The sequence below is a fragment of the Haematobia irritans genome, chromosome 1, assembly GCF_050003625.1.
Source record: "Haematobia irritans isolate KBUSLIRL chromosome 1, ASM5000362v1, whole genome shotgun sequence".
NCBI classification, from domain to species: domain Eukaryota; kingdom Metazoa; phylum Arthropoda; class Insecta; order Diptera; family Muscidae; genus Haematobia; species Haematobia irritans.
This window is the reverse complement of record NC_134397.1, coordinates 115,516,288-115,588,376: the sequence shown is the minus strand read 5'-3', so window position 1 is coordinate 115,588,376 and position 72,089 is coordinate 115,516,288. Positions and strand designations below refer to the sequence as shown.

The following is a 72,089-nucleotide window of genomic DNA, read 5'->3' as shown; positions in this document are numbered from 1 at the left end:
GAAATCATAGAGTACTTAACGAATTCTTATTAAATTTCTCCAAAAACGATGAATGGGATACTTGGATTCCTTATTTTACTTTTGCCTACAATACGTCACCGCATATAGATACAGGTTATTCGCCTTATGAATTAATATTTGGAAAACTTCCTTCTTTACCCAACGATGAAATAAATAAACCTAGCCAATTTTACAACACTGATGATTATGTTGCTGAATTGAAGCACAGGTTGAAATTTTCTCTCAAAAGAGCTAAAGATTTGTTAGAAAAAACTAAAATAAAAAGGGTACTCCAAGATGAATCAGCAAATTCACTAAATTTGAAAGTAGGAGACCTCGTTCTTTTGAGAACAATGAATAGGAAAAAATCTCAACCACCATATCATGGCCCATATAAAATACTAATAAGAGATGGAGTAAATTCAATTTTAGATGTTAATGGAATTAGGAAAAAGTACCATAATAATATGATTAAAAGATGGAATGTACAGAATAAATTGAATTGATAAATAATTGAAATTTATGTATTATTGAATTGTAATGAATGAATTCATTGAATTGTATGTATGCTTTATATATATTATATTAGGTAGATTTTTAAAATAATTTTTTTTTGATATAAAAATTATTTTTTTTAAAGGGTGAGGGTGTAGTGTATTCGGTACATTAGTTTTAAGTCAGCTGTTCAATAGTTTAAGTTACATTGTAATCAAACAGCTGTTTAGTACTAAGTAATAGAACATATGATTAGATATAAGGATTGTTGTTTATTTTTAAGGATATGTTTGAAAAAAGAAATTAGAATTAGAAATGCCGTTATTTTAGTATAAAAGATCACCAAAATTCAAATAAAGGGACATACAAGTTTTGAAGCCTTTAACTGGCACTTCAATCAAAATAGAAAAATCTTTTTATTTAAATTGCTGTGGCACTCAATTGTGCCTGCAATAACAATAAACAACTATTTTTGCCAAGTGGCGTTTTTAAGCGCCGGCACCTCGTTAGGCAGGCCTACACATTAAATATTTGCAACACCATCACATCACATCAAACACAAAAACCAAATTAACCCAGATCATTACACTATATTAAATTTTTATAATGAAACTTCGAAATGTAGGTTATTAAAGATTTACAGTCAGAAACAGTGCTTGATATAAACGAAATGGACTGAGCGTTGGGATAAAATATTATTTTTTTATTGCAAAAATAACAATTTTGTAACAAAAACTTTTTTTGGTATAAAAGTTTGAAATTTTGGAATCAATTCAAGAACTCTAACAAAAGAAGAACGTGGAGTCGAGTACAAACATACATAAATAATTTTATAATATACACATAAATTTATTTAGGCGTGAACAGTTTTTTACTAGCATTTGACACCATTTTAAATGCATTTAAAACTTATCGTGTTTTGTACTTAATTTCATTTTTACCTTTAAGGCCGGTATTAAGTTGGCATTATCGCTCTAAAATTACCCTGTTCTGCCTTTTACTTTTCTTTAATAAATCATTTTAAAGAAAATAAACTTTTTCAAACTTAATGCCCGCTTTTATATTTGAAGGTGTCCGTCAACTCCTCTTGGACTACTTATTAATAAGTGGGGAACTAAACTTTGTTTTTATACATATTACTGTTTAATTTTTCACTATTTCCTCCTTTTTTCATTTTACTGTCCCAACTCTAAAAAGAGTATAGTGCCCTTTCGTTATTTTTATGAAGATCCCTTTGTAAATTTTGTATATTTTTCACCTTTTTTTTTTAATTTCCTTTGCATGAATTTTTTGACCTACTCCTCGCCCATAATGCCAAAATGATAAACAAAACACATGTCTACACATACATACATAAAATGCTGCTCTCAAGGCCAAAACACATACTTTTTTTCAAATGTCTATTCTCTTGGTTCCGAATGTCTATTCTCTTCACTTCGTATACTCATTCTAATATTCAAATTAAATAATATTTAGATTTAAGCATATAAAATGTTTGCCTTATCATAAAACAGTTTTCCGAAACAAAATACAAGCGCTTTCACAGAAATTGCTCTCTTTTGATTCTCTCGCTGTATTATGTTGATATCTTTCGTCAACCCTCCCGGTTTCCATCTCTATTTGTGTCTCTATACTCTCTCTCTCTCTCTCTCTCTGTCGCTCTCTGAATAAAATATCACAACATATATATGTTTACTCGAAATTTGTAAATTTATATATGTTTACATTCACACATATTATTTTTATGAAACATTCATAATATATTCTAAAAAATTAACACATGTGTCCCAAACATTTAATGTTAGTTTGGGAACATTACTTGTTTGCACTTAAATGTAATGTGTTTAAAAATTATGCCCAAAACACATTTTCTTTATAAAAGAGAGAGAGTAAGCTGCAAGAAAAATAATGGAAGTAACAAATTGGCCCCTTAAAAATATATACTCAAAGAAAACTTAATTAAAAATTATTTCGACCAGTGTATGCCTAAGGTGAAACATAATATGTTTGAACAATACAAACAATACTTTGTTTGGACAAATCCTGAAAATATATATGCTTGAAGCAAAATGTGTTTGGGGTATATGCTACAGAAGCGTTTTTTTTTTTTTTGTTTTTTGAGGGTGTGTATGTGTACATTGGAATAACTGACATTGTACAAAAGTTCATGATAATCGGATACGATACGAACGGACAGTCAGAAGGAAGTGTCGACCTATTATAACCCAAATCAATAACATATGGAAGATCCCACATTGTATGTTCGTTTGATCGATCAGAACAAGCAACCCCAAATTTTTGATAAGCGATTCAAAGGAACAAAATTTTAGACAAACGAATTTTTCTTTGACGCAATGTGAAATTCATTAAAACCAAAGAATAATCGTTGCACCGATTGCCATAACTGTAGGTTTATTTGCTCTTAACAAATATTTAATTACAAAGAGGATTTTCGTTTGTTACAATTTCGTTCCGGATGACAGCATTTTTTCTTTGTTGTAGTACAGCACACACACGTAAAAAAATTGTAAAAAGTGTACCAAAATCGTTTGCCTTTGTAAGAGTTGTTATAATTTCTTCGAAACTGCTATCACCAAAAAATTGTTACAAAGTTTTTATATTTTCAAATAAAGAAATAATCAAAAAACACAGTCTATTTTGTTTATATCATGCACTGTTCTTTTCGGACTTTAAGTTTTAAATAAGAGTCATTTTGGAGTTTTTTTAGTAAATATTTAATATAATGTCGAACATCCTTCTACCCAGAAGATTCCGAACATTTTTGGAACATATGAAAAAATATATGTGAAAAAACATTTTGGTGTTCGGTCGAAGCAGGGTTTGATCACAGAACCTTTTGTATGCAAGGCGGCCATGATAACCATTGCTCCACGGTGGCCAACTAAAGGTATGTTTCTCTCAAATAAAGTTTCTTTACATCGGCTCGTCGGTGCTATGCTTTATAAATTTAACTGCTTGACCGTTTGCATTGCTTATGTGTTGATGGCTATAGTGACAATTGTCTGTTGATAACAACAACAGCTACGTAGCCCATTGGATAGTGTGTTGGCTTACAAACTGTATGGTCTGCGATTCGATTCTGTCCACGCGAAAGAAAAAATTTTAGAAGGGTTAGTATTGCTAGAAAAGCGTTGGACTAAGTGTATTGAAGTTTCATGAGATTATATTGAAAAATAAAAATATTGTTTGTTATTGTTAAGGTTAGGTTAAAGTAGCAGTCCGATTAAATTTCAGGCTCACTTATAGACTATTCAGTCCATTGTGATAACTACATTCAATCGATGATTTGAGTTTGACAAAGGAAAAGAGATATGCTTGCAAATTTTTTAGGCAGTAGCCGACTATCAAACCTTTTTTCGGAAGGTTAAAGTGTAGTTCACTTTGGGTTGAGTGAATTACCCGAATTTATTCTGATAATTGGTTGATAGTTTTGCTGCAAGTAGAGGATGCTGATAAGGAATGTGGTAATTCCGAAACAGCTGTACATCCAACCATCTTGCAGTCTTTAGGGCTTTGCCCAAATAAATTTGACAAGCATACTTTTCCTCTGTTGGTTAAGCTACACTTGTAGTTTAGTCAATGCATGGTTTTTAACTGAGATCAAAAACAACAATAAATAAAAATATTTTTGAAAACCTAACTATTCTCTTTAATTGATAGGCTAACAATTTTCCGAGCCGTCCTCGTAGTGCCACTCATAGAAAGGAGCCCTGTTTGCTCCTTTGAATTCTTTTTTGCCCGCTGAAATATTTTTTAGGTTGCTTGCAACATTTTTAGGTTGCTTGCAACATTTAAAAATGTGCATTCTGTACAGACAAAATAAAGGCAAATCACTTTTTTCAGAAAAGAAAACACCATTAGTATACCCCCATCACCACCATTCTATGATGGTGGGTATAAAAGTTAATTGTTTCAATTAATTTTTTATTTAAAAAAAATTGTTGAATCATGTAAATTATAATTGATATAGATATAGTTTTCTGTATCTGTGAAATGAATTTCACAGATACAGAAATATATATACCGACCGGAAGTTCGTTCAGAATAGCATATACAGTGAAATCTTATAAACTTCGTCACCCCAAAAAATTATTGTAAAAAATAAATTTGTACCAGGCAAAAGGTACAATGGCAAAATAATTCATGAAATCTGATATTTGACTCTACATTCTTCATAGTACTGATGAGAAAGTGGCGGGAGATAAAAAAAAAGTCGTGTGGCAGTGAGAGAGAAATTTCAAAACCAGGCTCGTTGTTCTAAAATTTCGCTTGGAAAGTATTTATTTTGCGTGCATAATCAATTTATTATCTCATCGTTTCTTCAAGAGATGATTAACGGGAACGTTGTAAGAGTAACAAGCCAGTTTCTAAAAGTAATATTAATTAATAACAACACCCTCAAAAACAAATCGCTTCTCTAACATATGTTCCAAACATATTTTGCAGGAAGCACATATATTATTTGATACCGCCGAAACATTAATATGTTTGTTTTATGTGAGCATATTATATGTTTGGAAGCATTTTGAGTCCAAAAATAGTATATGCTTGGAAGAATTCCCCAAAGAAGATTGTGTTCATTCCCTCACATAATTTTCACTTCCACGAAATTTTTTAGTTCTTCGCATCTTTTTCTGTAATACAAATATGTCGGTTTTTTTTCAAATGTCTATTCTCTTGGTTCCGAATGTCTATTCTCTTTATTCCGAATACTCCTTCTAATATTCAAATTAAATAATATTTAGACTTAAGCATATTAAATTTTTGGCCTTATCATGAAACAGTTTTCCGAAACAACATACAAGCGGTTTCACAGAAATTGCTCTCATTTCATTCTCTCGCTGTGTTATGTTGATATCTTTTTATTCAACCCTCCCGGTTTCCATCTCTATTTCTTTCTCTATACTAAGCAGTCCATCTCTCTCTGTCGCTCTCTCTGAACAAAGTATCACAACATATATATGTTTACTCGAAATTTGTAAATGTATATATGTTTACATTCACACAGATTATTTTTATGAAACATCCATGCCCCAAACATAATATATTCTAACATATTAACATATGTGTCCCAAACATTTTGTGCTAGTTTAGGAACATTACATGATTGTACTTAAATATATTGTGTTTAAAAATTGTGCCCGAAACACATTTTGTTTATATCGGAACATATGAAAAACATATTTTTCTAACAGTGAAGTGTGTAAAGTAGAAAGTCGGGCAGGGCCGACTATATCATACCCTAAACCACGCCTACTGAAGTAGTAAACATTGTTTGTGGGGTATGAGTTAGAGGTGTCGCGTTACACGAAATTGTCGTGACACGCGTGATTCACGCGTGAATGACGTGAGTCATGAATAAAATCTGAAGCAACTCCCGTGAATGTGCGTAAATGGGACTAACACAAATATGTCGTGCGTGAGTAATAAAATCGGTTCGTGAATGTGCGTGAATAAAAGATTTAATTCTTACTCGTATGTTAACTACGACTGATTTAGCTGTCGAACTATATTTTATTTATGAATTTTGTTACCCTTGCTTATTCCCGGTTGAAAATGTCGTGAACAGAGAATGAAGCCGCCAAGTCGCGCCGACCATTTATTGCCAGTCGACGCCGCCGCCGTCGACTCATCTCGACTCAAATTTAACGGCCAATTAATCAAAAATATCGATTTAAATCAGAAGAATGTATGTATAATTGTCGAATTTTTTTCCAAAATTTTTAATCTTCCACCCACAAACAATCAATTTCAAAATGCTATAATAATTTTACAAAAATTTAGCTCAGAAAATTTTAATGAAATGTAAATTTGATTGTACGATTGGTTGTACAACTAATCTCATTACTATTCGAGCAACTTCAATTTGATTTTATAATGGATATTTGTCCGCCGCCGAATGGCAAAAATTTCGTGTCAGCCGCCGCCGACAAAAATGGCTCGGATTCATTCTCTGGTCGTGAGTCTAGTGAATTTGTCGTGAGTCACGTGAATTGTCGTGAATCGTGCGTGAACGTGAGTTTGAAAAAGTAGGTCGTGCGTGAGCGTGCGTGATTACTGCTTTTCATTTCGTGAATGTGCGCGAGTGTGAGTGGCTACGACATTTATCGTGCGTGAGCGTGCGTGAGTTGATTTCGTGAATGTGCTTGAGCGTGAGTGAAATTTCACTCACGCGCACACTTCTAGTATGAATGGTATTGGATTGGTAGATAACCCGCGTTTCCATATGTAAGAACATTAAGGGGTACATAGTTATGGGAGTTTTATCACAATCTGAACAGAAATGTCTGATACTTGGTGCTATAGTTGATTCTGAACCTACAGAGTTTGTATGCCACTAATATTGCTTCCATTATTAAAAAAAAGAGGAAATCGCTCAATTAGTTTAGGTAATAAATTCAAATTTGTGCAAATCGGCCATTATATTTATGATAAGCTACATGTATTTATGTATAAACTACATGTAAATAGATCGTCTAATACATAAAAATTTCATATTAATGACGTTGGTTAATAAATAAGAGTATTATGGCAAACTTTGGGAAAATCGAGCGATGCATATATCGTCCCCTCAATGAAACAATAGTGTATAATTTTTTGGTCGTTTCGAGAAAATCGAGTTTGAAGGTTTTGTAAAAATATACTTTTGGGAAAACCGTCATATTTCAGAAAATTATAGGTGTTTTCAACTTCTTGTAACTTAACTATGTGGTGGAATAATCAGACCATTGGTAGATGATATTCTACTAATCTATAAGTGCATTAATTGCAATTAAATAACATTCAAAATACCATGATATCACATAGGCTACTTTATTTATTTTAGAATCTATATGAAAATCAGTATACACTATTTTATTTTGTATGGTATACACTATTTTATGTAATTTTTTTGCGCCATTTATCATGAAGTATTTTAATTTGCCGGACGAATGTTCATGCAATAAAACAAAGTATTTGTACTAATAATCCATTTTATTTATAATTCAGTCATTTTTGGAAATTCAATAACACGTTGACTACAGAGCAATTCAATTAAAATTAAAAAAAAAATACACGAATGAAAGGCAATATTAATTAATATTCACCTTCGGGAATATATTACTCTGCATCAGGCTCATCCAAGCAATTTCGATTTCCTCCAGGCTGAAGACTAAGATAAAAGGAATGAAATTCTTTGGGAATTATATTTTTGGTGCACAGCCCCTTGAGATCGTTGTAAAGACGATATGGTAAGCTGTTGCTTAAATTTAGAGCACAATTTTCGAGTATAACAGTTATTATTAGTTGATTTTTTTCTTTTTCCTTCCATTAAGTCAATTGTTTGCCAATCGGAGTCCCATTTTTCTTTGTAGAGCAGCAAATGAGGATTGACTTTCTCCACTTTAATTTGCTTAATTTTCAACCAATTCACTGAGTCATTTCTGTTATTCTTTTTGAAAGTGTGCCCTAATCTGCTGAACCATTCCTTGATATTGTTACGTTTTTATATTTAGGCGTTTTTAATTACCCGACAACTAAAACACAGTTCTTTTAAATAACGACAATCTACAATTTATTTACTATGACTTCACACTTTACAATTCGTTCACACTGAAGTTATTCGTTTGACGCTTTAATTAAGACTGACTCGTTAGCAGCATGCGAGCGCTTTTATATATGACGGTGTGGCAATACGAGAACATTCTGGTAGCACTACAATATTCTGGCAACGCCAGAACATTCTTAGACAATGCTAGAAGGATCTACGACCATTAAGTTATTCGTCTGGTGGCTGCCAAACACATACACACTCACATAGATATATGCTCGCATTACTACAACAACAATGACAATAGACAATGAGATGAAATGAGAATGCAGAATAACAAAGCAAAGGGGTTGCTATTCTATGAGAGAGTAAGAACTAACATTTCGGTAAGCAAACAAAAGAACATAAAAGAAATTCAGGAAAATACTAGAAAATGAATAGATGATTCCAACAAGTGATAGCAAAATTTTATCGTTACAATTTGAAATTTTAAATTAACGGAAACTAATTTAAATAAACTTATATCTATAATTGTCAAATTCGTAACACTGCCTCCCGCTTAAGCCTGTTCGTCCCGAACAGGCACAGAACCTGTTCCGTAAGGAGCCAATCGTTCCAGATGTACAACTTTCATCTTTGATCTAGGGCTGTCGTCCTTCTGAATCCGGTATACAACATCATTGATCTTCTTGATGACTTTGTATGGGCCTTCCCACTGTGTTTGCAGTTTAGGACACAATCCTTTCTTTCGTTGCGGGTTAAACAGCAGAACCAATTCTTCTTCTTGGAAGCCCTCAGTATTTACAGCACGATCGTATCTCGCCTTCATTCTGTTGCTGACCATTTTTATTTTGTTGCGCACTGATTCGTGAACTTCACCGAAAGTGTTTGGGATGTCGTTTCTGTTTTTTTTCCATGGCGAGCTCATTAGGTTTAGCGCCGAATATCAGATCTCCAGGCAACTTCAACTCAGTTCCGAATAGAACATTGGCCGGTGTTCGAGAGGTGGAATCATGAATGGCAGATCTATACGACAGCAAAAACTTTGGTATATGCTCGTCCCAGTCCCTCTGGCCGTTGTCCACTACTTTTCGAAGATGTTCCTCCAGAGTGCGATTAAACCTTTCTACCATGCCATCGGATTGTGGATGTAATGGTGTAGTCCTCGTTTTCTTGATACCAAGGGATTCACACATCTCTTTGAATATGGCCGATTCAAAATTTCTTCCCTGGTCTGAGTGAATCTCGGACGGCACACCGTAGCGACATATCCAGTTTTTGTTGACAACATCCACAATCGTTTTTGCCTCTTGGTTTGGAATTGCATACACCTCCGGCCATTTGCTGAAGTAATCCATGACCACAAGGACATAACGGTTTCCAGAATCACTTACTGGGAAAGGGCCTGCCACGTCCATTGCTATTCTTTCAAACGGGGCTCCTGGTCTATATTCTTGCATAGGACCTCGACTTTTCCTTGTTGGACCTTTCGCCTTCATGCACTTCTCGCAATTGGCTACCCATTCAGCAATTGATTTCTGGCATCCAACCCAGTAGAATCGTTGCTTCACTTTCTCGGCGGTTTTGGTTATTCCCAGATGACCTCCACTGGGACCATTATGGAACTCCGCCAAAACGTCTCTTATTTTGGAATCTGGAACGATGATCAAATTTCGGCTGCTCTTGCCATCTTCGCTTTCCCATTTACGTTGCAGGGATCCATTGACTAGAACTAAACTATCCCATTGATCCCAGTATGCTTTCATAAGTGGACTTTCGGCTGCGATGTCTTGCTTGCTGGGTTTCTTATTTTCTTGTTTTGCCGAAATAATTTTTCTCAGAATGGGATCTTTACGTTGCTCTGTTGACCAGTCTGTGCCAGATTCGATGTGTAACTGCCTGACATTTACAACTGTCTCCTTTGGTTCAGCCTTCGAGTAGCGTCTGTTTTCTACATTGCAATGCCGTCGTGTCAAGGCTTGATCAATAACTTGTTTGCCACCTTTTCTATTATCCGCAAAATTTGAATTTGAGTCGCTTGGCTTTGTGGTCGCCTTCTTCTGATTATTGTTTAATGGAGATGGCGAGATTGACCCCGACGTTTTACGCCACGCTTTACATTCCCGGGAAAGATGTCCAGCCTTATCACAGTTATAGCATTTCATTCTAGATTTATTTGCTTGCTGCTTCATTTCTTGCATTATCTGCTTTAGAGCCTCTTTTACCAATTCAATGACCGATTTCGATTCTTCACACTCGGTCTCTACTCTGCGTACTTTGTGAATTTGAGGCCGTGCCAGCAATCTCGCAGTCTCTTGTACAAGTGCAAATGTTACTGTTTCTGTGAATGTAGCTTTTTGTGCGGCATATGTTGCACATTTTATCTCAGGGTCTCGAATGCCATTCACAAAAGTCTCAATCTTGATACGATCTATAAGAGGATGATTCTCTCCAGGGTATGCCAAAAGCACTAGCCGCTCAACTTCTGTTGCGAAGTCTTGTAGGGTTTCATTCGATTTCTGGATTCTTCCTCTCAATTCCATTCTGAAGATGTCCTGCTTGTGCTCTCCACCATACTTGCGTTGAAGTGCCGCTATTACTTCATTATAGTTATTTCTAGAAGCAGCGGGAATGCTTTGTATCACATCATCAGCATTGCCCTTTAATGCCAATAGAAGTTCAATTGCTTTATCATCGTCATTCCACAAATTTCTACAAGCAACCATTTCGAATTGGAATTTGAAGACATCAAATGACGTTGAGCCATCGAAAACAGGAGTTTTGATTTTTGAGCCCTCGATGAGGCGCACTGGACCACCTTTAATTTCCAGTTCTGAAATTTTTTTCTCGATGTGCAGAAACTTCTCATCATGAACCATAATTTTCTCATCCACGGAAAGAACTTTCTTATCCAATTCCACAATTTGATTTTCTATATGGCCCACACGTTTCTCCATGCCTTCAGAAATTTGTTGTAATTTTTCGTTGAGAATTCTAGAATTTTCGTCGAATTTTTCTTCCAATTTTCTAGAACTTGCTTCCATTTTTCTAGAATTTTCTTCCATTTTTCTAGAATTCTCATCCATGATTTTTCTAGAGTTTTCTTCCATCATTTTGCTCAAAACATTGAGCATTGATGTGTAATCCACAACACTCGAAGCCACAGATGGAGTTTCTACACTGCTTGTATTGACGAGTATTGATTCATCAATGTCTTCCTTATAATCAAACTCATGCGTCGCAATGTCCATATTACGCCGTTCAAACTCTTCCAGTAGACGCTTTTGAAGCTGGGCCTTATTGCCTGTTGTCGGCAGCTCCAGTTTGCTCAATTCCTTTTTTAAGTCTTCCACACGAAGCTCATTAAACTTCATTGTAGATTTTTTTTCGTTATTTCACTTCCGACACCAATTGTTACGTTTTTATATTTAGGCGTTTTTAATTACCCGACAACTAAAACACAGTTCTTTTAAATAACGACAATCTACAATTTATTTACTATGACTTCACACTTTACAATTCGTTCACACTGAAGTTATTCGTTTGACGCTTTAATTAAGACTGACTCGTTAGCAGCATGCGAGCGCTTTTATATATGACGGTGTGGCAATACGAGAACATTCTGGTAGCACTACAATATTCTGGCAACGCCAGAACATTCTTAGACAATGCTAGAAGGATCTACGACCATTAAGTTATTCGTCTGGTGGCTGCCAAACACATACACACTCACATAGATATATGCTCGCATTACTACAACAACAATGACAATAGACAATGAGATGAAATGAGAATGCAGAATAACAAAGCAAAGGGGTTGCTATTCTATGAGAGAGTAAGAACTAACATTTCGGTAAGCAAACAAAAGAACATAAAAGAAATTCAGGAAAATACTAGAAAATGAATAGATGATTCCAACAAGTGATAGCAAAATTTTATCGTTACAATTTGAAATTTTAAATTAACGGAAACTAATTTAAATAAACTTATATCTATAATTGTCAAATTCGTAACACTGCCTCCCGCTTAAGCCTGTTCGTCCCGAACAGGCACAGAACCTGTTCCGTAAGGAGCCAATCGTTCCAGATGTACAACTTTCATCTTTGATCTAGGGCTGTCGTCCTTCTGAATCCGGTATACAACATCATTGATCTTCTTGATGACTTTGTATGGGCCTTCCCACTGTGTTTGCAGTTTAGGACACAATCCTTTCTTTCGTTGCGGGTTAAACAGCAGAACCAATTCTTCTTCTTGGAAGCCCTCAGTATTTACAGCACGATCGTATCTCGCCTTCATTCTGTTGCTGACCATTTTTATTTTGTTGCGCACTGATTCGTGAACTTCACCGAAAGTGTTTGGGATGTCGTTTCTGTTTTTTTTCCATGGCGAGCTCATTAGGTTTAGCGCCGAATATCAGATCTCCAGGCAACTTCAACTCAGTTCCGAATAGAACATTGGCCGGTGTTCGAGAGGTGGAATCATGAATGGCAGATCTATACGACAGCAAAAACTTTGGTATATGCTCGTCCCAGTCCCTCTGGCCGTTGTCCACTACTTTTCGAAGATGTTCCTCCAGAGTGCGATTAAACCTTTCTACCATGCCATCGGATTGTGGATGTAATGGTGTAGTCCTCGTTTTCTTGATACCAAGGGATTCACACATCTCTTTGAATATGGCCGATTCAAAATTTCTTCCCTGGTCTGAGTGAATCTCGGACGGCACACCGTAGCGACATATCCAGTTTTTGTTGACAACATCCACAATCGTTTTTGCCTCTTGGTTTGGAATTGCATACACCTCCGGCCATTTGCTGAAGTAATCCATGACCACAAGGACATAACGGTTTCCAGAATCACTTACTGGGAAAGGGCCTGCCACGTCCATTGCTATTCTTTCAAACGGGGCTCCTGGTCTATATTCTTGCATAGGACCTCGACTTTTCCTTGTTGGACCTTTCGCCTTCATGCACTTCTCGCAATTGGCTACCCATTCAGCAATTGATTTCTGGCATCCAACCCAGTAGAATCGTTGCTTCACTTTCTCGGCGGTTTTGGTTATTCCCAGATGACCTCCACTGGGACCATTATGGAACTCCGCCAAAACGTCTCTTATTTTGGAATCTGGAACGATGATCAAATTTCGGCTGCTCTTGCCATCTTCGCTTTCCCATTTACGTTGCAGGGATCCATTGACTAGAACTAAACTATCCCATTGATCCCAGTATGCTTTCATAAGTGGACTTTCGGCTGCGATGTCTTGCTTGCTGGGTTTCTTATTTTCTTGTTTTGCCGAAATAATTTTTCTCAGAATGGGATCTTTACGTTGCTCTGTTGACCAGTCTGTGCCAGATTCGATGTGTAACTGCCTGACATTTACAACTGTCTCCTTTGGTTCAGCCTTCGAGTAGCGTCTGTTTTCTACATTGCAATGCCGTCGTGTCAAGGCTTGATCAATAACTTGTTTGCCACCTTTTCTATTATCCGCAAAATTTGAATTTGAGTCGCTTGGCTTTGTGGTCGCCTTCTTCTGATTATTGTTTAATGGAGATGGCGAGATTGACCCCGACGTTTTACGCCACGCTTTACATTCCCGGGAAAGATGTCCAGCCTTATCACAGTTATAGCATTTCATTCTAGATTTATTTGCTTGCTGCTTCATTTCTTGCATTATCTGCTTTAGAGCCTCTTTTACCAATTCAATGACCGATTTCGATTCTTCACACTCGGTCTCTACTCTGCGTACTTTGTGAATTTGAGGCCGTGCCAGCAATCTCGCAGTCTCTTGTACAAGTGCAAATGTTACTGTTTCTGTGAATGTAGCTTTTTGTGCGGCATATGTTGCACATTTTATCTCAGGGTCTCGAATGCCATTCACAAAAGTCTCAATCTTGATACGATCTATAAGAGGATGATTCTCTCCAGGGTATGCCAAAAGCACTAGCCGCTCAACTTCTGTTGCGAAGTCTTGTAGGGTTTCATTCGATTTCTGGATTCTTCCTCTCAATTCCATTCTGAAGATGTCCTGCTTGTGCTCTCCACCATACTTGCGTTGAAGTGCCGCTATTACTTCATTATAGTTATTTCTAGAAGCAGCGGGAATGCTTTGTATCACATCATCAGCATTGCCCTTTAATGCCAATAGAAGTTCAATTGCTTTATCATCGTCATTCCACAAATTTCTACAAGCAACCATTTCGAATTGGAATTTGAAGACATCAAATGACGTTGAGCCATCGAAAACAGGAGTTTTGATTTTTGAGCCCTCGATGAGGCGCACTGGACCACCTTTAATTTCCAGTTCTGAAATTTTTTTCTCGATGTGCAGAAACTTCTCATCATGAACCATAATTTTCTCATCCACGGAAAGAACTTTCTTATCCAATTCCACAATTTGATTTTCTATATGGCCCACACGTTTCTCCATGCCTTCAGAAATTTGTTGTAATTTTTCGTTGAGAATTCTAGAATTTTCGTCGAATTTTTCTTCCAATTTTCTAGAACTTGCTTCCATTTTTCTAGAATTTTCTTCCATTTTTCTAGAATTCTCATCCATGATTTTTCTAGAGTTTTCTTCCATCATTTTGCTCAAAACATTGAGCATTGATGTGTAATCCACAACACTCGAAGCCACAGATGGAGTTTCTACACTGCTTGTATTGACGAGTATTGATTCATCAATGTCTTCCTTATAATCAAACTCATGCGTCGCAATGTCCATATTACGCCGTTCAAACTCTTCCAGTAGACGCTTTTGAAGCTGGGCCTTATTGCCTGTTGTCGGCAGCTCCAGTTTGCTCAATTCCTTTTTTAAGTCTTCCACACGAAGCTCATTAAACTTCATTGTAGATTTTTTTTCGTTATTTCACTTCCGACACCAATTGTTACGTTTTTATATTTAGGCGTTTTTAATTACCCGACAACTAAAACACAGTTCTTTTAAATAACGACAATCTACAATTTATTTACTATGACTTCACACTTTACAATTCGTTCACACTGAAGTTATTCGTTTGACGCTTTAATTAAGACTGACTCGTTAGCAGCATGCGAGCGCTTTTATATATGACGGTGTGGCAATACGAGAACATTCTGGTAGCACTACAATATTCTGGCAACGCCAGAACATTCTTAGACAATGCTAGAAGGATCTACGACCATTAAGTTATTCGTCTGGTGGCTGCCAAACACATACACACTCACATAGATATATGCTCGCATTACTACAACAACAATGACAATAGACAATGAGATGAAATGAGAATGCAGAATAACAAAGCAAAGGGGTTGCTATTCTATGAGAGAGTAAGAACTAACATTTCGGTAAGCAAACAAAAGAACATAAAAGAAATTCAGGAAAATACTAGAAAATGAATAGATGATTCCAACAAGTGATAGCAAAATTTTATCGTTACAATTTGAAATTTTAAATTAACGGAAACTAATTTAAATAAACTTATATCTATAATTATCAAATTCGTAACAATATTATAAATGTCGCTCCAGAACATTCTTTCCACAATGTATGGTTGTTTTCTTCGCAAAATTGTTGATCATTCCTACGGGAGAGTAGATAGATATATTTCGCTTGGCACATTCAATTGTTGAGTGCATACAATCGGCCTCCATTTGTGTGTGGCCGCTTTCTAAATACTTAATCGTGACAGTATTTAAATTAAAGTTACGAATTGCGTATAATAGAAGCGCTGCAATATAGCGACTCCTATTCTGCCCACCACAACAATCACAATACAAAATTACATCCGCTACATTTTCGTCAATAAGCTCAACATTTTTATAATTGTGGTCCCAATCTCGTCCGAACCTCTATGTCCCTGCGTTTCATCGCACAAGAAACAGTAGCCTTCCTTCGAGGCAAGATCGAAAAATGTATTGTTAAAACTGGCAAACTTCCTTGAATAATACAATGAGATTACATTGCTGCATGAGTTTGTTAAAATAGATTGTAAGTCAAAAGTATATACCCTCAATTTACTATTACTTTTTGCCTCTTCTTTATCGGCCTCCTTTTGCTCTCTAGCTCTCTTCTTATTCTGAATATGTTCATCAAATGCTTCCTGCATAATCTCCTTGTTGTCAGAGTTACGATATCGTTCGCACGTGGAACATGTATCCTTCTTCGGCTTATGAAAGCTATAGTTATATTCATTGCAGAAAATACGCCTGTATACATTTTCCTTAATGGAATTGGTCTCATGCTTTGCATTAAAGAGTTGAAACATTTTTGAAATGTTTAAATTAGAAGCAAGGGTTTTGATTTCGATCGAGTATAGTGGCTCTCCGCAGCCGGAAACGATTCAATATGGTCCTTAATTATTCTCCTTGGTTCTTCATCCATTTTTTTATGATGCCCATGGTGCCCTCGTTTATCTATAACTTCACGACATTGAGTTTTGTTAATATATTAAGTGTTTTCAGAAAGAATTGCTTGCATACTTGTTTAGACCTCAGATTGTATCTTAGAGTCTTGGCTCCACCAACAAGAGCCATAGTTAAGTTTTCCGGACCGCTTTTTCTTCGTCCTATTATTTTGCATCCATGCATGCGTATACATCTGCAACATTTAATTTACCGTAAATGTATAAGACTAACCATGAATAACACAAATCGTTCCATACGGATTTACCTTCCTCTTGCGAGTAGGTGTCTTGAGCTCAGCCTCCTCGTTATTAATTACGTCTGCAATTGGACTCCCCATGTCTTGGTCTACTTCAGGGTACTATTCCCTTGCCGCAGTAACTTTATCTGATTCATATGCTTTCGACTCAGCGCCTGATTCTGCCTCTTCGTCTGTATCTGCAACATATTCGTCCGAAGATCCTGCGGAGAAATCTTCTTCGTCCGTCTTGTTTTGAATAATAAAAATTGTGTATACTTTTTATACACTATTTTTCTTAGAAATTATGTTCAGAGGAACAACTATATAAAACACAATACCTGCATTTAGGCAATTATTAATGAACATATTCTAACGAGAAATTTTACACTATTTTTTCAATTGACATTTTGACCAACTTTGTGGAAGTAGAATTTTATCAAATTTTGACCAGATCTAGAATCGATTATGTAGATTCTTATTCTGCAATAAAAAAATAATGGTGTATATTCGTATACGCTATTGTTTTATTGAGGGGACGATATATGGGAGCTATATCTAAATCTGAAACACTTTGGATAATATTTGTCAAGTTTGATTGATCTAAAATCAATATTTCTGGTAGGCACATTTTTCCCCCCAAAAGTACCAATTTTATCTACGCTGGTATCCTCTTCTTCATTCTCTGTTAACGCTTTCGTTAATCCCTTTCAATTATTTGATAAAGAAATCTTTAAACTTCAAAAAATATGAGAATCATGGTTATCGTCAACCACAAGGCGCATAAATAGATTATGCGTGACATGGAAACTCTTTGGTCAACATAGAATTCACAGGATTTCATTGTTTTTCCTCCATAGCATCAAAACCACAAAGAACAGTCATTGTCATTTTCATCGCCTCCAATGTTCAGTGATGATCGCTATCACAACGGTGGCTTTCGAATCTAAAAAAAAAAACTCAGTCGAATTCAAATGTTAAAATGCCAAATGCAATCTAGTGAAAACATGAAATGCGTTCAAATGACATTTGCTATTACCTACAGGCACGATGGGCGACATGCATCACAGAATCACCAAAGGGTAATGGTAAGGGAGTGAAATAAATCTCAAATATAATAAGAGGCTTGAACTACGTTGTATCAGTTGTGAAATAATTTTTTTAAGACAATTTGTTTGAATCTTGGTTGCGAACCAAATATAAAGTTTAGGTAAAAGTATTTCCTTCCAAATATATTTTTCGTAAAATTTCTTGGACCATTGCCATTTTTCGTATATGAAGAACTTTTCATAAAATCGGCAGGCGATTTGGTTTTTATTATTTATTTATTTCATGTTTATACGTATAAGTAAATTGCAAGGGTGATAAAGATATCACATTGAAGGTCTTAAGTTTTAGCGATTGTGTGATTTGGTTTTTAAAAAACCTGTCAATCCTGGTTTCTGGAACGAAATTCCGAATTTCTCTAATGAAGATACTTTTTTAACTTTTTTTATCCGACTGTATGATGAGTGATTTAACTCTTTCGATATCAACTTTTCATCTGTATCGCTTAAAATTTTGTTGTACTTTTAATCATGTTGAAGTCATTTAAGGAGTATCTAGCCAATATTTCGAGTCGCCACGTCCATTTATTTGAGCGGTAGAGAAAGTTTCCTGTGGGCAACGTCGTACTCACGCACGACATCTGGACAAGAATTCACGCTCACGCAAATTCAAGAAGTGAAAAGTGACTCTCGTGCACGCTCACGCACGAACGTTTAAAGCATCGTTTAAAGCCGCTTACGCACGATTCACCACAAATCCCGTGATTCACGAAAATATTCGGGGCCCACTAAATTCTCGCAATTCACGAACAATATTCTTGATTCATGAAAATGTTCGTGACACAACAATTAGTATGATTCACGAAACTTCTCGTAGTTCACGACAAACCTCAAGACACTGATGAGTAAGCAACATTCTTAACCCACGACGGAACCAACTTGCTCCTCTAAAGTCGTGTTTTTGAATTAAGACACATTTTCCTTAGAGTAAATAAAAACATTTTGATTTAAAGAATTAGTCGTTTAACCGCCACGTTAGCTAACAAACTTTTAAACCGTATTATGGACATATCTGTCATTGTACCTATATATTCCATATGTTATTTAGGAACTTAACTGTTGAAAATTTTTGAGTTATAGTTAACCGGAGAGAAGATATTTCGTAATTTATTGTCTGTTAACTGGCAGTTAAAGCCTAACGGAACTACATGAAAATGGCCGTAAGTATTTTTGACCCCAACAATTTTTTTTTACTTTGAAACGTCTGCAATAAAGTAGGGTATTTCAATTGTATTTTACTAAACTTGTTAATATACGGGGGCAGTTCGGAAACTTTTTAGTCTAGCACAGAAAAAAATTAAGTGTTTCGGAAACTTCCATCTCTGTTATGAACACGTGTAAAATTTTGTTTCGATCTGGCAACTCCTTCATATAGAAACAGGTATTCAAAAAAGACGCATCATATGCAACAGTAAAAAATTGTGTTGTTGAATTTAAACGTGCTCGTACAAGCATTGAAGATGAACCACTTAGTGGAATCAATACTTTTGATTCCAAAGCTAAGACGGGACATTTTTCACATCTATGCAATTTAATGTAAATATAACGTAACTGTGATTCGGACAGATTAGTTGAGTGCAGTGACAAAAATATGGTCTTGAGGATAAAGAATTAAAATACGATTGCTGATTTTGCTTAGCATAGAAGACACATGTTTCTGATACAATGGTTTCTTACTAACCCAAAAATCTAGTGATTCGTCTTCGCATCTTTAACTAAAAAAAGATCCTGTTGATCATATGTCATTTTGTCCTCAAATATAACAGTGAATTGTGCCTTAAATAAATCCTTGGTACTATTCTCCACTTCTTCGGTTTGGAATCAATATCATAATTACTATGCCCAAATACAAATTAATCTTTTTTCTGGTACACTGAAAAAATATTTACGTGGTATTAAAGATTACGCAACCTAAATTTTAGGATGCGCAATTTACAAAATATTAAGGACAGTTTTCTTTAAAATAATGCAATTTTAATTAAAATAAAGTTTATAATCTTTGCTTCCCAAATTGTTTGTATTAACGCGAATTTTGCAGTAATTATTTTTTTCGAATTTTGAAATGTCCATGGTATGTTTATCAGCAATCAATACGAGAAGATTTAGTGGCGGTCTAATGTGTGTGACTATATGGTCACGCTAGTACAGACCGGGTTACATTTAAGACACAATTTTGGAAATTAGCGTAGCTCCCTTAAAGATGTATGTCTTTGAACATAGTTAAATTTTCTTTAGATTTACGATAAGAACTGTTCAAACGAAACCTATTTTGTGGATTTAGCTTTCACCCAGGAAAAAGTGCCTTTGAAACTAAAGGAAAAAATTTTCATAAATTTAGTTTAGCTATTTTATTTCCATGAAGTTAAATTTTTGTGTGAAATAATAAAATTTACTTGTTTCAGTAAAAAATCTTAAACGGCAGTTAGGGTAGTTCATTAACTAGTATAAGGTGTGGAATATTACTAATACTGATTTCTTCCCGGGGTATAAGAATATACTACTGAACAAGAAAAATTTATTCATTAATAACAAAGCATTCGTAAAAATAAACAAAAACCGAACTAAAACCAAGTTTCTTCAAATTTAATTAAATTCCTTATAAAATGATAATTCTGACATCATTTATTATAGAAAGCTTATCATAGATACGAATAACACTTGGCATAGAAAAATATTTTAGTTCATTCGTACTAAGAAGTATTCAATCTTTTCAAAACTTACGGAAACACGCTTGTTAGAATTTTCCATTTTATTAAGAAAGAGCACAATAATTAATTAAATAAATAAGTTAATATAAAGACTATTTCTTTAAACCAAATATGTTTTACTTTACGTAAAGGAAAACTAGACTTCGACTAAATTTAATGACTCAGACTACAATATCGTTCTTATAAGGTCAAATTTTGTGCGTGTATTATTAAGACGAACAGGGTGTTGAGTTTCGGTGATTTATTTTCATCAGCAATGTTGTCGTTCGGATATGGCAATAAGAGAAATATCCTTTATCATTGAAATAAAGAACGAACTCGGGTTACACTAATTGATGTTGAAATAGTTTCAATTTTTCCTAGTGGGATGTTGCTGAAAAATATATTCCATTGTCTCTTTGATAGTTCTGGGTCACATTTTTCATGTAATACTTTGATAAGTTTATTTAGAGTGTATCTACTGGAGATTTAATCTCTTAAGAATTCAGGAGTATCATTTTTTATCCGATCTTATTGACATGAATATTGAATAGCCTCACACCCAGTTAATCTCTGACTCTCCGATTTATATATATGACGATACATAAAATTTGACCCTTCCAAATTCTCGACCATATTTACTTGCTCTTGTTTATTTTCAAACCAATGAAATGTCACTGCCCAGGAGATAAAATGCGAATTTCACAATTGAAGTCAGAAAAACAATGGGAGAACATCACATATAGCTATCCTGCAATGCAAGCAGGGCAATAGAAAAACCACACATGGTCAATACCACCAACTACCAATGGTCGGTCACACATGTAATTAATTGAAAAATCCAGGGAAAAGGATAACTATTGCTGTTGGCCTCTACCAAAGTTCTTAGGTGGAGGAGGAAACGTGTCATTTAAATGAAAAGTAAATTTTCGATGAAACCTTACCAAATGAAATATTTCAATGTGCAATCTTATCGCTAGTTTACGCATTGTTCCCTCTTGTTGGGTATCGGTGTAAAGTCAGTGGCATCTTCCTCACTCACCCTTTATCTCTCCCTCCCATTAGCATATAACCTTTTGAACATCGTCGTTCAAACAAAAGGGCCAGTGCATAGGAAATTCCATAAAATTATTTCATTCGAATACGTGTGCAGCTTGCTCGCATTTATTATAAATTCAATTAATTCGCATTCATTGAATTTTATTATTCAGAAAATTTAAATTATCATCAATTCTTTGTGCTCATAAATGCTGACTTCCCTGCGCCATTTTGGGCTACAGGACCACCACTGCCACGAGAGAGTATTGTGTGGTGTTGGATAAGGATACCATATCCGTTCATATGGCATTGGAATAAAAATTTCCACAATTTTTATTTTTTGCTGATCCTGAATAAAAATGGTTGGTGGCAGGCGGCAACCGCCATCGTTGAATGGCTGAATGCGTTCGCGTAATTTTTTGGTGTTGAACCACAAAAACCACAGCGTTCACATTATTTGTTAACACAAATAATAAAATCGTAATCAGTTAATCATCCATTCACTTATTCGAGTATTCATTTATGTATCTATTCATATGTAAATTCTATTTATCATAGACCTCCCAAAACAAAAAAAAAAAATAAAATATGTCTCCTCTATGAACTTTTCATCACACACATTGGACTTCGTTCAAAGTGAAATAAATGCTGACTCAATATAATTGAGAGAGAAGTGAATATTTGAAATATTGATATAACATGTGGTTGTAAAATATGAATGCTTATTGAAAGATGAATAGGGGACAGAAATATTATCACCAACATTTTTCCTAATAAAATCTTAATTGAATTTAAAAAAAAATGAATATGCCTAAAATAATATTACTCACCAATTAAAATTTTATTTGGATTAATTAATTTTTTTTATAGAAATCGTTGACTTTTATCTTTTCCGTTATTGAAACAAATTTTTAATTTTTTTTATCACTTACTTTCGTGATTAAAGCCAAAAAAAATCATACTTTCTGTATGGGTTGTCGGAGTACGAGGATTGCCCTTTATATTTTGTGGATAGGGCAATTCTAGTGTTGCAAACTGCCAAATAAAGGATCTGAACAACTTCCAAATTTTTTTGCAGAGATAATTTAAAGAGGTGGTGCAGAAAAAACTTTTCCTTCGAGAAACATTTTATTATGTCATATGACATCACAAATATTTTGGAATATAGCTTATTAATTTAGAAATTAATATAAAATTTATACATTGAAAAGAAATATTGACGTGAGGCCAAAAATTTCACGTCCTTAGAAAAAGAATGCGTTTTTGCTTAGCATAGAAGGCACATTTCTCCCATATAAAGTTTTTCCCCTGTCCAAAAGTTGATAAATATTTCAATGAAGTATTTTTTCTTCATTAAGGTTTAGTGATTGGACCTAAAACAGGATAAAAATTTCGTTTTACTTTACTAATTCTGAAAAATTATTTAAAATTAAAGAAATTTATTTAAATAAATAGTCTTTAAGTTTGTTGACTTTTTTTTATATGTTTGGATGTAAAAATTATATGTTTGGAAATCAAATTTTTTAACACAATATTTTTAAGTGCAAGAATATAATGTTCATAAACTATGGCAACATGTTTAGGACATATATGTTAATATGTTAGAACATATTAGGTTTTGGACATAACATTTTTGTAACTATAATATGCTTGGATGCAAATATATATGAATTTAGAAATAACCGATAAAGAGAGACCTTGAGAGTATGAAAGAGAGACCTTGAGAGTATGCTGCAAGTAAAAGAATGAAATTAACCACTTGGCGCCTTAAAAATATATATACACAAAGAAAATTTCATTCATTTTTTTTTTCAACCAGTGAAATTGATTATGTTTGTACACCCTCAAAAAAAATCGCTTCTGTAACATATACTCCCAAACACATTTTGCTTCAAGCATATACATTTTTGGGTATTGCCCAAACATTTATATATTTTATTTCTTCCAATATATAATATGTTTGAAAGCATATTGGTCTAAACAATATAATATGATTGGGTTGTCTAAGTTCCAAACATTATGTATTTTTCCATCCAAATTCAATAACGTTGTCTTCAAAAAAAAAAAAATATGTTATTATGTGAACATATAATATGTTTGGAAACATTTTGAACCCAAAAATAGTATATGCTTAGAAGAATTTTCTCCCAAAGAAGATTGGGCTCAAATTTTTTTTCTGCCTAATTGTATATTCCCTCACATTTTTCTCAATTCCATTAGTTTTTTAGTTCTTAGCACCTTTTTCTGTAATACAAACATTTTTTGTTTAATTTTACCTTTTGCCGGACGGGGATTCGAACAGCGGACCACACAGTTTGTAAGCCAGCATACTAACCACTGGGCTACGTAGCTGTTATGGTCATCAAGAGATAATTATCGTTATAAGTCATATTTATATAGCATAGCTTGCGGCGCCCACGAGCCGATGCAAACATAACATTGTTTAACAACATAACATTGTTAAACATACATTTGTTGGCGACGTGTAGCAGTGGTTGGTACGTCCGCCTTGCATGCCAAGGGTCCTGGGTTCGATCCCTGCTTCGACCGACACCGTTTTTTATTTTTTTTTACATATATTTTTTTACGTATACTCCAAATACGTTCGGAATATCCCGAAAAGGTGTTCAACATTACATACTACTATATTAACTTTTTACTTCGAAACTGTAAAGTGTGTCTTATAAAAGACTTAAATTCAGAAAAGAACAGTGCTTGATATAAACGAAATGGACTGATTTCAAATGATATATTATTTTTTATTGCAAAAATAAAAAAATTGTTATAAAAAAGGATTTTGTACACAAGTTTGAAATTTTCGAAGAAATTCAAAAAACTCTTACAAAGGAAGTATGTGAAGTCGAGTAATATATAAATATTTTTCCATCGAATCCTAAAGTTAACGATAACCATTCAAAAGCACATTATATTTAAATTCGAAACAATAATTTTACAACACATAAATTTATTTAGGTGTGAACAATTGTTTGCTTTCTTTAATAATTTATTCTAAAGAAAATAAACTTATTCAATTGTTGCCTTGGATCATTCCCCACCAAGTTATAATACAATTTGCCTAAAACAGTTATAATGTTATTCTGGTTTTACCGATGCGAGTTTATGAGAAATAATTTTAGTGGCAAAACTCAAACTCAATGTCCGCTTTTATTTTCGAAAGTATCCGTCAACTCCTCTTGGACTACTTATTAATAAAGAGGAACTAAACTTTGTTTTTATAGATCTTATTGTTTAATTCCCAATGTTTTCATTTTACTGTAACAACTCTAAAAAGAGTACACTGAAAAAAATATTGTCGTGTGGCCAAAGATTTCATGTTCTTAAAAAAAGAATACAAATTTTGCTTAGCTTAGACGACGCATTTCTCTAATATAAAGTTTTTTCCATGTTCAAAAGTCGATAAACTTTTCAATGAAGTCGTGTTGTCCTTATAATTAAGTGATTTGACTTGAAAATGGGTATCATAACATGAAAGAAAAAATTTTGAACTAAGGTCAACTTGACTTTAATAATTCAGAAAAAATCTTTAAAACTAATGAAATTGTGTTTAAATTTGTTGCATTCTTGCATCTTGACTACAATGCAAAAATCGTTAAAAAATAGGACATGTTTTTCAACATTTTATTTTAAAGACGTTTTTACTTTAAACATAGCACAATTTCTACTATCTTGTTTTTAACGGACTTTTTATAGCATATGAAAAAAGCTGAAAAAGCGAAAAAATAAAATTTGCTTCATAGAGACAAATACACGAAACCCACATTTAAAAGATAATTGTGTCTTAAAAGTATCCTTACTTGAATTCTCGGCTTCATTGGCTCGGAATCAATACCAAAATTTTTAAAATAGAGACACAATCTTTGGAACCGGGGATGCTATTTTTCAGTGTATACTGCCATTTCGTTAGTTTTTATGAAGATCCCTTTAATTACCTTTGTTTTAATATTTTGACTTACTCGTCCTACACTCGAAAAAAGTATTTCATTAAAGCCAATTTAACTTTATTTTAGTTCATATAAATATTATGTTTGGAGAAAGTTTTCTTTACTCTAATATTTTTTTGTGTACGTTAGTTAAATTAACTAAACTCGAGGAGAAAAATATACTCAAATGAAGCATAAAGATTAATTAAATTCCTGTCTTCCACAAAATAGTTCAGAATTTCTTTAAATTTGTAAATTTTACCAAAAATGCGTCCATCGTGAACTTCGTATGTCACTTAAGACATTCTTGCAATTTTGAACTTTAAGTTTTTTCTTCAAACTACAAAATTTTCTTTAACAAGTGAAAAAACTTAGTTATGTCTAATAAATTTTCTTGTCTTTGTCGAAAAATATTTATTTGACAAAATATTTATTTTTATGACATCGACGTGATGCCAACGTTCAAATTTGTTTTGATGAAACAAAAAAAAAGTGCCCGTAATGCGAAAATGATAAACAAAACTCATGCTTTTTTTTTTAATGTCTTTTTCTCTTGGTTCCGAATGAATTTTCTCTCCGAATACTCATTTTAATCTTTTTACTTAAGCATATACAATTTTTGGCGGTCTTATATCACAACATATATATGTTTACTCCAAATTTGTAAATGTATACTTGTTTATATTCACACATAGTATTTTTCCAATCTTTAATGGAATTTTCTTTGTGTATATATATTTTTAAGGCGCCAAATGGTTACTTTCATTATTTTACTTCCAGCATACACTTTATGTCTCTCTTTCTAAACACATATATGTTTATAGTATATTTCTAAATTAATATATGTTTGCATCCAAGCATATTATATTTACAAACATTTTATGTCCCAAACATAATATGTTCTAACATATTAACATATATGTCCCAAACATATTATGCTAGTTTATGAACATTATATGCTTGCACTTAAAAATATTGTGTTTAAAAAGTTGAGTTCCAAACATATAATTTTTACACCCAAACATATGAAAAACAGTCTTTTTCGCCCGTGTAGGGACCTATGTAGTTTTAAATCTAGAATCCTTAAAATAAGGATATAGATGGAATTTTCATTCACATTACAGTTATGGAATATTCATTCTCTTAATACGATATATTATAAAGCTATTCACTTGCATACAAATGTCAGTTTAAGAACCCACATTAAAACGGATACTTCATAGTAAAAAATTTTTCCTTAATTCCAAACAAAAAAACTTTTAACCATAGATACAAAATTTTCAAAATAAAGGGTGATACGGTCAAAATTTGGTCAAGGGAAAACGCGTGTAAATCGGTGAAATCGTTTATTAAAAAAATCAAATTAAATTTCTTTTTCAAGTTCAATTAGTATAAAATTCAGGAAAAATATTCAGTTAGGCTTTCGCTTTTCCAAATCCGAATTGCCGGGCCTCACGCTTGACACCTGCCATCAGATTTTGTACAGCCACCTTGTCCACCTTCTTCGCCGCAGAAAGCCAGTTTGCCTTGAACTGCTGCTCGTCCTTAGCAGTTTTTTGGTCTTCTTTAGGTTCCGCTTGACAATAGCCCAGTATTTCTCAATTGGGCGGAGCTCTGGCGTGTTGGGAGGGTTCTTGTCCTTGGGAACCACATGTACGTTGTTGGCGGCGTACCACTCCATGGCCTTTTTACCGTAATGGCAAGATGCCAAATCCGGCCAAAACAGTACAGAACAACCGTGTTTCTTCAGAAAAGGCAGCAGACGTTTATTCAAACACTCTTTCACGTAAATTTCTTTGTTGACAGTCCCGGAAGCTATGAAAATGCTGCTTTTCAAGCCACAGGTACAGATGGCTTGCCAAACCAGATATTTATTTGCGAACCTTGACAGTTTTATGTGCTTGAAAATATCTGCTACCTTTCCCCTTCCTTTTGTCGTATAAAACTCCTGTCCCGGAAGCTGCTTGTAGTCGGCTTTGACGTAGGTTTCGTCGTCCATTACCACGCAGTCAAACTTCGTCAGCATTGTCGTGTACAGCCTCCGGGATCGCGCTTTGGCCGTCGTATTTTGTTCATCATCGCGATTTGGAGTCACTACGTTCTTGTAAGTCGATAGTCCGGCTCGTTTTTTGGCTCGATGCAGGGTTGTAGACGATACACCCAGCTTATTTGCGGCATCTCGGAGAGAGAGGTTAGGGTTTCGATTGAAACTACCGGCAACTCTCTTTGTCGTCTCAGCGACTTCCGGTTTTCGATTTCACCCCGATCCAGACTTCCTGGCTGTCGACAAACGATCCCCAAACACTTTAATTACATTTGTAACGGTTGATTTGGCAACTTTTAGCGACTTTGCCAGCTTTGCGTGCGAGTAGCTCGGATTTTCGCGATGCGCGAGCAAAATTTTGATACGCTGCTCTTCTTGCTTGGACGGCATTTTGACAATTGAAGAGTGAATTCCAAAATCAAAATAGGAGCAACATTCTACACACACACACCTTCAAAATGAGGGGTGTTCAGGTTTTTTAAATGCAAAATTGAAAAAAATTCGTCAAGTTTATATTGACCAAATTTTGACCGTATCACCCTTTAAGTGGTATCCTATATTTGAAACGTTTGAATCTTAAATTCAAAGATTCAATACTTCAGTTAATTTGAATGCGATTTCTTTAAATCAAAAATATTTTTTTGGCTGTAAGGAAAATCTTTCCTAGTTTAAAGACATACGACTTTAACGGAAGGTTGCAGTTTTCCAAAACTTGGTTCCTAATAAAATAAAGAAAATTTTTGAAGCAAAAATTATAAATTATAAAAATTTTGATCAAAATTTCATTATTTTAAATAAATTTGTCCTTAATAGTGCGTATTGTGCGCATCCTAAAATGTTGGATGCGTAATTTTTAATGACTCGTAAATATTTTTTCAAGACATGAAGAAAAAAGCTGAAGAAACTAATAAATTAAAATTTGTTTCCTAGCTTCAAGTAGGAAAAACTAAAATTTAAAATTCTCCGCTTCTTTAGCTCGGAATCAACAAGAAAATTATTAGAGTAAAAAAAAGTCTTTTGAACCCGTCAAGTTTTTTGTTAGTGTATAGATATTAGCCGAAAATCATCAATTGTAATAGAAAATTATTATTCGTTAAATTATTATTCCTTAAATTTTAGTAGAAAAATTAATATACCCTCAAACAAATCGCTTCTGTAACATATACTCCCAAACACATTTTGCTTTAAGCAAGCCAACTTTTTGGTATTGTCAATCATTTATATTTTTTATTTCATTAACAAAATATGTTTGAAAACGTATTGGTCTAAAGTTGGCATTACACACCATGCGTCGATCCGTGCGTTGATGGAAGGGTTGATTTTTTTCTGTTTGCGCCAGACTTTTTGAGCTTTTGATTTCAAAGAGAAATTTTAACTCATCAATCATCGGACGCATTGAACGCATGGTATGTAATTCTACCTTAAATAACCAGATCGCATTTTGTTACAATGACGTTTCTTCGATCCACAATAACAAATTATTGTGAATAATTTGTCAAACAACATGAAATTAAACATGGTAAAGTGTCATAACTAATCACAGCATTTATTACTATTTTTTTATACATGAAAAATTAATGATTTCACTTGTTTTCTGTGATTGTTTTAAACAGCTGTTGCCAGTGTTGCACATTTTTGGACATGTCCTCGATGAATGAGTACTCTGGTTTGTTCTAGTCCGTCACGGGTTAGGGTATCTAGTACTGAAAGAAAGCAAGCCTAACGTTGTTTTCTCAAAACCTATATATTTGTCCATTATAGTGAAATATATTTATGATCTTTAAATCTGGAACATATTTGTTTCGTCGTCAAAATATAATAATGATATGCTCAAGCATATCATTTTTACGTTTTATCATATAAATTCTTAAATAATCTATATCATCCTAGATTTGCTGTATTAATATACAGTTACTCACAATGAAAATGATCCACCAGTTGTGAAACTATTTTCACATTAAAATTTTAAGAAATCAACACGAATATAAACAAGTCAAGTTAAAATAGTTAGGGCATGATATTTACATAAAAATTACACCAAATGTTTATAAATGCTTTACTACTAAATACAAGCTAGCCGAAAGGAATAATTCTTAGAAATAAGAATTCTACCGTAAACCTCAACTGCTGTCTGCGACTGGGAGACTCCACAATTGAAATTGCTAATAAAGCCAAAAACTTAAGCGTAACTTTGAACTAAAACTTAACCTGTTCGGATCATATCACCGCTGCATGTGGCAAAACCTACTCAATGTAAAAAATCTTTGAGCGTCTCAAACCTATACCCCTCTGAACATCAGAATACTTTTAGTAAGGTTCTACATTTTACCTACGCTGCTTTATGGTTCTGAGATCTTTGCAGGCTGTGACGCAAACTCTGAAAGGAAACTCCAAACCACCTTCAACAATGCCATGCGATATATTATTGGACTTATTAAATTCACCACTTTCACTGTGACATGAATTGTTCGTTAGACCCTGAAGTACAAAAATATAACAGCAGACATCGACCTCTGCTGTTTTTGGCAGACTTTTTTCTATGAGTGTTGAGAAAACATATTTTTCAAATCGATTAAAAACTTCGAACATCAATGCGCAATGTGTATTGAGTTAAGAGGTGAAATGAGTTGCCCTATTTTTTATTGTATCACCAGATAAAATTAACTACGTAGACAATTTTTATGCTCATATGAATTCCTGGTGTTTATGGAAAGAGTAACTAGACAATGCAATTTAAGATACTAATTCCAAAATTCTATTAGAATTCAAGTTGTCTGATTTTTCCCCTTAGGTTTTGCACGTATAACTCTTTTAGAAATGTTCTCTTCTTTTCGCTTATTAGCCCCGAAAACACTGAAATTTTGCAATTTGTAATTCTAGATGCAACGACCATGAACCATGAGGAATTCTAATCTTCTTACCTAACACCTGATGAAAAGGCGTGATATCCAAAGAATTGAAGAGCACCAGAACCCTCATGAGTCAAATGAAAGAAACATACAGAGCCAAGGAAAGCGCAAGACGATAGCAATAAAGGGCTAAAGGAACAAACAGTCAGGCAAGTAATAATAAAAAACCAACTTTTAAATTCAACATTTATCATTCAACCGCTATAATAATTCAAGATGAGGCAGTAAAATGTGAAATACGAAACGAATAATTCATTCCGTTTGTTTCCTTCTAAAACATAAGACAGATGCTGTTTACTGCACATAGAACGCTTGGTAAGAACTGTTGGAGTCACGGGGAAAGGGCATAAGGTCGATGGATTTGTACAATCTTCTTTATGTATTGGTATGATATTTGGGGTTGATGGGAGAGCTTTAAAACGTGTGCAAAACACTTAGAGGAATTTTGGAATATGTCCCACATAATAATCGTCAGATTTTTCGTCGGAATATACCGGTTTCTACACTGAAAACAAAGCATGCCCGGTTCCAAAGATTTTGCCTTTACACTAATGATTTTGGCATTGACTTCGAGCCAATGAAGCGGAGAATTGAAGTAAGGACACCATTAACCCTTGTGTATGTGATAACACCGGATGCGATACCAGCGTGATAAGGTCCCGTGGGACCTATAATAAAAAACGAATGGTAGAGAGGTTATCCCTACGATATTTTTCGATTATTTACTATGGGCGGAGTCTTCTACGACTCACAAATTGCATATATAGATATTTGTTAAATTTTTGATTAGTATTCTAGAGGCCCTGATGTTTGTCACAGGCTTGGTACCTATAAGTATCCTTACACGTACCAAGCAACAATATATTGTTTTAGAAGTTGAATGTTCTGAACAAACTGGATGTTTGAAGGAAAAACAAACCGATTTTTTGTAGTGACGTTCGTTTTGTTCGCAGTATTATGTGCAATAGTTGCTTCAAACTTGGTCAAAATTGAGGAACATTTTGCCAAATTCCAGGAGCCTATGGGTTTGGATATGTATACACTGTTAGAATAATATGTTTTTCATATGTTCCGATATAAACAAAATGTGTTTCGGGCGCAATTTTAAAACACAATATATTTAAGTGCAAACATGTAATGTTCTTAAACTAACACTAAATGTTTGGGACATCTATATTAATATGTTAGAATATATTATGTTTGGGGCATGAATGTTTCATAGAAATCATATGTGTGAATGCAAACATATATAAATTTACAAATTTCGACTAAACATACATATGTTGTGATATTTTATTCAAAGCGACAGAGAGAGTATAGAGAAAGAAATATAGATGGAAACCGGGAAAGTTGACGAAAGATATCAACATAACACAGCAAAAGAATCAAAGAGAACAATTTCTGTGAAACCGCTTGTATCTTGTTTCGGAGAACTGTTTTATGATAAGGCCAAAAATTTGATATGCTTAAGTCTAAATATTATTTAATTTGAATAAAGAGAATAGACAATCGGAACCAAGAGAATAGACATTCAGAACCAAGAGAATTTCGCATTGAGAGCAGCATTTTATGTAGTTGTGGACATGTGTTTTGTTTATCATTTTGGCATTATGGGCACAATTTTTTTCTTGGATCGTTAAAAGAAATCAGGGGTCTTCATAAAAATAACGAAAGGTCACTATACTCTTTTTAGAGTTGGGACAGTAAAATGAAATAAGGAGGAAATGGTGAAAAATTACACAGTAAAATGAATAAAAACAAAGTTTAGTTCATTTTTATTAATAAGTAGTCCACGAGGAGTTGACGGACACCTTCAAATATAAAAGCGGGCATTAAGTTCGAGTTTTGCAGCTAAAACAATTTAAAAAGTTTATTTTCTTTAAAATGAATTATTAAAGACAAATAAAAGGCATTTTAGAGCGATGGTGTTAAATGCTTGTAAAAAACTGTTCACGCCTAAATAAATTTATGTTTATATTATAAAACTATGTATGTATGTTTATACTCGACTCCACGTTCTTCTTTTGTTAGAGTTTTTGAATGCCTTAAAAATTTTAAAGTTTTAAAGTTAAATTAAAAAAACAAAAAAAAGTGTTCGGTCGGAGCAGGGATTGAACCCACGACCCCATGCTAAACACTGCTCCACGTGGCAAACAAATGTATGTTTCTGTTAAATAACGTTATGTTTGCATGGGCTCGTGGGCGCTGCAAACTATGCTATATAAATGTATCTTATAACGATAATTATCTACTGGTGACTATAACAGCTACGTAGCCCAGTGGATAGTGTGTTGGCTTACAAACTGTATGGTCCTCGGTTCGATTCTCCATGCAGCGAAAGGTAAAATTTAAAAAATTTATAAAAGTGAATAATTTCTTCAACATTATTTGTATTACAGAAAAAGGTGCCAAGAACTAAAAAATTTCGTGGAAGTGAAAATTGCGAGTATGTTAGGAAATGAGCACAATCATCTTTTGGAAAAATTCTTCCAAGCATATAATATTTTTGGGCTCAAAATGCTTCCAAACATATAATATGTTCACATAAAACAAACATATTAATGTTTCGGCAGTATCCAATAATATATGTGCTTCCTGCAAAATATGTTTGGAACATATGTTAGAGAAGCGATTTTTTTTGAGGGTGTAGAAATATAAAAACTTAGATCGACCATGATTTCTATGAAGTTCAAATAACTTTTCTTCCACTTATAGTTTCGCTATATATACCCACTATCCTCGGAACACATAATACTATGTACTATGAAGCAATTAAACCAATGGAAACTTCAAAAATGACAAGTTCTTCTAAATAACGGTATTTTCTGAAAGGATGTTGTTGTTATTAATTGTTCCAAATACAAAAATCGCATTATCTTTATGCAACTTTTTATACTGCGCTAAAACCACTAATGCAATTAGTGGTAGGTCCCAATGGACCTCATCACGCAGAATCGCACTAAACTTTTTAAAATACCTATAAAAACCGATTTAATGATTCAATCACATAAAAATTTACAGTTGTCAACTTAAAACACTTTAATACAAGAAGTCATAAACCATCACGCTGCAAATCATGCAAAAGATAAAGTTATGTAGGAATAAAAATCAAAAAAGTCCAGCGGGACCACATCACGCACAGAAGGGTTAAACCAAAATTTAATTCATTCGCCTTTTCAGCTTTTTTCTTCATGTGCTATCACAGTCCATCAAAAATCTGTTACAATTTAACAACTTAAATTTCCAAATTCGACTCTACTACAGGTAAAAATTAGCTATATTTTATATATAAGCAAACTACAATATTTTTTCAGTGTAGATGCTCAAGAAGTAAAATCGGGCGATCGGTGTATATGGGGACTATACCAAAAACCATCAACCTATAGACCATCTATTCTCAATTCAAGAAGACAGATCCTATAAAACGCTACAAGAACTTTTATTTCCATTAATTACACCAACAATAAAAGGTTTTGCAATACGTTGAACAGATGTATACTAAAAAAATATTGTCGTAAGTATAATGATATATTGTCGTTAAAACAGGAATACTATATTTGTGCAGTAAATAAGATTCAAATGTGGAATTTTGAATTATGTGGGATCGATCAACAGATATGCTGGTTGCAACCAGACTATGATCTGATATTAGGCATACTTTTGTAATGATAATTATTTAATCGGAACAAATACAGTTTAATATGGACCATTTTATATTGATAACGTGATACAGAAATGATACAATACAACACTGACAGTATGGGTTTCCAGTCAAAATAAAAACAATCACACTGCCACGCTTGAATTTCATCACGAAAAAACTTTTTTCTGAATACAATAGATCAAAATACTTTTAAGACATTTCTTCTAGGAAGAAAATTTTAATTTTTCGCTTTCTCAGCTTTTTTTCTTCATATGCTATCAAAGTCCTTTAAAAACGAGTTAACGGCAACTTTATTTTCCAAATTAGGACTCGACTTCCAGTAGAAATTATGCTATGTTTCAAGTAAAAAACTTCTTTAAAATAAAGTTTTGAAAAACATGTCCTATATTTGAACGATTTTTTGCTTTGAAGTCAAGATGCAAAAAGACAACAAATTTAAAGACAATTTCTTTAAATTTAAAGAATTTTTCTGAATTATTAAAGTCAAGTTGACCTTAGCCTATAAATTTTTTCTTTCAGGTTAAGATACCCATTTTTAAGTCAAATCACTTAATTATAAGGACAATACGACTTCATTGAAAAGTTTATCGACTTTTGGACAAGGAAAATAACTTTATTTTAGAGAAATGCGTCTTCTATGCTAAGCAAAATTTGTATTCGTATTTTAAAGACATGAAATCTTTGACCTCACGACAATATTTTTTTCAGTGTAGGCAGCTTGGGGTCACCCAGATGTCCATATGTCCATGTAATACTCCTACAGGAAATTGGTTCATATTGTCACTGGAGGACCTGGTGCTGGTACCAATATTCCAATTTATCGCAATATATATGTCCCCATTTTGGAGATTTTTGATAAGAATTTTGGGAATTATGAATTCAGCAATATTTCCTTAAACAATTTTTCCTGCAAAAAGCAATATAAATCAAAATGATACTGTATTTTTTTTTTTTTGCAAAAATTATATTTCATATTTTTAATTACTAAAATATTATATTTTTTCAAACTAAATTGCCCCACAAGTTTTCAATTTTCGATTACATAAGAAAAAAGTCCTCTGAAATAGCTTTCCAACGATATATTATATTTAGATCGTTGCCTAGTAAAATGCGCCTAAAATTTGCACAAAACCTCTAACTAAGTAAATCCAAGTAAAACTCTGGCTTCTGGGCCCATATCGTTGCATATCGGTCGAAAGATATATATAGGAGCTATATTTAAATCTGAACCGATTTCAACCAAATTCTATGAGAGAATGTAATTTTGTAAGTTGTAGTTAAAAAGTACACCACGCATTGTGAAAATTTTCGCAATTTTCGCACGAGGTAGTTAATTCTTGCTATAAAACAGTTTGTTTTTTTTTCTGTGTAGGACACAAAACCGGAAACTTAGAGGAAACGACCTAAGCTTTCACACAAAAAATGTTGATATTCAAAAGTTTCACAATTATTTCCAAAACAAAGCGATTTGGAACCACTGTGCGACATCCATCTATTCTTCAGACTGACTGTTCTAATCACGCTGCAGCCTTCAGTAATGAAGCAACTGTTCTTAAATTTGGCACAGATTCGTTTTTTCGAAGATGGACAATATCGATCCACGTTTCGTCCCATATAAACCAATTTTATCTTGGACGTATAAATGACACAACAGGCTCTTATCTCCCGAGTTGACACAGCAATTTTCATTTTGAAGCTTAAAATATAGACTTATTTAAGATTTAAGATCTTTCCATATAAATCCGATATAGGCCAATTACCGAAAACAACAATTTTTACTGTAAGCTATGGTTCACAAAGTTGACACTTTTGTAATTTTTTTATACCCACCACCTTAGAATGGTGATGATCGAAATATCGATTTCCGACTATATAAAATATATATATTCTTGATCAGGGAGAAATTCTAAGACTATATAAGCATGTCTGTCTGTCTGTCTGTTTTAATCAAGCTACAGCCTTCAATAATGGCGCTATCTTCCAGAAATTTGGCACAGATTCGTTTTTTGTTTGCAGGCAGGCCAAGTTCGAAGATGGGCTATATCGGTCCAAGTTTTGATATAGTCCCCATATAAACCGACTTCCCGATTTGGAGTCTTGGGTTTATAAAAACCGCGGTTTTTATCCAATTTGCCTGAAATTGAAAATCTAGAGGTACTTGAGAACCAAAAAAAGTGTGCCGAAAATGGAGCCCATCGGTCCATGTTTTGGTATAGCCCCCATATAGACCGATCTTCCGATTTTGCTTCTTGGGCTTCTAGAAACTGTATTTACTATCCGATTTGCCTGAAATTGAAAATCTGAAGGTATTTTGGAAACATAAAGAGGTGTGTCGAAAATGGTTCGTATCGGTCCATTTTTTGGTATAGTCTCCATATAGACCGATCTCCCGATTTTGCTTCTTGGGCGTCTAGAAACTGTACTTTCTATCCGATTTGCCTGAAATTGAAAATCTAGTGGTACTTTAGGACCTTAAAGAGGTCTGTCGAAAATGGTCCGTATCGGTTCATGTTTTAGTATAGCCGCCATATAGACCGATTTTTATTCTTGGGCTTCTATAAACTGTATTTTCTATCCGATTTGCCTGAAATTGAAAATCTGGAAGTATTTTTGGACCTTAAAGAGGTGTGTCGAAAATGGTCCGTGTCGGTCCATGTTTTGGTATAGCCGCCATATAGACCGATCTTCCGATTTTTATTCTTGGGCTTCTATAAATTATATTTATTACTCGATTTGCCTGAAATTGGAAATATAAAGGTATTTGGGAGCATAAAGAGGTGTGTCGAAAATGGCCTGTATCGGTTCATCCATATAGACCTATCTCCCGACTTTATTCCTGGGGCTTCTAGAATCCGTAGTTTTTATCCAATTTGCCGGAAATTAGAAATCTAGAGGTATTTTAGAACCATAAAGAGGTGTGTCGAAAATGGTCCGTATCGGTCCATGTTTTGGTATAGCCCCTATAAAGACCGATCTCCCGACTTTACTTCATAGTTCTAGAATTCATAGTTTTAGACCGATTTAACTTCTTGAGGTACACCCAAAAAAAATATTTTCCTCCGGAATGAAATTTTAGACAAACGAAATTTCCCTTTCGTATAAAGTACGAGTATTTTCGTTTAGAGCAAACTAATCCGAATTTTTGATAAGCGATGCAACGATTGTCTCTAAAATTTGTGTCCAAAGAAAACTATGCTTGTCTAAAATTTCGTTCGTCAGAAAAGAAAACACATCTTTCAGGGTAGGTTAGGTGGCAGCCCGATGTATCAGGCTCACTTAGACTATTCAGTCCATTGTGATACCACATTGGTGAACTTCTCTCTTATCACTGAGTTCTGTCCGATTCCATGTTAAGCTCAAGCAGCGTTGCCGTTTTGGTCCGATCGGACCAAAATTGGTCCAAAAGATTTCTAATTTTTAAATTTGATCCGATGGTCGGACCAAACGAAATTTGGCCCATTTTGGTCCATTTTCATAACTTTTTGGTGTTCGATCGTAGCAGGAATCGTACCCACGACCTTGTGTATGCAAAGCGGGCATGCTAACCATTGCACCACGGTGGCTCCGAAGGTATAACAGGCGCACTGATCATGAAAATTGCTTGAAACCGAAAGTAAAATTTCCAGATTTTACTCATCGTATTCATTTAAATAATGGCGGAAAAAAATCTACAGATTTAAGATTTCAAATCAAGGCGTAATTTCATCATATACACGATATGTTTATGATTTCTCTAAAACTCAAACAAAATTGGTTCGCATAAATACAGAATCTTCAGAATTCTTCATAGGTAGAATCTGGTTGAACTGATTTGCATAGGAGAAAATTTGTCATCAAAACCCCTAAAATTCTATATATTATAAAGAAACCCGCTACGGCGAAGAGTTTTCAAAGTAAACTATTATGTTTGATTCATGGTGGTGGGTATTTAACATTCGACCCGGCCGAACTTACTGCTGTATATATTTGTTTTAAACTATTTGAGTATAGAAAGTACCGTAGTACCCCCGCGACATTTTTCAACCTTTTCTAAATTCATAAATTAAAATTTGACCGCAAGTCCAAACCAGTTTATCTTTATAGGCTATTTGAACATTTTTACTTTTGATCGCCAAAAGCCTGTGGAGTATGAATGTCTATACAGATAATATATAATATAACTGTGACAAATTTGATTATTTTTATATATGTGGAACAGGGTGTTATATGGTAGTTTAGTGTATATGTTTGCAATACCCGGAATGAGACGAGATGGATACTGGTGTCTTTGGTAATAATGCTCAGGACCGGCCCTTGAGCCGATCTGTGCAAAGTTTAGGTTGCATTTTTAGTCCAAGCGACTTCAAGTAACTGTTTTGGGTCAAAATAGAACCATGTTGATTTTGGGAAGAAATCGGTTCTGATTTAGATATAGCTCTCATATATAGATCTTTCGCACAATATGCACTTATATGACCCCAGAAGTCAGAGTTTTACCCGGATTTGTTTTAATTGTGTACAATTGAAAGGTCTTAAAGTGTGTCAAATTTGGTTTTATTCCTTTTTTCTTTCTACACGCTCACAAAAAATCGCTTCTGTAACATATACTCCCAAACATATTTTGCTTCAAGCATATATATTTTTGGGTATTGCCCAAACATTTATATGTTTGATCTCTTCCAATATATAATATGTTTGAAAGCATATTGGTCTAAACAATATATGTTTGGGTAGTCTAAGTTCCAAATATTTTGTATGTAATAATGTTGTCTTCCAAAAAACAATATGTTATTATGTGAACATATAATATGTTTGGAAGCATTTTGCACCCAAAAATATTATATGCTTAAAAAAAATTCTCCCAAACAATATTGTGCTCAAAATTTTATTTATTTATTTATATATTTACAATCATAATGAATTATGAAAATAAACAGGTAATATAGGTGCTAACAACATAGGTTTTCGACCTGAATGCTCAAAATTTTGTTTCTGCCCAATTGTATATTCCCCCACATCTTTCTCACTTCCACGAGATTTTTTAGTTCTTAGCACCTTTTTCTGTAATACAAACATTGTAGAAGAAATTATTCAATTGTATGATTTTTTTATTTTAATTTTACCTTTTGCCGGACGGGGATTCGAACAGCGGGCCACACAGTTTGTAAGGATCAAAGAAGTAGCTGATCAATTGCCCAAGGAAAAATAAAATGTTAATTTTTTAATAACAAGCAACAACCACCAACTTAATTCAATATCGCTCCCTGTTAAATAGCGCTCCAAGCTACTAAACACATATATGTTTATAGGCTATTTCTAAATTAATATATGTTTGCATCCAAGCATATTATATTTACAAACATTTTATGTCCCAAACATAATATGTTCTAACATATTAACATATATGTGCCAAACATGTTATGCCAGTTTATGAACATTATATGCTTGCACTCAAAAATATTGTGTTTAAAAATTTGTGTTCCAAACATATAATGTTTATAGCCAAACATATGAAAAACAGTCTTTTTCATCCGTGTAGACATGCCAACCTTTAGTTGAAATCGGTGCCCATTTACATATCGCTCACAGATATATCTTTCTCCCGATTTACACTCATATGACCACAGAAGCTATAGTTTTACTACGATTTAGGTAAAAATATATATATATGCCTGAGGTGAAACAACATTTTTAAAAATATATATGCTTGAGGGTGCATGAGCTGAGAAATAATATGGTTCCAATTTTTCCCAGTGTCCTAATAGTGGAACATTCAAAGCAGAGGCAAAGACTTCTTTTAGAATAACAAGATTTTCCCCTCATTGTTGTTGTTGTTTTTTTATTTATTTACTATCCTTATATTGTTTGTACCTTTAATATCCTTTCTTTCGCACTTTTAAATGAGATTCCTCTGCGTTCCTGTGAGCTGCTGGTGGCTATTTGTCGATTCTATTGCTTTATCACAGGGCAAAGATAATGGCAACAACAACTTCTAGGAAAAATCCAGCAACAACTTGAGTTGAGGCATTAGCAAGCAAAAAAAAAAAAAAACAACAACAACAGTGTGAAAGGCAAAGACAACAACAGCGCCAACAACAAGAAGTTGTGATAATAAAACATTCTTTTATATAATCCTGGAAAATATATCACACTTAGTGCGTGCATAGTCTTTCCTTTTCCTCGAAGCTTTTTCCATCTGTGCTGGGAGTTTCTTTTTCTTTCCAATTTTCTTCTCAGTATCACCAGTATCTGTGGCAAAGAAATTATTCAGCAGGCTTCTTTTGATTCTACGAACAGTTTTTTTTTTTGCTTCATTGTTTTTAAGTTCATTACAATATCGGTGGCGGTATTATTGATAGCAAAATGGGTTTGTTCAAAAAGACTGACATATGAAAATTAGGAAAATTAGGCTCTGGAAAAATTCAATCAAATTCGAATACAGATTTCATGTATAGAAGTTTCGTCAATTCTATGTTGTGAATCAGTTGTCTACTGACAGAAAAAATGATCACCAACATTTTTCCAATTAAAATTAAAATTTAAATTGTAAAAACGTATTACAATTTAAATTCAACTGATTCAAATGCTTTCTTAACAAACATAATTTACAAAAAAATTCAATTAACTTTCATTTAATATTTTAATTGGCGTTATGATTAAAAAATTTCGATTAATAAATTTTGTTATTGTGGAAAAATATTTTGTTCTCTCTTATATTAAAGCCAAATTAGAAAGAAAAGTATTTTATTTTACGTTATATAAAAACAAATTGAAGAAAACAAATAGGAAAGTCTCAAATCGGGCAGAGCAGACATTGCAAACCAAATACTATGTTATATCCTTCAAATCTGTTGGGAGTTACATAAAGGTTTATATTCCCATGTACATTGTATATTGTAATCCTTAATTGATGTGGAACATTATCACGCTTCTAAATAATTTCTAAACTTCAAGTCAGTATGGTCCTGTGACGAAACACAATGTAAGTAAAGAATATGAGAAATATAAACTCATTTCTATACAATTCCCTAAATTAGAATTATGGCTTATCGGGCGATGCATTTATATTAGAGGTATAGGTAAATCCTAAGCATTTATAAAATTTTGGGTACTTATCAGTGGCGATTTTACAAGGATATAGGTTAGGTGGTTCATTTTGGGATTTTTTTTTTGCCAAAACTACCTACATTTACACAAGGCGGAGCCTTATCTAAATCTTAAGTGTTCTGTAGAAAGTCTGCCATTAAAGTGAATGTGCCTACAATATGGGGAAATCATCACAGAATTTTGTGCGAAATATGGGTGTTTTGGACATATCTGCCTAAACCGGAAGAACAAATATATGGAGGCATTATCTAAATCTGAAATTGGATCAAATCTCTGTGTAAACTATCAAGTCCAATGGAGTAAAATCCCATTGAAAATGGATGCAAATTAAGAAATATTCTATATTTATATACACGCAAAGAAAAAAAACGTTTGGAAAACGTGTACCGAAAACGTTTTTCTTTTGTTAGAGTTTTTTGAATTGCTTCGAAAATTTTAAACTTTTATCACCAAAAAAAATCGTTTGTTACAAAATTTTTATTTTTTCAATTAAAAAAGTTATTTTTGAAACAACAACACAGTCCATTTCGTTTATATCAAACACTGTTTTTTCCGACTTTAGGTTTAATAAGACACATTTTACAGTCCAAAATTTAATATACTACAATGTAATGTTGAACATTTTTTCGGAATCTTCCGAACTTTGGCCGAAGCAGGGATCGAACCCACGACCCTTGGCATGCAAGTCGCACGTAGCAACCACTGCTCCACGGTGCCAAACTAAATGTTTGTTTCTGTTAAATAAACTTTGATTATTCGGTTCGTGGGCGCCGCAAGCTATGCTATATAAATATAACTTATATGGATATTTATCTATTGACGACCATAACAGGTACATAGCTCAGTGGTTAGTGTGTTGGCTTACAAAGTGCATGGTTCGCGGTTCGATTCTACATCCAGGCGAAAGGTAAAAAAATTTTAAAAATTTATAAAATCGTATAATTTCTTCTACATTGTTGGTATTACAGGAAAAGGAGTTAAGAACTAAAAAACCTCGTGGATGTGAGAAAGATGTGAGGGAAAATACAATTAGCAAGAAAACAATGTTTTTTTTTTTGAGTTTGTCTTTATGAAATTGTTTTTACATCCTGGAAAAGAATAAACGTTTATCCCAAAAAGTATATACTTTTCTTCCAAATACACTTCCTTACAGCGAAAAGCAAATGAGAAACGTACTTTGTTTGTCTAAAATTTCGTTTGGGAGGAAAGAATTATTGTTTTGCGTGTATATTCTTCAATTATATAAATTTTAGTTTGAAAGTTAGATTGCTCACTTCTGGAAAACGTTTTTCTTTTGTTACAGTTTTTTGAGTTTCTTTGAAAATTTCAAACTTTTATCACCTAAAAAATTTTTTTGTTACAATTTTTTTTTTTTTTGCAATAGAAAAAAATAATTTTTGATCCAAACGCACAGTCCATTTTGTTTATATCATACAATGTTCTTTTCTGCCTTAAGTCTTTAATAAGACACATTTTAAAGTTTCATAGTAAAAATGTAATATAGCATTATGTAATGTCGAAGATCTTTTCGGAATCTTCCGAACATTTTTGAAATAAATGAAAAAATATATATTTGGTGTTCGGTCGAAGCAGGATCGAACGCACGACCCGTTGTATGCGAGGCGGGCATGCTAATCATTAATCTACGGTGGCCAACTAAATGAATGTTTCTGTCAAATAAAGTTTTTCTACTTCGGCTCGTGTGCGCCGAAAACTATGCTTGACTGTTTGTGTTGCTTGTGCGTTGATGGCTATAGCGATAATTTTCTGCTGATGACAATAGCAGCTACATGGCCCAGTGGATAGTGTGTTGGCTTGCAAACTGTGTGGTCCGCAGTTCGATTCTCCGTCCAGGCGAAATGTAAAATTAAAAAAATTGTATAATCGAATAATTTCTTCTACATTGTTGTATTACAGAAAAAGGTGCTGAGAACCAACACCCAGAAAAAGTGTTTTCGAATCTAAAGGAAAAAATGTTCATCAATTTAGTTTAGTCATTTTATTTCCATTAAGTTAAATTTTTGTGTGAAATAATAAAATTTACTTGTTTCAGTAAAAAAAGTTCTAAACTGAAAGCAGTTAGGAATAGTTCATTAACTAGAATAGGGCATGGAATTTTATTAATATTGTTTTCTTCGCTGGGTATAAGAATTTACTACCGAAGAAGAAAAATTTATTCACTGATAACAAAGCATTCGTAAAAATAAACAAAACTCGAACTAAAACCGAGTTTCCTCAAATTTAGTAAAATTTCTTTTAAAATTATAATTCTGACTTCCTTTATTATAGAAAGCTTATCATATATAGGAATAAGACTTAGCATAGAAAAGTATTTTAGTTCACTTGTACTAAGAAGTATTCAGTTCTTTCAAAACTCAAGGAAACACACTTGTTAGAATATACGAAATTTTCCTATATTTTTTATATCTAATTAATACCTGTCATCGATGTAATCGATATGTCCGGTGTGTTTGCGAGTGGGTTGTTTTTTGCAGTTGGAATCGTGTTTATATGGTGTACGGAGTGATTGTTAAAAAATAATATAATAAATAACAAATAAAATATATAAAATATTTGTTATTTTAAATTAGTGAGAAAATCTTTCGTTTTTTGAAAATTATTGAACATAAATAACAAACAATAAGTCTATGAATGTTCGTGATGGTGTATAAAGAAAGAATATACCAGCAGAAAAACAACCCCCTCATTCGTCTTCATTTTGGAATCTTCAATTATCAGGTAATATTGAGTGATGCTAACCTTCTGTGAAAAAATTGGTTTATGATTTTTTATATTTGTAGGTATTGAACTTGTAAAAAGAGGACAAAATCGTTAGGCAGCAACTTATTAAAACTGGAAGAAGAAGAAACAACGTTTTATAGTTGATAACATTAAATGGAAAATGGAAATAGTGGTATAATAAACTAATATTTCAAGGCCAGTCGCTGCTGTTGATTCTTAATAAATATATTTAATATATTTATAAAACATGTTTTTTATTGAAGAAAAAATGCAACTATATAAATAAAGAAAATTGTATTTAAAAACGAAGGTAAGCAGTTCTAATTTTGAAGTAAAAGGTTTACCACAAATACCCCCGTAAAAATTATACAGTGCTGTTCAAAACATTTGCAACTAGTCGTACCATGAACTTAATCTTGGTATATCTCCCATAATAATAATAACTTTATTGTTACGCTTACACTTAAAAAATAATCGTTATTGAGTGGTATTTCCAAATTTCAATTGGGAAAATTAATGGGCTGTTATTAAAAATTTATATTTACCGAAAGGTAAAGAATCGTATGATTTGACCTGTTCAAAACATTTGCAACTACTTAGCACCCTGTAATATTTTCTTCTTAAAGGGCATTATTTTTTGTTTTTTATCTGAAATAGTTATAAGGATCTATAAGAAGATGGATTAAATGTACAAAAAGGACATTGCAGGAATATCGTTAAGTTCATTGGCTAATTTGGTCATAATTTGGTCGTCATAGGCCTTTAATGCCCTATTTTTTTAATAATTCGACAAAATTACCGGCAATAAGCATAATCAACATAATAAAAAAACAAATTATCGATGATTTTAAAGTTGGAGTATCACAAAACGAATTTCGGAAGGGTACAATATGCAAAAACCAACTGAGTCTCGAGTTATAAACAGTGGATGCACCAAAACTGTACACTGGGGTAGAAGACTACGCCAAAAGAAGATCATATAATCAAAAGAACTATGCAACAATTCAATCAAATATCATCCAAAGAAGTCAAAAATTAAATTCAAATTGGGTATATTAATCATAACGATCAGATGTTGAGCATTAGAAGTCGGAGTGCAATTATACAAAAATGTCAAAACTCACTTATTTCAAAGAAAACTAGGTTAGCGCGCCTTCAATTTTCACAAAAATACCTTAAATGTCCTCAGTAGCAGTGGATATGTGCTATATTTTCCTACGACTCAAAATTTAACTTGCATGGATCGGATGGTAGAAATTTTTCATTGCCATTACCAGTTACGAAAGGGGTTCCACAGGGTTCTATAATTGCACCTCTATTATTTTGCATGTACGCCAATGACCTCCTTCTTGAAATAGTCCATAGTCAGATGCTTATGTATGCAGATGACATACAAATCTTTTTAAGTAGTCCGGTAACAGGTTGGCTGATAAGTCAACGGCCTGACACATAGATGGCGTCGCTAATATTAAATGCATATTATTTTTATATAGTACCAACCTTCAAATGATTCGTGTCAAATTTGACGTCTGTAAGTCAATTAGTTTGTAAGGTAGAGCGTCTTTTGTGAAGCAACTTTTGTTATTGTGAAAAAATGGGAAAAAGGAATTTCGTGTTTTGATAAAATACTGTTTTCTGAAGGGGAAAAATACGGTGGAAGCAAAAACTTGGCTTGATAATGAGTTTCCGGACTCTGCCCCAGAGAAATCAACAGTAATTGATTGGTATGCAAAATTCAAGCGTGGTGAAATGAGCACGGAGGACGTTGAACGCAGTGGACGCCCGAAAGAGGTGGTTACCGACGAAAACATAAAAAAAAACCACAAAATGATTTTGAATGACCGTAAAATGAAGTTGATCGAGATAGCAGATGCCTTAAAGATATCAAAGGAACGTGTTGGTCACATCATTCATCAATATTTGGATATGCGGAAGCTCTGTGCAAAATGGATGCCGCGCGAGCTCAAATTTGACCAAAAACAACAACGTGTTGATGATTCTGAGCGGTGTTTGCAGCTGTTAATTCGTAATACACCCGAGCTTTTCCGTCGATATGTGACAATGGATGAAACATGACTCCATCACTACACTCGTGAGTCGGCTGAGTGGACAGCGAACGGTGAACCGTCACCGAAGTGTGGAAAGACTCAAAAGTCCGCTGGCAAAGTAATGGCCTCTGTTTTATGGGATGCGTATGGAATAATTTTTATCGATTATCTTGAGAAGGGAAAAACCATCAACAGTGACTATCATATGGCGTTATTGGAGCGTTTGAAGGTTGAAATCGCGGCAAAACGGCCCCATATGAAGAAGAAAAAAGTGTTGTTCCTCCAAGACAACACACCGTGCCACAAGTCATTGAGAACGATGGCAAAAATTAATTAATTGGGTTTCGAATTGCTTCCCCACCCACCGTATTCTCCAGATCTGGCCCCCAGCGACTTTTTCTTGTTCTCAGACCTCAAAAGGATGCTCGCATTGAAAAAATTTGGCTGCAATGAAGAGGTGATCGCCGAAACTGAGGCCTATTTTGAAGCACAACCGAAGGAGTACTACCAAAATGGTATCAAAGAATTGGAAGGTCCTTATAATCGTTGTATCGTTCTTGAAGGGAACTATGTTGAATAATAAAAACGAATTTTGACAAAAAAAATGTGTTTTTCTTTGTTAGACCGGGGACTTATCAGCCAACCTGTTAGGTGATGCTATTGAGTGTTTGGGGAAACCTAACTACGACAATAGCACTTTGAGTTGGTCGAGTCATGTAAACACGGTTGTTGGACAGACATATGCTAAATTACATTCTTTAGGGGTTACTCGTTCCTACACACCAGTCAATATTCGACTTCTCCTGGCGAAAAGTCTTTTGATACCGGGTTTAATTTACGGATCTGAACTCTTCGCGAATTGTGACTCCGTGAGCAAAAATAGACTTAACGTGGCATTCAATAGTATAGTTCGTTATGTGTATGGGTTACACAGGACCTATCATGTTTCGCATGTTACAGACTCCCTCTTTGGCTTTAGTTTTAATACCCTGCTTAATGTCAAATCGTTAGTATTTCTACATAAATTGATTTACAGACGAAAACCAAGCTATCTCTATGATAGAAATCGGCTTACCAGATCTGATAGGAATAGGAACATAAGCGTAGGAAGGCCTCTGGGGAGGGGGCTTAGACCCCCCCCCCCAGAAAAAATTTGCTTCAAGCATATATATTTTTGGGTATTGCCCAAACATTTATATGTTTGATCTCTTCCAATATATAATATGTTTGAAAGCATATTGGTCTAAACAATATATGTTTGGGTATTCTAAGCTCCAAACATTTTGTATTTTTGCATCCAAATTCAATAATGTTGTCTTCCAAAAAACAATATGTTATTATGTGAACATATAATATGTTTGGAAGCATTTTGCACCCAAAAATATTATATGCTTAAAAAAATTCTCCCAAACAATATTGTTCTCAAAATTTTATTTATTTATTTATATATTTACAATCATAATGAATTATGATAATAAACAGGTAATATAGGTGCTAACAACATAGTTTTTCGACCTGAATGCTCAAAATTTTGTTTCTGCCCAATTGTATATTCCCCCACATCTTTCTCACTTCCACGAGATTTTTTAGTTCTTAGCACCTTTTTCTGTAATACAAACATTGTAGAAGAAATTATTCAATTGTATGATTTTTTTTATTTTAATTTTACCTTTTGCTGGACGGGGATTCGAACAGCGGACCACACAGTTTGTAAGGATCAAAAAAGTAGCTGATCAATTGACCAAGGAAAAATAAAATGTTAATTTTGTAATAACAAGCAACAACCACCAACTTAATTCAATATCGCTCCCTGTTAAATAGCGCTCCAAGCTACTAAACACATATATGTTTATAGGCTATTTCTAAATTAATATATGTTTGCATCCAAGCATATTATATTTACAAACATTTTATGTCCCAAACATAATATGTTCTAACATATTAACATATATGTCCCAAACATGTTATGCTAGTGTATGAACATTATATGCTTGCACTCAAAAATATTGTGTTTAAAAATTTGTGTTCCAAACATATAATGTTTATAGCCAAACATATGAAAAACAGTCTTTTTCATCCGTGTAGAAACAGCTGTTTATTGGTTACAAATTCAGCTGTTTGTTTCCATTTTAGTTGATCCACAGAGCTCATTCGACATACATAAACAGGATGTAAAGCTCCTTTATTGTATTGTTTAGCCTGGTTTAGTCATCTTAATTAAAAAATAGCAATTGGTATTAAAACTATTCTTTCATAAATTAATATCTTAATAATGCTGCAAAAAAGCGTCGCCAAAAAAGAAGTGAAAATCTTCTTTTTGGGTCCGGAAGTGGTGCAAAATTGGCGGAGAAGCGATGAATGTAATAGGAACTCGTCATAGAACGAATGTCCACCGTTTCAACAGCCGTTGCAATAAATTTGCATCACTTCTTACGGTGTGATCCATATCGTTGTGTGATATTTTCCCAAATAAATAATTTTTATTTATTCGTTTTTTATTTGATTTTTGGTCGAACTTTTGTTAGAATTATATAAATATTTATAAAGACCTCGAGCTTCAAGAAACATTAATTTATAATATTTTTTATATTTTTTTATGATTTTGAATGCATTCGATTTTTCTATAATGAATTTAACATTTTTGTGGCAAAATTTAAATAATTTTTACCATTTTATTTATTCTTACTCTTTTTTTAAACTATTTAAAAAAAGAAAACAAAAATTACGCATTAAAATATGAAAAAACTGAAGTAAAAAACTTCCTGTGTAGTTAATATAATTAACTTCTTTGTGAGAACATTTTTGGAAGTGCTTTTAAAGTTGTGCCTTTAAAACAAATCCCAATTTTTTTTGCTGGGAAAAGTGTGGAACTACTTTTAGTTGCTTTATTATATTTTATTTTGATGTCTATTTTTGTATTCTTTTTATGAAATAAAACAATAATTGAACCTATAAGTTCAGTCTATAAATTTTTAGCTAGGGGGGCTGTAGCCCCCCCTAGGAAAATTGTCTAGCTACGCTAATGAATAGGAATTTAATACCCTTTAGAAGGACAAGTCTTGTATCCGAATGGCAGTTCTTTATTGGCACGATACGTCTCTGGAACACTCATCATCTTTTAAGAAGAGTATTCAAAATTTATTTCACAATATTTAATATTAAAATTTAGCTTGTAGATATAATATTGACTCACAATTTCAATCATCAAGAATGCAATGGATTTCAATATTAAAAGTAATTTTCTTCATTTTTTCTTTAATATTAATCGTAATTTTTATTTTATTTATTTAAATTTTTATTTTTTTTTTCTTTTATCTTTAAAATTTAATTATTGTATATACTTATTATAAGTCGGAAATGTTTTAACATTTATAATCCTGCACTCTAATTATACGATTTTAATATTGTTGTGCAAATACTCAATAAAATGAAATGAAATTTAGTACGAAGGCTGCAAGGAAAGCCTTAATCCAAGAAATGCAAAAAGTTGCGTCAATCATGGTGGGGCCAATATTATGGTCTGGGGGTACTTTTCCGAACAAGTTATTGGCCCGATTTATAGAGTCGAGGGTATTATGCTATCGAAAGTCTACAAAAACAGTCTGTCTAATGTGATATTGCCATAAGCATTCCGGGAAATGCCATCTGCATGGATTATTCAGCGCGATCATGACCTCTAGGATACGTGTAACGTGGTAAAATAATGGGTTTCCGATGAAAAATTGCGGGTGCTTGACTAGCCTGTTCAGTCGCCTAAAGTAAAAGTCATAAAACAAGCTTTTGAAAGCTGTAAAATGAAAAATTGGTACGAAATTTTTGCAAAAGGCTTACGAAATCTATTTGAACCTGAACCATAGAATATGATTCACCATTTAATCCTAACCAATGGCAAAAAGTTGCGCACAAGTAATCCAACGGCATGGCTATAGTATCAACTATTAACATTTATCGTAAAAAGTTACAAAAACTTTAATTATTTTTAAATATATGTGACACTTAATATTAGTTGCAAATGTTTTGAACAGGCGAAAACTCAATTTAAAAAAAAAAAATTATAAATTATCAAAAAATCTTTATCGTTAGTTCCCTTATTTCTTTGTATCTTTAAAATTGACATAATAAGCAACAACATTGCATTAAAATTTGTGTTTTAATATTTTTATTTTCATTATAATTATGGTTTGTTTTCAACAGGGAATGTGGTTGCAAATGTTTTGAACAGCACTGTACATGCAACGTGTAAATTTATGTTCTAGTCTTATAAAGAACTTTTATTGCAAATATTTGTTTCTTTTTCTATTTACACTTTTGTACGTTACTAAAATACATAAACTAAAATTTTACTTAACGTTTGCTTTGACAGAAAATACATACTTAAATTTTAAGTCATAGCCAATATTTATATGTGCAAAATTATATTTTAGCTATAGTCAAAATAAAATTAATATAGTTAGATTAACTAATACGATATAGTATTGCCCTTTATTATTAGAACTTGCTGTGTGAGGCATAGAACATACCAAGTTTTTCACAGTTGTCATATAGATTCTTTCCATTCTGCCGTAATTGCAGACTTCAGTTCTTTGAGTGTTGTATATTGCTTGGACTTCGCAAGTACATAATACCCTAGCGGATAATATGCCCCAGAGATCGTCTATAGGATTTAGATCGGGACTTAGCGCTGACCAGTCCAGTAAAGGTATATCACGAGACTTAAACAAGTTTTTTTGTGAGGCGTGCAACATGGATGGGAGCATTATCTTGTTGGAAAGTCCAAACTTCACCATATAACTCATCTGCAAAATCTATTAAATTGTTCTCCAATAAATCGACATATGTCTCTGCATTCATTTTAGTGGGCACAAAACATATTTTAGATTTTCCTCGTGCTCCTAAAGCTGCCCATACCATAAGAAATCCACCCCCGTGGGTGCGTTTATAGCAAGTTTGACGAGGGTCCGAGAATCTCGCCAATATTTGTGATGGCCATCAGGACCATCCAAATTGAATTTCTTTTCGTCGCTAAATATAACCGTTTCGTCCCAAAACTTGTATTTGTCAGCAAAAGAAATACGAGCATTTTTATGGTGTTGTGTTAACCGCGGTTGAGGAATTTTATTTTCGTATTTTAGTCCTACATCGTGCATGATAATTTGCTGAATTCGTTGTCTAATCACATTCAGACCAAATTCTACTTTTATTTCTCTGCAGCTCATATTTTGATTGGCAGCAAGTTGGCCACTGCGTTTAGCACAACCATAGTGGGGTTTTTTTAAAAATTGCAAATCGTATTGCGTTGTCGATTTGTCGCCGATGCAATTTCTCCAATTTTTAGCCAGCTAGGTCCATTTCGATAATTTTTCCGAGTTCTTCCTCTGAAAGTTCAATTCCGAAAGTCATTTTTCACTAAAGGTTAAAAATTTGCAGATAAGTTGACCCTCTAATGCCCTAATTTGTTTGCCACCTGATTAAATTTTCAATGTTAACGACACAAAAGCACGAGAACTAAGAAAGAAAAAATTATACGGTAAAATTCAGCATATTCTGCAAAGCTTCTTGAATAGTTTCAAACACCCAGAAAAAAGTGACTATTTCTTTAAGTTAAAATTAACTCATTGTGAAGAAAGTTGAACTTCGTATAGCGCCAAAGACATTTTTATTTTTTTCTTCAATAAAAGACATTTTTTATTAATATAATAAATATATTTATTAAAAATTAACAGCATCGACTGGCCTTGAAATATTAGTTTATTATTCCACTATTTCCAATTTCCATGTAAAGTTACCATCTGTAAAACGTAATGCTTTTCTTCTTCTTCCTTTCACTTTTAATAAGATGCTGCGTAACGATTTTGTCCTCCTTTTAAAATTTCAATACCTACAAATATAAAAAATCATAAACCAATTTTTTCACAAAAGGTTAGCATCACTGTATGAATGTTACCTGATAATTGCAGATTCCAAAATGAAGACGAATGAAGGGTTGCTGTTTTCTCTCTTTATACACCATCACGAGCATTTATAGACTTGTTGTTTGTTATTTATGTTCAATCATTTTGAAAAAACGAAAAATTTTCTCACTAATTTAAAATAACAAATATTTTATTTGTTATTTATTATATTATTTTACTATATTATTTTTTAACAATCTCTCAGTATACCATAACAATGCGATTCCAACTAAAAAACAACCCACGCTCAAACATATCGATTACATCGATGACAGGTATCGATTACAAGTTGATAAAAGAAATATAGGAAAATTTCCTATATTCTAACAAGTGTGTTTCCTTAAGTTTTGAAAAGATCGAATACTTCTTAGTACGAATGAACTAAAATATTTTTCTATGCCAAGTGTTATTCGTATGTATGATAAGCTTTCTATAGTAAAGGAAGTCAGTGTTATCGTTTTATAAGAAATTTTACTAAATTTGAGGAAACTTGGTTTTAGTTCGGTTTTCATTTATTTTTACGAATGCTTTGTTATCAGTGAATAAAATTTTCTTGTTCTGTAGTAAATTCTTATACCCAGCGAAGAAAACAGTATTAGTAAAATTCCATGCCTTATTCTAGTTAATGAGCTATTCCTAACTGTTTTCAGTTTAAGATTTTTTTACTGAAACAAGTAGATTTTATTATTTCACACAAAAATGTAACCTAATGGAAATAAAATGGCTAAACAAAATTGATAAACATTTTTTCCTTTAGTTTCGAAGGCACTTTTTATACCCTTCACCACTACTGTGGTACAGGGTATAATAAGTTTGTGCATTTGTATGTAACGCCAAGAAGGAAAAGTCTGAGACCCATCGTTTAGTATACCGATCGTCTTAGAATTAAATTCTGAGTCGATTTAGCGATGTCCGTCTGTCTGTCTGTCCGTCTGTCTGTCTGTTGATGTATTTTTGTGTGCAAAGTACAGCTCGCAGTTTTAGTCCGATTGTTCTAAAATTTGGTATAGGGTCCTGTTTTGGCTCAAAGACGATCCCTATTGATTTTGGAAAAAATCGGTTCACATGTAGATATAGCTGCCATATATATTTTTCACCGATATAGTCATAATTGGCGTGTATATCACCCGATCTTCCTCAAATTCCGTACATACGAATATTTTATGAGTCTCGAAAATCTTGCAAAATATCATCCAAATCGGTTCCGATTTAGATATAGCTCCCATATATAGCTTTCGCCCGATTTACACTCATTTGCCCACAGAGGCCAATTTTTTGCTCCGATTTAGTTGAAATTTTGAACAGGAAGTATAATTAGCATTATAGCTATGCGTGTCAAATTTGGTGGAAATCGGTTCAGATTTAGATATAGCTCCCATATATAGCTTTCGCCCGATTTACACTCAAATGACCACAGAGGCCAATTTTTTGCTCCGATTTAGTTGAAATTTTGCACAGGGAGTAGAATTAGCGTTGTAGCTATGTGTGCCAAATTTGGTTGAAATCGGTTCAGATTTAGATATAGCTCCCATATATAGCTTTCGCCCGATTTACACTCATATGTCCACAGTGGCCAATCTTTTACTCCGATTTAATTGAAATTTTGCACAGGGAGTAGAATTCGCATTGTAGCTATGCGTGCCAAATTTGGCAGAAATCGGTTCAGATTTAGATATATCTCCCATATATAGCTTTCGCCCGATTTACACTCATATGACCACAGAGGCTAATTTTTTGCTCCGATTTAGTTGAAATTTTGCACAGGGAGTAGAATTAGCATTGTTGCTATGCGTGCCAAATTTGGTTGAAATCGGTTCTGATTTAGATATAGCTCCCATATATATGTTTTTCTGATTTCGACAAAAATGGTCAAAATACCAACATTTTCCTTGTAAAATCGCCACTGCTTAGTCGAAAAGTTGTAAAAATGACTCTAATTTTTCTAAACTTCTAATACATATATATCGAGCGATAAATCATAAATAAACTTTTGCGAAATTTCCTTAAAATTGCTTCAGATTTAAATGTTTCCCATATTTTTTTACTAACATTGTAAAAAACAAAAAATTTTTTTTGATTCAATCACGAAATTAATTGATCCAATTAATTTTTAATTGAAATGTCTTCAATCACAGAAATGATAGTATCAATTAAAAAATTAATTGAAGGTCAATTAAAAAGTTAATTGATCCAATTGAAGAATTAATTGATACTATTATTTTTGTGATTGATTTTTGTTTCAATTAAAAAATTTGTTGAATCAATTAAATTTGTAATTGAATATTTTTTAAAACTCAATTAAAATTTTAATTGGAAAATTTTTCGTGAAATTTTTTTGTGTGCCCATGTGCGCATAAGCAGACTTAAATTTTGAGTCTATAGATTTTGTAGAAGTCTATCAAATTCTGTCCAGATGGAGTGATATTTAAATGTACGTATTTGGGACAAACCTTTGTATATAGCCCCCAACACATTTGACGGATATGATATGGTATCGAAAATTTAGATCTACAAAGTGGTGCAGGGTATAATATAGTCGGCCCCGCCCGACTTTAGACTTTCCTTACTTGTTTCTGGATGAATAAGTTTTCTTTTTATTTTGCCCATTTTTGTTGTCTTAAGTTGTGTTTTACTAAAAGCATTAGAGGGTTAATTTCGCTTAGCAAACAAAAACTATACACTATAATTAAATAATTTTTTTGATTATTTACTAAATGTTACAAGTTGTAATATCTTCTCTTTTGTATTGAATTTTCATCAAATCTACCGATCCATAAGAGCGTTTTTGAGAGTTTCTTTGCTAGAAATGTTAAAATTCTTCATCTTAGTTTTCATTTATTGGGTTCCAGTCCGAGGGTGAGGTGATACTTTTTTGGTATTATATACCAATTATTCTTTAACAATATGGGACGAATGCTTGAGGTCACTATCTTGGACAAACACAAATCCATCTTCCAGACCATTGCTTGGGCAGATTGGGCCAAATTATTTTTAAGAATTTTTAAATTATTTACATTATGTATATTTCCTTCAATAACTAAGAGGATTCCAATGCCTTTTGCATTTCGTCACATTGCTACCTACGTGGTTAACAATATGTGTAATATTTCGTTTTTAATAATTTTAATAATGGAGAGTTTCGTACCATAAATTAAACTTTTTGTTAGCTTAATTAACTTTTTTCATTATGTCAAAAAAAAATTCGTAGGCTCAATTTTAATGAATTTGTGCAATAAACCTAGATCCATGATTGGGTATAGATTATTTATTGATCAATTTTAAGTCTACGAGATAATATGAAGAAGTAGTAGTCATAGGCATTCTACGATGCTAATCCTTGTAAAGCAATAATGAAAGCTATAGTGTTCGAGAGGCTTTCCAACACACGGTGGTGTACCGAAGTGTACCGAAGATTCGACCCGGCCGAACTTCCCACTGCATTTACTTATTTTATCTTATTTTTTTCTGATAAGGGTATAACTTTAATTTCTATGAGCATTCTAATGTGTCCTGCCTATGTATGTATGTGTTTGTTCCGCAATGGGATATGTGTGTGTTGGTGTATGTATGTCAAAATGCGTGCCGCTTTATACACAAGTGGTAGACATATCCCTCCATACACAATTATACTACGGTAGCAACACACATGCTCTTACTACGGCAGCTATTTAGATTGGGGTGTTGGTGTTCAGTTATTGTTGTTGCTGTATCGCTACTGTTAACGTACCCTTAAAATGAGCCACACCGTAGACTCTCTTGCTTCCTTACTCCTTGTCGTATATTAAATTGCGAATGGTGAAAATGCTTTATGGCTTTTTAGTAAGATTTATTTCTTTTGGCGTCGCTGTTTTGTTTTTGTTCGTGGTGGTGGTGGTGCTGGCACAGTTGTATCAGAGTGTGTGTGTGTGATTGTTGGAGGATGCTGATATTGTTGTTGTTGCTTTTCTATATGTTTTATTTATTTATATTTTTTTCTGATGTTGCCTCTCTGATACATATTTATGTGTTTTAGTTTATGTGCGTGTGTATTTGTGCATTATGGTGTAGGAGTCTAAAGCCCGTAACATATTTTCGTTAAACTTTCCTTTTCGTGCCTCTTTTTTTCCTAAGGCCATATTTGGGGTGAGTTCTCTGTCCTACTGTAAGGACTACGACGGCAATGATGATGATGACTATGATGGCAAGCCTGATGGTGGTAGTGATGCTACACTCTGATGGTGTTTGCATTTTACCAAGTGGTCGAAGTGATGGTGGCGCTGTTAGTCATGTTGTAGTAGTTGCCTTTTGCGAATATAGAAAGATGGATGTTTTTTCATTGCTACTGCTTCTTTATTGCTGTTGTTGCTATTGTTTGTTTATACCAATTGAGACTAATACTGACGGTTCTTCAAATATGTACGAACTGCTGGGAAATTTGAAAATTTGTTTGGAAATAAAGATTTACAAGGTCCCTAACATTAATATGAAAACTCAGTCCATAGAAAAGCAGCCACTCAAATTCGAATCAATTTGGATTTCTGTATTTTTGAAAGTTTGTTTCGTTTGTATGAGAATACATTCTCGTTTGTATGAACGATAGTCAACCTGGGGCCAAATCACCGCAGTCGAAATCGAGTACTTCGTCATCGTAATGTAGTTTACGCGGATCACCCAATCGTTATCGAATTGTTTCTACTCGGAGTTGAACACGACAGGTAACATGCTATCGAAAACGAAGTACGTAGTGATTATTGAGCGGAAAACAGATGAAAAAAAGAAGTGGGTGAAAATTTAAGTATTATTCTATTTTGGCAAAATACATTTTAGAAAATATAATATTAGTTGCGTTTAGGGAAACGGATAAAAGAAAGGAATGCTCAGTAGCCGATTAAAATAACTTATTTTTTCAAGAACATATTTAAAGCTTCTTTTGGCAGAGAAAAACGTCTTTTAAATCTATGGATGTTAAAAACACAATTCAAAATAGAATCACTTACTCTACTTCAGGCAATGCTAAGAGACGAATATTTTTCCTTATTAATGCCACTTTGTACTCATCCTCTGTATCCAAATCATAATATATTTTTAAATATATATTTGAACACACAAAAACAATAAAATTTCTCAGAAACATCAAATTTTGATCACAAAAACTTATTTTAAAATTCTCTTACGCTCCCAATTTCTTATCACCATATGTTTACAGTAATGTAAAAAAAAGTAGTAGACAAAATAAATTACGATCGAATGCGGTGATCTAAAAATTTACTGCGATCGAAATGTTTCTCTATACGAAACAGAACTCGATGGCGAATGCGGTGATTTGGCCCCTGGTCTCTATCGCCCACTAGTGGGCGATACGGATTTTTTGGTGGGCGATGGGATTTTTCTAATTATATTATATATTTTAACTATCTTATTGCTTTTAGTTTTATTTAAAAGACAACGTGCTATAAATGTAGAAACTTACAACGCAAATTAATTTTTTACTATTTACACACACAGACGATGTAAACAGAGTTTCGAAAATGTGGCAACATAAAAAATACCTCTTTTATATCCATATATGTGGAATGAGTTATTCAAATTATTACTACCTTTACCTACCTCATATATAGTCGAATCAGGATTTATTGCTGTTAACCACATCATAAACAAAAAAAGAAAGCGCCTTAATATTTCTGAAAGAGGAGACCTTTGCTTGTTTTTGACGAAAATAGAACCAGATATTAAATATTTAATTTGGCAGCATCAGCCTCAGGGATCCCAATAAATACTCAATATTTCACTATACTTAATTAAAATTACTTGATAAAATGTAAAAACCTAATAAATAAAAGCAGATTATCAATAAACAACACTGTGGATTTTGTGGGCGGTAAAAATATTTTTCTATCAGTCGAGGTGAAAAAGTGAGCGGCAAGTAAAAAAAGGTTGAAAGGTCAAAAAAATTTTTTTCCGATTCAATCACGCAATTAATTGATCCAATAAATTTTTTAATTGAAATGTCTTCAATCACGAAAATGATAGTATCAATCACCGTTTTAATTGAAAATTAAAACATATTTGATTAAAAAATTAATTGATTTAATTTGAAAATTTTAATTAATTTTTTGATTGATTCAATTAAAAATTTAATTGATGTTGATTGAAAAACTCAATTAATTTTTTGAATTAAAATTGTAACTATTTTCAATTACTTTTTAATCTGACTTTGTGTTTTTAGTTTGATTTAAAAAAATATATTTTGAAATAATTTTCTATTTAAAAATTTAAAAAATCCAACACTTTTTTACTGACTTAGTCTTCCGAGTTTGATTAAAATGTTATTTGAATCAATTAAATTTTTAAGTAAACATTTAAAAATGTTCAATCATTGACTTAATCAACTTAAGGTTTCTATCTTGATTAAAAAGTTAATTGTATCAATTAAATTATTAATTGAAAAAATTTTCAACTTCAATCAACTTTTTAATTAGAAATATTTTGGTGACATTTTTATCTGTGTTATCAAAAATGAGTATTTTAAAACTTTTGACCTGAGAATTCAATCAAATGTTAACAATGTTGTTACTTTTTTCTTGACATCTATGACATACGGTCGTTTCCAACTTGACAACAAAATATGAAGTGACTTCCTTTTTGACATAGAGAAACCAAAATCAATTTTCATTCGTTTGAAATACGAAAGAAAGCTATCGTTTGACATATAGAAACAGGGCATAGTTTGTTTTTTATTTTTGATTATAAATAAAATATTTTTTACGATTATTAAGGTTGTATTACATACCATGCGTCAATCCGTACGTTGATGGAAGGGTTGATTTTTTTATTTGCGGCAGACTATTCGAGCTTTTGATTTCAAAGAGAAATTTCAACTCTTCAATCATCGAATGGATTGTACGCATTGAACGCATGGTATGTAATTCTACCTTTACACGCAAAAAAAAAACATACGTTTGGAGAAGGGTTATTGAAAATGTTGTTCTATTATTTGATAGTTGTTTGACAGTTCCGAAAATTAAGAATAAACGAAGAAAATAAGAGCACGCTTACGTTCTCTATCGTTTCCCTTTTTACAGTTTTCCAATTTAACACAAAATTAGAATATATATGACGCACCAGACGATTACAAACAATGTAAAAGAAATTATTCGATTCTATGTATTTTTAATTTTACCTTTCGCCTGGACGGAGAATCGAACTGGGGACCATACAGTTTGTAAAGCAACACACTATCCACTGGGCTACGTAGCTGTTATTGTCATCAACAGACAATTGCACTCGTTTACAGAATATATTTTTTTTCATGTACACTTGATGAGATATGACTTTTCTTATGTACGAGTATATTAAATTTTTACTATGAAACTTCAAAATGTGTCTTATAAAAGACTTAAAGTCAGAAACGAACAGTGCTTGGTTCACTCAAAAAAATGTGAACCATCTACTTCACTATAGCCAATTTAACTTTATTTTAGTTCATGGAATTATCTTTGGAGAAAGTTTCCATTACTCTAATATTTATTTTGGTACGTTAGTTAAATGAACTAAAAACCAGGAAAAATCATACACAAATGTAGCATAAAGATTTACTAAATTTGTACTTCTCACAAAAGAGCTCACTAATTTCAAACTTTTATCACCAAAAAAAAAAAATTATTACAAATTTCTCATTTTGGCAATAAAAAATACCTTTTATTCAAAAATTATCGACCATTTGGTCTATAATTTAGCCATCAATCCTCTTACAAATGAACGACGCTTACAAATTATTGAATTTTATTATCAAAATGCGTGCTCTGTTAAGAAAGTCCATCACGAGAAAAATTGTGTTCAACGACTATACCCACATTTAGCTTCATGGCTACGTAAATAAGCAGAATTGTCGATTTTGGAATGAAGATCAGCAAAAGCTACCAAAGCCTCATATTTTGTTGCAGTTTATGGGCTGGTGGTATCGTCGGACCATACTTCTTCAAAGATGTGGCTATCCTAACTGTGATGGTGAAAGCTTCCGTGAGATGATATTCAACTTGTTTTGCCCAATATGCAAGAGCTTCACTTGAGTGATATATGGTTTCAACAAGACGCGGAAGAATGGAGTCATTAAGAGGTGAGTTAAGTGAATATTTTATTTCTCGTTCGGGACAGGCCATTTGGCCGCGTAGATCGCATTGGAAGACAACATTGAATCATTTAATTCGTGAGATACCGGCTGAAATGTTGCAGAGTATTCCAAAATTGAACTAAGCTCTTCTTTGATTTAATGGTATGAATCTTTTTTGTCTTCCCTTCGCGGTTTTCATATTTTAATGATCTCGAGTGTGTGTTAGCTTTACAAAGATGTGCCAAATATGGTGGGAAGGGATAGATTTCAAACTGCTAGCTGGCAGGAATGATAGCGAAACTAATCGAAAAATAATTGGTTGCTGTTGTTGTTATTCCTGTTACTCCCAACCATCTTCATCACCATCACACCATATCTTTGGATGCTGGCTCACTACTCGTTACTCAACGTTTTCCATCATCATCACCATCATTCCATTGTATTTGGTATTCTAGTGAATTGGTTGTTGTCGTTTTTCGCATGGAAATGAAAACCCAAACCTCATTCATTTTCTAACTAACCATGGAGCAAAAAAAAAAAAAAAACAACAAAGGCAAACTCAAATGACTTAGAGTGTAGAATGAATGGAGTCAACAAACAACGAACGAACAGAAGATGGAGGAATTGATGATATTCCCAGATGTGTGATAACAAATGTTGAATTGAAATGAGAATATTACAAATTTCATTCTTTTTTCCTCTTTGCTGGAGTAACACATCCATCCATCCTACATTCAACGTCCTAAAGATAAATTCTATCCCATTATAGTTTATTGTAAGTTTCGACAAGTCAAGGAGAAAAAACACAAGTAAAAGGAAACCTCACATGAAAGCATATAACCCAAAACTCACATGGAGTAAGTTCTTCATTGAAACACTGGTGTTAATTCATTTCTGTCAGACTTCTCAGTTGGCATTATCCATATTAAATAACCTTATGTCCAAATGGTGCATTTAAATGGGTCTGTTCTATTTGTGTTCCATAGCTAATTTCAAAATTAGTTAACCACACAATGGTTGTGTACATTATATTTATTTGATCTATGTCTGTTTGATAGGAACAACCTTTTGTATGGTATGGGACATTTAAAAATTCAACATACATGTATAGGCCTTGGGTGAATTCCCTGGGGGTAAAGGATCAATCCCAGGATCAAAACTGATCTGTATTGACCAGTCCAAGCTCTGGTCCAAAAGTACGGTGATACTTTAACATGGAATTATTATGTTTTGAGAAAATTCCCTTTACTCTATTTTTTTTTTGCGTAGGTTAGTTAAATGAACTAAAAAAGAAAAAAAAATATACACAAACGAAGCATAAAGATTTATTAAATTTGTACCTCTCACAAAATAGTTCATTATTTCCTTAAATTTGTAAAATTTACTACAAACGGTCCATCGTGAACTTTGTATGGCACTAAAGACATTCTTGCAATTTTGAATTCCAATTTTTTACTTCAAACTTCAAAATTTTATATCATAATCAAGGCTGTGGAGTCGGAGTCTTGGGGTCGGAGTTTGAAGATTTTGCTGGAGTCGGAGTCGGAGCCGGAGTCGTAGAAATTTTGCTCGACTCCGACTCCGGCGAAACAAACTTTGAAAAACACTTCCTATCTTTGTAACTAAAGAAATATTTCGACGAATTAGATTCCATTAGGGTTTTTAATCGAACAACGAATTAATGGATTTCAGGCCATTCAAAGTGTATTTATATAGTGAAATTTCACGGTGATATAAAAAGTAGGTTTTACTAGAATATGGGATGAATTAATGAATTGTATTGTCCATTTTTAATATATTAAAATATCGATTTTTGACCCTATATGTACTCTTGATAAAGGTAATATAGCAGTAGAACCTAGCGTTCTAAATTTTTTTGGCGGGCATGTTGAGTTCGAAGATGGGTCATACCGGACAATTTTGTGATATAGCACCTACATATAAACCCATCTTCCGATTTGTTGTAAGATGTTTTTCCCAGTCTAAGATTTGTCAGAAATTTTGAATTTAGAGTTAATTGAGATCCATAAATAAATGCGGAAATTTCCCATCGGCCGAGATTTTGTATATCGAGATAATTACTTGAGAATCTCCATATACACCCGATGGCCTTAGAAACTGTAATTTTAAATTAAACCTCTGCGTACCATCTGAGCCGATCTTTTGGGAGAATGTTTGCTTCATCAAAGCCACTCGAAATTCTTTACATTAAATTAATGGCCTCTAATGTCCATAACTGATAGACCATTTATAAATCGATATTTCACCATTTTATTTCTACACTGTTAGAAAAATATGTTTTCCATATGTTCCGATATAAACAAAATGTGTTTCGGGCACAATTTTTAAACACAATATATTTAAGTGCAAGCATTTAATGTTCCTAAACTAACACTAAATATTTGGGACACATATGTTAATATGTTAGAATATATTATGTTTGGGGCATGCATTTTTCATAAAAATAATATGTGTGAATGAAAACATATATAAATTTACAAATTTCGAGTAGACATATATATGTTGTGATATTTTATTCAGAGAGCGACAGAGAGAGAGAGTATAGAGATGGAAACCGGGAGGGTTGACGAAAGATATCAACATAACACAGCGAGAGAATCAAAAGGAAGCAATTTCTGTGAAACCGCTTGTATGTTGTTTCGGAAAACTGTTTTATGATAAGGCCAAAAATTTAATATGCTTAAGTCTAAATATTATTTAATTTGAATATTAGAATGAGTATTCGGAGTAAAGAGAATAGACATTCGGAACCAAGAGAATAGACCAAGAGGAGTTGACGGACACCTTCAAGTAGAAAAGCGGACATTAAGTTCGAGTTTTGCAGCTAAAACAATTGAAAACGATTATTTTCTTTAAAATGAATTATTAAAGAAAAGTAAAAGGCAAAACATTTCCATTTTAATGCCAACTTAATACCGGCCTTAAAGGTAAAAATGAAATTATGTACAAATGTGTAAATTAAAAAAAATGGTGTTCGGTCGGAGCAGGGACTGAACCCACGACCCTTTGCATTCAAGGCAGACATGTTAACCACTGCTCCACGTGGCCAACAAATGTATGTTTCTGTTAAATAATGTTATGTTTGCATGGGCTCGTGGGCGCTGCAAACTATGCTATATAAATGTAACTTATAACGATAATTGTCTACAGGTGACTATAACAGCTACGTAGCCCAGTGGATAGTGTGTCGGCTTACAAACTGTATGGTCCTCGGTTCGATTCTCCGTCCAGGCGAAAGGTAAAATTTAAAAAATTGAATAATTTCTTCAACATTATTTGTATTACACAAAAAGGTGCCAAGAACTAAAAAATTTCGTGGAAGGGAAAATTATGTGAGGGAATGAGCACAATCTTCTTTGGGCCAAATTCTTCCAAGCATATAATATGTTTGGGCTCAAAATGCTTCCAAACATATAATATGTTCACATAAAACAAACATATTAATGTTTCGGCAGTATCCAATAATATATGTGATTCCTGCAAAATATGTTTGGAACATATGTTAGAGAAGCGATTTTTTTGAGGGTGTATAGAAACAATATTCGTAACTATCCAGCTATCCCTGTCATCTGTTTTTTTTTTATAAAATGCCTACATAGATTAATACCAGGATTTTACTTCTTAAACATCTGGAAGACTAATTATTTTTTGTTTTTATAAATACATATTCTGGAGATCTTGCTGGTATCTATATAGTCTTGTGTCGTATTTTAATTTATTGGCCTGACATTAAAATGTAGAGTTCTTTACATCCTTAAAATGCTGAGATTTGTCGTCGAGTCGTATCAAAATTTAAAATTAGGGTTCTTTAGGACATATAAACACATATGGCAAAATAGAATACTTATATCGGTCTATTTTTGGAACACTACACCTTAAAATTACAATTGGAATACTGTCAAAATGAGATTTAGGTACACCACCTGGAGTCGACTTCGGAGTCGGAGTCGAGGCTTATAAGAAATGCTGGAGTCGGAGCCGGAGTCGAGCAAAATTGACTCGACTCCACAGCCCTGGAAAAAAATAAAAAGACCACCCCGTTACACACACCCTCAAAAAAAATCGCTTCTTTAACATATGTTCCAAACATATTTTGCAGGAAGCACATATATTATTGCATACTGCCGAAACATTAATATGTTTGTTTTATGTGAACATATTATATGTTTGGAAGCATTTTGAGCCAAAAATATTATATGCTTGGAAGAATTTTTCCCAAACACGATTGTGCTCATTCCCTAACATACTCGTAATTTTCACTTCCACGAAATTTTTTAGTTATTGGAACCTTTCTCTGTAATACAAATAATGTTGAAGAAATTATTCACTTTTATAAATTTTTTAAAATTTACCTTTCGCCTGCACGGAGAATCGAACCGAGGACCATACAGTTTGTAAGCCAACACACTATCCACTGGGCTACGTAGCTGTTATAGCCACCAGTAGATAATTATCGTTTTAAGTTACATTTATATAGCATAGTTTGCAGCGCCCACGAGCCCATGCAAACATAACATTATTTAACAGAAACATACATTTGTTTGCCACGTGGAGCAGTGGTTAGCATGTCTGCCTTGCATGCAAAGGGTCGTGGGTTCAATCCCTGCTCCGACCGAACATTTTTTTTGTTTTTTTTTTTTTTTTTTTTTTTTTAATTTACACATTTATATTTATACTATATTAATTTTTTTTAATGAAACTTTGAAATGTGTGTTATTAAAGATTTATAGTCAGTAACAGTGCTTGATATAAACGAAATTGACTGATTTTTGGATAAAATATTATTTTTTATTGCAAAATAACAATCTTGTAATAAAAAACTGTTTTTGTACAAAACTTTAAAATTTGGAAGGAATTCAAAAACTAACAAAAGAAGAACGTGGAGTCGAGTATAAACATACATACATAATTTTATAATATAAACATAAATTTATTTAGGAGTGAACAGTTTTTTATTCCTTTCCTTTTTATTTTTCCTTCCTTTTATTTTTCTTTAATAATTCATTTTAAAGAAAATAAACTTTTTAAATTGTTTTAGCTGTAAAACTCGAACTTAATGCCCGCTTTTATATTTGATGGTGTCCGTCAACTCCTCGTGGACTACTTTTAAATAAAGAGGAACTAAAGTTTGTTTTTTTACATTTTACTGTGTAATTTTTCACTATTTCCTCCTTATTTCATTTTACTGTCCCAACTCTAAAAAGAGTATAGTGCCCTTTCGTTATTTTTATGAAGACCCCTGATTTCTTTTAACGAACCAAGAAAAAAATTGTGCCCATAATGCCAAAATGATAAACAAAACACATGTCCACACATACATAAAATGCTGCTCTCAAGGCGAAAACATGAGCTGTTTGTTTTTCAAATGTCTATTCTCTTGGTTCAGAATGTATATTCTCTTTATTCAAATTAAATAATATTTAGACTTAAACATATCAAATTTGTGGCCTTATCATAAAACAGTTTTCCGAAACAACATACAAGCGGTTTCACAGAAATTGTTCTCTTTTGACTCTTTTGCTGTGTTATATTGATATCTTTCGTCAACTCTCCCGGTTTCCATCTCTATTTCTCTCTATACTCTCTCTGTCGCTTTGAATAAAATATCACAACATATGTATGTTTAGTCGAAATTTGTAAATTTATATATGTTTGTATTCACACATATGATTTTTATGAAACATTGATGCCCCAAACATAATATATTCTAACATATTAACATAGATGTCCCAAACATTTAGTGTTAGTTTAGGAACATTACATGTTCGCACTTAAATATATTGTGGTTTAAAATCGTGCCCGAAACACATTTTGTTTATATCGGAACATATGAAAAACATATTTTTCTAACAGTGCAGGTCCCTATGGAGCAGTCTTAGCCACTCACTTAATAGACTGTTTCATTTACCGTATCCGAATCGCACCAAGAGAAATAGATCAAGAGAGTCTGGAAATTAATAAATTATATGAAAACTTAGAAATTTCGAGAAACTGGCGCATCGGTACTGATATGTTCGTCAGTGGCAATTTGTACCAATTTCCCATAGGGTATCGACAATTAATCTAACATATGTCCCAAAATTATTTTTCAGGAAGGCTGTGTGCACTGAAAAAAAGCATACCCGATCCCAAAGATTTTGTCTTTACTTTTACAATTTTGGTACTGATTCCGAGACAAAGCAGTGGAGAATACAAGTTTTTTAAAAACGAGTTAACGACAACTTTATTTTCCAAATTCAGACTCGACTTCCAGAAGAAATTATGCTATGTTTCATGTAGAAACGTCTTTAAAATAAGGTGTTGAAAAACATGACCTATTTTTTGAACGATTTTTTTGCTTTGTAGTCAAGATGCAAAAAGACAACAAATTTATAGACAATTTTGTTAATTTTACAGAGCTTTTTTTTCTTCTGAATTATTAAAGTCAAGTTGACCATAGCGCAAAAAATTTTTTTTGTCATGTTATGATACCCATTTTTAAGTCAAATCACTTAATTATTGGACAAAACGACTTCATTGAAAAGTGTATCGACTTTTGGACAAGTAATAAAACTTTATATTAGAGAAATGCGTCTTCTATGCTAAACTAAATTTGTATTTGTATTTTACGGACATGAAATCTTTGGCCTCACGACAATATTTTTTTCAGTGTGGGTTTGGATACTGGATGATAAGAAACACTTTCACTAAAACCATTAAAATTGTTTGACATCATTTTCTCCCAAGCGCGATTGTGACCAAAGATTTCTTGTCCTCAAAAATTGAAAGCGAATTTTGTTTTGTTTTCGGTTTGCTTTTATAATTAAAACTGGGTATCTATATATGAAAGAAATTTTTGTTTGGAAAACGCCAACTTGGCTTTAGTAATACTGAAAAGTTCTTCAAAGTCTTGACAAATCTAAAAAGCACTCCAAAATAGGAGATGCTTTTCAACCCATTATTTTAAAGACGTTTTTACTTGAAACATAACTTCTACTCGAAGTCGACTGTGAATTTGGAAATTCTACTTATCGTTAACACTTTGTTTGATTAATAAAATGGCATGTATGCAAAACTCAAAAATAAGATAATTGGTTCTACTTCAATTCACCGCTTCTTTGGCTCAGAATGAATACAAAAATCATTAGTGTAAAGAAAAAATCTTTGAAACCAGACAAACATTTTTTCAGTGTACTTAAGATGGTTACAATGTTCGGTTTCTGCAGCGAAACACCATACAAAATCAAAAACTCGAAACATGGATCGCGGGTGTAATAGCATTGTCATTCTGTTTGTAACACTTCCACATATTGGTCTCAGACCCCATAAAGTACAGTCAGTCGTTTCGTTCAGCCGAACGAAACAAGATATCGACTTGAAACTTGGTACAAGTACTTGTTATTCATGTGGGTCGAATGTTATTGCAAATAGGCCATATCAGACCACTAATAGACCCACAAATAATCTTGCCGCCAGATCAAATTCAGTTGAAATTTGGAACGTAATGTTAGTATATGTCCTCCAACAACCATGAAAAAACTTGGGCTATATCGGTCCATGATTATATATATATATAGTCAAGATATGACTTCAGGAGGTTCTTGGAGTGGTGGTTTCCGATTTCTCGTGGAGCAGCAAATTTTATCTGATTTGGTAATCATGCAAATTGGTCCATATCGATTCATAATTAAACGTAACCCCCATATATGTTAACTGAACCCAAGATTTGGATTAGGGAGTCTCATGGAAGAAAAAAATTCATCCGATCTGGGGAAAAGTTGACCTCCTGATTGCCATGCGAAAATTCAATTCACATTGTTTCATAATTATTTATAGACTTTTCAATATAAACCGATGAATACTAAAGTGGCTTATATAGGTATTTACTACCCGGCAAAAAATTTGGAAGTTGATCCAAAGGCACAGCTGTAGAAGCACTCTCCCAAAGAGAACTTGTTTGGAAGTACTAGTTTTAACCGCTGAACCTTCTCGATTAATTTCTTCTGTTGAACCAACCAGATTGTTCCAAAAACATTAGCAGACTGCTTAAATTAACGTTTTCCAGGTCCGCCAGTAATCTAAAGCTATATGCCTTACACAAAATGCAGGACACTCACACAAGAGGTGTTTAATTGATTCCTTTTCCTCCGCATCATGACAGCTCATACAATAGTCATTATACTTCGCGCCAATAGTTTCTGCAAATTCGCCTATCAGGCAGCGACCCGTTATAGCAGATATCAGGACTGATATCTGACGTCTCGAGAACCCTACACACAAAAAAATAACTGCAAATAAATATTAACAACTTTATTTGTATGTAAAATCTGCTGATGCTCAACAAATTTTTCTATTGAATATGAGGCATTTGTTGTTGAAATGTGTTTGTAGATGCTTGACAGAGGAAATAATAGAAATCTTCTGAATTTTCAACAAATTGTTTTGTTGCGAAAATAGTTGACTGCTATCGATACGAAAACAAAAACAAAAATACAAGACTGGTTGCGCGCACATCGCTGAGAACATGTACGAAAGCTAAAAGAAGTATGCGAATAATACCGTTAGAACAAAATGAGTATGAGCACATGCACGTGTATGATAACAAGCAAAGAGCTCATTCATCAGAGAATACAGAAAGGCATTTATAAATGTCTGTGAAAAATTTATATTTTTCAATTTGGTAGTTTCTTAAATGTGTTTGTTGTATGAGATAATTAATAAAACCATATTAATATCGGGATTAGAGTTATTACAGTTCTAATTAACTGGAATATATATCACTGGGCAAAAAGTTGTCAAAATGCTTGCTAGACCCGGGACTACTCAAATTTATAATCGTCATACATTTACAAAACTGAGTATAGGATTTTCGACACAAAAATGTTACATGTTCCCCGTCCAAAAATAGGTTTGTGGTCATATTCCTTCTCTGTGTGTACTTAACAAAATATCTCCAAAATTGTTCCGGCAATTTTGCAATTTTGGTGCAATAATTCTGTCAATTTCAATTTAATTTTTTGTCCATACTAGAGGTCTGCATCGAATAACTTTTCACTACATGTATGCAATTCGCTATCGAATATAGTACATACACTGTCTTTCTCTCAGAGCGCAAGTAGTGAAGTGAAGAAAACACTTGCTTGTCAAATACCACCAAGTACTTATCCGAAACAATATGTGTTCCGAAAAAAAGGAACTATAAAAATGTAAGTACTTGAGAAAAAGTACAACATGGATTCTCTTCACTTCACGTGGTACCACAAGTATTTCTCAGTTATGTGCGAAGCAAAACTTTCCATTATTATTAATCATAGATATGTAGGTATATCACATATTTCATATATATATGTATGTCACACACCTACCTTAACGTCTGCCGTTCTTTATAACAAACCAAAACATATTTTATGGAGAGTAACTGTTTTTTTTGTATTTCTGAAACTGCACGTGGTACATGGAGTACTCTATGAAGTTTTGTTCTCGCAACATACTCGACGTGATCACTCTGAGTACACTTCAATAAGAGAGAAAGAGGACTATGTGTTTGTTGGTAGTGAAGACATCAGAGTAGCAACAAGAAGTTACTCGTGGCTTTTGGTGTTCATCAAAATGTGTACCAATACTTTTGCGACTCTCTCAAATAGATGTACTCATGTAGCAAGTACACGTGTACTCTGCATTTACAAATGGAATTGTGCAGACCTCTAGTCCATACACCAATAAATTTGTTACAGGTCATTGATAGACTCCAACAAACCACATACAAATTTTTTCGTTCAAATTCAAAAATATTTGTTGAGGATTAAACGTAACGATCAACAACAAATATTTTGTATTGTTGGAAGCTCAACAAATTACTTACATATTATTGAGAACACAAATTATTTGTTGCCTTCTGATGGTAACGATTGCTAACAACTTTTTTGTAATAATGGTTATTAAAAGTACAAATTAGTTTGTTGCAGGAAAATTAACAAATTTTGTTATTGGTTTTCCAACAAAAGTTATTGGTTCTCAAACTTATTTTTATCTGTGTAGCATATCTATTATGTGCGGTTTAAGTTTAAATGGGGCCATATTTGCTTGGTGTCGTTACAACCCTTGCAATTCTCCCAACGAACATTTGCCATCATAACAGCCTTCTCACGCAGCATGACCTTGCAGGTAGCCAGGGGCATACAAACAGATTCTAGTTCCCCTGGAATATGTAAGGTAGTTCCTAGTCTTACTAACTCATCCGCTTCGCAGTTACCCGGTATGTTCCTATGGCCAAGTACCCATATTAGGTGAATATTGTACTGCTAAACCATCTCGTTGAGAGGTTTGCGGTAGTCGATGGCCGTTTTCGAGTTGGGGAACACAGAGTCCAAAGAGTTTATTACAGGTTGACTGTCTGAGTATATATTAATGCCAACATTTTTTGCAACATTACTTCTCAGCCAATTCGCCACCTCTCTTATTTTCTCTTATATTTCAGCCTGATAAACACTACAGTGATTTGATAATCTTTTCACTATTCGAAGTTCCAGATCTTTAGAATATACTCCGAAAACCACTTGTCCGTCCATTTTGGAGCCATCAGTGTAGAAATCTATATATCGTTTATTCCCCGGGGTCGGTGTGCACCACGCCTCACTGTTGGGAATTAGAGTTTCAAACTTTTTGTCGAAAAGTGGTGTCGCCATAGTGTAATCCACTACGTTTGGCATATCTGACATTATTTTGAGGACCGAACTGTGGCCGTACCTTTTTTTCGACCACAACGCCCGGCCGTTGTAGAAGCTGACTGTTTGGCCGAAATGTCTAAAGAATAGATGCAGCATGACATTATGGGAATATATTCCTGTCTTACTGAATGCGCCTGATATACACAAGCACGCCATACGCTAAACTTGTCGGCTGCTGAAGTGCCAGCCACCATACTACAACACCATACAGCATTATAGTTCTAACCAATGTATAGCCAATGTACAATTTTCGGTTTTAGTCCCCACTTTTTCCTATTGCCTTTTTGCTCGAGTACAAAGCTACCGTGGCTTTTCTCGCCCTTTCTTCAATATTAAGCTAAAAGTTCAGTTTTCTGTCCAAAATAACGCCAAGATATTTTGCACACTCATCAAAGGGAATTTCAATACCACTAATGATATGGGCCTAACCGTGGGAGTTTTGCGATCATTCTCGTTCGCCCATTTCTCAGTCATCCGGAGGGCTGTATAATATCTCTGATTGTGGATGGGAATTTTCCCCTGACTGCTAGAGCTACATCATCTGCATATGCCACCACTTATATCCTTTCCTTTTTCTAGGGAAAAAAGAAGGTTGTTTATAGCAACATCCCAAAGAAGAAGTGATATAACTTCCCCTTGGGTAGTGCCTCTGTTCACATACCTTTGTATGTTTGCTTGTCCTAGTGTGGCTGAAATACGTCTCCTCATTAGAAATTCGTCTAACAGCCTAAGTACACCTGGATCAACATTCAAAGTTGTCAGTCCACTTAATATCGAGCTCGGATGAACGTTATTGAATGTCCCTTCGATATCTAGAAACGCCACGATTGTGTATTCATTGACAGATACTGAGCTTTCAATAAAGCTGACTAGTTCATGTAATGCGGTCTCAGTAGACCTGCCCTTCGATTATGCATGTAGTCGTTTCAATAGCAAAATTCAATCGAAGCTAGTTCTAAGATAAATATCTATCATCCTCTCAGAGTCTTAAATAGGAATGAGGATAAGCTGATTGGTCAGAAATCCACACGCACTCGAGTAAAAGGCTTTTCCCGCTTTAGGTATGAAAACGACTTTTGTCTCCCTCCACTTTCCTGGAATATATAAGTTTATACATCCTGTATATATAGCCGACAACCAGGGGATACTTCTCTCAGTCACTGCTTGTAACTGAGTAATTCCATCAGGTTTTGAATGGGCCAAAACTATTTAACGTCCATTTTATTCTAGATACTGATAAATTTCATCGATAGGAAATGACAACTGAGCCGCTGTGGCACCGACAGAACCTTTATTTTAGTTCATGGAATTATTATGTTTGGAGAAAGTTTCTTTTAATCTAATATTTTTTGCGTACGTTTGTTAAATGAACTAAAAAACTGCAAAAAATAATACA

The 72,089-nt window shown here is 33.5% G+C and overlaps 1 pseudogene; it reads right to left on the bottom strand.

Moving 5' to 3' along the window:
- Positions 1–15,532: 15,532 nt before the first annotated feature.
- On the bottom strand, positions 15,533–60,015 carry LOC142231174 (uncharacterized; annotated as a pseudogene).
- Positions 60,016–72,089: the final 12,074 nt, after the last annotated feature.